Genomic DNA, 72,089 nt, shown 5'->3' on the forward strand with positions numbered 1-72,089 from the left:
AAGAACAAGCAGGAACTGAAGACAGTTGCAGTAGAGGCCTGGCAGAGCATCACCAGGGATGAAACCCAGCGTCTGGTGATGTCTATGTGTTCCAGACTTCAGGCTGTGATTGACTGCAAAGGATTTGCAACCAAGTATTAAGAAGGGAAAGTTTGATTTATGATTATTATTCTGTCCCATTACTTTTGGTCCCTTAACAAGTGGGAGGCACATATGCAAACTGCTGTAAGTCCTACACCGTTCACCTGAGTTGGATGTACATACCCTCAAATTAAAGCTGACAGTCTGCAGTTAACGCACATTGTGTTTGTTTCATTCCAACTCCATTGTGGTGGTGTATAGAGCCAAAGATGTTAGAATTGTGCCGATGTCCCAATATTTATGGACCTGACTGTATGTGGAATCACGACTGCAACCTGGAGTTCTTTTTCTCTATAAGTTCTTCTGTCTAGATAAACTATACTGAAGTTAGCCATGATCAGTAACATGAAAAATGCATGTTATAAGGAAACAGGAAAGAGGACAGGATTGCTGCTCATCCTTATTATACAAAATCCCCATGATTTCCATATTTCTCATCACCCTATGGTACTATGGATATATTATTATGGTTCATGTCATCAAAGATTTGTCAGAGGGCACAGTTTGGCTCATTGGCATTATTATATGTGGAAAGAGCCTCTAAATACATATGTGTTGCATAAAGTGAAGGGCCAAAGCAATGAGATCCAACCTCACTCCCAATCCTCCTTTCATCACATTGCTAGGATAGAACTCAGTTGTGTCTCAATTGATAATTATTCTAGTAGACATAAAAATAGGAGAAAGACCCAGACAGACAACTGATTAACTGATTTAAGCCATCCCCTTTTGACCAAGAATGCATCTGGGGAGGGAGGATGTCTACCTCATGTGGATTATGACCGTGATGATGAACCTATGGCACGCGTGCCAGAGGTGGCACGCAGTGCCCTCTCTGTGGGCACGTGAGCCGTCGACCCAGTTCAGCTCTGCCGTGCATGCGCATGCACCTCCCACCAGCCAGCTGATCTTCGGGTCTCTGCCGTGCATGCGCCGGGGAGCGGGGCGCATGCGTGGGTGCAGCCTGCGCATTGCATTTTGGGGATTTGGGCGCGCTTTGGGCACTTGGTCCGGAAAAGGTTAGCCACCACTGGACTATGACCTCATGCCTTTTCCTCAACCCCTAGGATTTACCATTACACCATCCATTGACTTCAGAGGGTGAAAGCCCAGGTCAGTTCTCTGCCAGGGGGATACATTCCTGCCATATTTCAACTAATTGAAATCAGGAGTTACCAGCCACCAAAGGCCATGGGAATGGGGCGGGAGGGGGAGCCTTGACTCCTAGAAGGAAAGTTGTGTCTAGGATTGCATACCATCTATTTGACAAGGAGTTTATATAAACTCTTTCAAATAGCTAACAATGGAGTCATCACACTTTCTCAAGGCCTAATGGGCAGCCAACCAGGAAGCACTACAGTTCCATACCCTGTTGTAAATAATGTTCAGTCCACTGTCATCAGCTTTGTTTTTTCAATTTGCCACACTGAGAAAGTACAGATGCCTTTCTGGCAATCTCTGTCTTCTCTTTATAGCATACTGCACAGTTTCAACAGGAAAGCAAGATCCTGTTCAAAAGCATGATGAAAATAGTCTTGAATTGCACTAATAAGAGGAGACCTGGACAAGGAATATTCCCTTACCAAGCGAATACGTAACACTTGTATCATACAATAGTAAGATGCAATTATTTCAACTAAAAGGGTTTTTTAAATATTTGACAATGTACTGTAGATGATATTTAACAAGGGTTATGTCTTAACTTCCCTATGCTCGAAAATATAATATTATGAAGGGGAAATAGACTCATAGGTTTGGGGCTGTTTTGCAGGTGAGCTGGATTGGTTCAATGTTAATAAAGTTGTTAATATAGCATTGGAAAGAGAAATAAGATTTTAAAATATGAATGTACTATAAAATTATAAAGCAAAATTTTGGAATCCATTAAGTAATAAATCTGTGTTGGGGCAACAGAGGACAGTGGGACAAACACTGCACAAGAGCATGGTTTTATAATCATAGTTTGTTGAATAAATCACAATTGAGAGAATTCACATGTCACACAGAAGCATCAGCCATGCAATAATACTGGCTGGATTTATACAACACACAAATCTTAAAGAAAGCAAACTACTCTATATCTTTGTACTCTATATTAATCAAACCACTTAGTAGCATGATATTAACAACTTTAAGAATGGTAGGTATCAACAGCCTACTGAATGACAAGTTGATATCGTATACCAATTCCAGATAAATATACCAGTTGTTATTTAAATACCTTCATGTGGGGTTCTTGGTGCTATTTGACCTTGGTTGTCTTTTTACAGATGTTCCATTGCCAAACTAGGTAACATCATTAGCATTGATGATGTTACCTAGTTTGGCAATGAAATATTTGCAAGAAAACAATCAAGCTCAGAGAGCATCAAGGACCCCACAATTCAATCCGGAGCTACAAATATTCTCTTCTATTGGTACCAAATAACTTCATCTATACAGTATATGCCTCTTGGAAATCAAGTAAATTTGCAATACAAACATCAGTTTGATGACATAATATCATTTAAGCAGAGAACAATATGAAAACAGATAAAACCCAGATTAATTAAAGAATAGCTTTTTCCTATTCTGACATAGGAGATTGCAGACCATTCCTGGTTAAGTTGCCTGAAGTTGCTTAATTCAAAAGTTTGCCCTTTCTTTCCAGGTACAACAGACTACAGGACCCAGTGGAAGCCTGCTATTTCAGAACTCCAAAGTTCTGGAGAAATGTGAACCTTCACTTTCTGCAACCAGGGCTGAGGAAGCCACCTTTTGATGAAAATTTGAAGATATGGCAGAAGGGTATTAATAATTTTGTCTGGGCAGGGAAGAGACCGAGAATAAAACAAAAAATAATGCAGGATATACGTGAAAGAGGAGGTCTCAAAATGCCCAACTTAAGACTATATTACGAGGCAGCTGCCCTATCAGCAATGAGTGATTGGATGAACTCAACAGAAGAAAGAATATTGAATATTGAGGGATATGATTTGGTTTACGGGTGGTATGCTTATTTACTATATGATAAGAAAGTGGATAAGACTTTTAAAAGTCACATATTAAGGAATGCTTTATTGCGTGTCTGGAAAAAGTATAAGTATAAACTAAATGAGAAGTTACCAATGTGGGCAATACCCAGACACGCGATAGAGAATGTAAGTGTAGAGCAAAAACAAGATGTGATTACATACAAAGAGCTTCTTAACAAGGAAAGAGGTATATTAAAACTAAAATCTGTGAATCAACTAAGAGAAGAAAGGATAATTCAAACATGGTTTCAATATGTATAGTTGCAAGCTAGATGGTGAGAAGATCAGAAAATTGGTATTTTGCAAAATGAGGAGAACTTGGTAAAACAGATTAGAGATCAAAGTCAAATGCATATAAAAAGGTTGTATAATGCATTGGTAGAAATAGATTCGGAAACGGAGTTAGTTAAGGACTGTATGACACAAAATATTGAAGAACCAATAATGATGGAAACGTGGGGAAAAATATGGGTTAGAAATGTGAAGTTTATGCAAGCCCAAAACTTAAGAGAGAATTTTTATAAAATGTTTTATAGATGGCATCTAGATCCTAAAAAGCTAGCCTGTATGTATCCAAGTGTGCAACCCAAGTGTTGGAGATGTGAATGTGATGATGCCACGTATTATCATATATGATGGTCATGTAAAAAAATTAAGCATTTTGGATAAAAATATGGTGGATTATTCAAAATATTCTCAAAAAGAAGATAAAATTTACTCCACAGTTCTTCTTGTTAGGTATAATTACAGATTGTACTGTTATAGAGACTAAGTTGATTTTAAATTTAATAACAGCAGCCAGACTTTTGGTGGCACAGTATTGGAAGAAGGAAGACTTGCCTACTATTGAAGAATGGACATTAAAAGTAGTGAATTTAGCAGAGATGGACAAAATTTCAGCGTATTTGAAGGACCATTCAAATGAAAGATATACATCGGAATGGAGAAGATGGATTGACTATATTCAAAACAAATATCGGACTAAAAAGCTTCAAATAGCTTATGAATGAAATCAACTTTTTCTTTTTGAATTATGTTTTGTTAGTTGAAAGGGGAGTTAAAGAGCAAGAGGGAATTAAGAGCCTACAGAAAGTTAGCATATTTTAGTTTATGTTTGTTAAATGTTACACCCTGTATTTGCTCTGGGAAGTCTGGGGTGGGGGAGGGGGGTTGGAGGGAGAGGGGGGATGGGGGATGGGTGGTGGGTGGAGGAGGGACGGGGGAAAAATTGTTGTAACATTTGATAAAACTTTTTAATTAAAAAAAATGCAATCTTCTCATCCATCTCAACCCTAAATCTCTGAAGATATAAAATTAGGAAAGTTAATAACATGTAATGGAAGAAGACCTACCAATCAGTGGAAAAAGTCACCACATGGAATGGTTTCTTCCCCTTCAGTAGAAGTTTTCAAATAGAGGCTGGATAGTCATCTATTGAAGATGGTGTAGTGAATCCTGCCACTGTGCCGGAAGTTGGATTTGATGATCTCTTCCAACTCTAAGATTCTATGACTGTAAAGATCTACTCCTGTATTAAAAGAACAGCTGAGAAAGGTAAAACCCAGAACACCAAAATGCAACTAGTGAAAATTAGTAGACTAAAAGTAGAGTGAGCCCATCTTCAGTTTAGTCCACATGAAGGTCAGCCTAATTTATGGAGTTATTATCAAGACTACTGGGAAAATCCCACAGAAATTGGAGGGACTGTTGCTGCTCTATTTCACTTTTTTTTTGGAGGGGGGGGTTTAAATAAGGAAACTTAAATGTGCACTAATGAAACTTTATTTCAATGTAATTGTATAATTATGATAGAGCATAGTTTTTCTCCATCTGTAGTGTTCTCTAACTTACTTTGTTCCGCATATTAACAACTGTGATTCGGGATGGTTTTCAGCAGGATCCTCTTTTAATTCTGAACAAAAAATGTTAAAACCATTTTTTGTGTCCCTTTTATTTAATATGTTTGTATTTTCTTTTATTTTGTTATCTCAAGATTGAATATTGTTCAGATGGTCTTCCATTTTGGCATTGGTCACAGCCCAGTAATCAAGTAAAGGAAGGTTTCAGAAAATTGACCAATCAAATAAAATTGTGTTTTAGATAATTAGATTCATATGTGTATGTTTAATTTCATTTTATAGAGGGGCCACTTAATATTGATTGATTGATTGATATCCCACCTTTATTATTTTTGCAAATAACTCAAGGCAGCTAGCATATCCAACACACCTTCCTCCTCTTCCTTTTCCCACAACAACAACCCTGTGAGGTGAATTGGGCTTAGAGTGAGTGACTAGTCCAAAGTCACCTAGCTGCCTTTCATGACTAAGGACTAGAACTCACAATTTCGTGCTTTCAAGTCTGGTGCTTTAACCACTAGACCAAACTGGGTCTCTCTGAGGGGTGGGTTCTATTTACCTTTACTACCGGTTCGCAACAGGATCGCTCACACGCGTGCCCTGCTTCTGCACATATGCAGAAGCTTCTGCACATGTGCAGATCACTGATGACAACATCCGGGGCAGTGGGCAGGGCCTCCCGCCAGTTTTAATACAGGTTCTTGTGAACCGGTCCGAACCAGGGGCAACCCACCACTGATCTCTCCTTTACAAAAAGAGAAGAGGGGGAATGGGGACAAGGTGCTTTCCCCCACTTTCTGTATGGAAGTAAGAGTTGAGGATGTCAGGAGAAATCAGAAGTAAATTCAATCAGAGAATGGATATTTAAAAATGAGTGTGATAAAACAAAAAGATAGGACAAGAAATAATGCGTCCTGTATGGATGTGCTTTGGAGAATGAATGAGGATTGAATTGCAGAACAAAAATATGAAGAGTGAATGAAACAAGAGGAAGAAGATAAATGGAGTTTATGAGATCTCCCCAAAAATAGAGGTCATGGCATGATAAAAACAACTAAGATGGTTCTTCATGGTAGAAAGCATATCATGGCTTAATCTGAAAGGGAAAACATGACGTACATGTATTATAATCTATATATATATATAAAAGCCAAATACCACTCTCTCATCAGGAAATATCCAGAACGGTAAAGCCTACAAACCAGAGATGGGATTCAAATCCCAGTGCTACCGGTTCGCTATCGGTAGCACGCAGGTGCACAGAAGCTTCTGTGCATGCGCAGAGCATTTTTGATGATGTCTGGGCAGGTGGGCAGAGCCTCCTGCCGCCGGTGCTACCGGTTTGCCCGAACGAGGGTGAACTGGTAGAAACCCACCCCTGCTACAAACTTGAAATTTGGCATGTATGTTCCTTGGCTTCTAGGTGCTTGCTAAGAAAGGATTTTTTGAAATGACCAGCAGATCATTATTATTTCATATACAGTTTTATATGTACATGCTCTGATGCTAAGGAGTTAGAAGTTCTACTCCCCCTCCCCACCTGAAGGGAACCCTGTTCCAACTGCCAGTCCCCTGTCCCAACGCTCTGATGCTAAGGAGCTAGACATTCTACTCCCCCTCCCCACCTGAAAAGAACTCTGTTCCAACTGCCAGTTGCCTTATATTAACATTCTCTAATGCTACGGGGTTACACATTCTACATTAAGTTTCAGGCTTTAAGTGTCAATTTATCATGCCCGATCACATAGTTTCGTAGCGAAGCATGGGCATCCAGCTAGTGCATGTATACATATAAAAAAAAATAGGCCTAATGTTCTAAAGAGGCAGATAGACCACTGAAGTACAACACTAACTTGATTTAATGCTGGAAATTGTCTCCTATTCTAGACAGTTCCATATGGAAATAAAGCAATGTAAACCTCAGCTTTGATTCTGATTAAAAACTCACCCACCAAATCCATAGTTTATAAGCAAAATTAGGAAGGGAGGAGGCAATAGATGGTCAAAGATGGATGGATTCTTTGAGGACTCTAGAAACTCTAGCAAACTGCCCTTCTGGCTGATTATTCTACTGCTTTTAGGCATGTTTAGTATCTGACAAAGAAACCAAAAAGTAAGTGAAATCCTAAATTAGTTTTTTAAATTACAATCTAACATTACATGGCAATTGAAGGGAGTATCTTAATTTAGTCTTTTAAAAAAAAAAAAAAGTAAAGGAAAATGGAGAATGTCTCCTGCCTGAACAGGGTAGAAGAACAGCTATCACCAATTCAAAACTTTCCAGATCTACCAGGACAAAATCTTTCTGAACAGCCTCTACACCAGCTGTGACTTTCTGCAAATTTAAAATAAATGAGTGTTTAGAGTGGAGAGGCAAAGAGGAATTCATTTCATCTTCAAATTTTGTGAGTAAAGGCATATAGAGCATTACAAATGAAAGGCTCTGTGCCTGTGTCAAATATCAATGCTTTCTGAATAGGAATACCAAAGGCTAGCTATTAAGGCGCTGGAGTTTAAGAAATCAATGCCTTTTAAAAGGAATTCATCACAAATTAAATGCTTTATAAAGTTTGCATGAAGTGAGGTAGGCTTACACTGCAATTTATTCCACCACATGAAAACAGTGTTCAGAGAACTCAGTTTTAGCTTCCTGAAAACATGACCGAATCTTGAAAACTTAGGTTTTATTCAATAGTTCTCCTCCTCCTCCTATTCTTCCTTCTCTGAAAAATACAGTTGCATTGCATGTGGCAATTGAGTTCTGCTTTGAAATGGTAGGTTACTTGCATTTTTCTAAAGCAAGTAAAAGGTAATAGACAACACATACTTTCAGGATAGAAAACTAAGAAAATTTGGAGAGAGAGGGTGGGGGAAGAGAGAAGATTATTTATTTATTCTGTTCAGGTCTTTGGATGGAAGTGGCTTTTCCCATTGCAACAACTTGCTCTTTTTAAGGGGCTACCACCCAAAACATGGAGGAGGAGGAGGAGGAGGAGGAGGAGGAGGAGGAGGAGGAGAGGAGGAGGAGGAGGAGGACGGGATGTCTGGGGCTGAATCTGAACCTTTTTACATGAGCTCTACCACAGACACACAATTTCCTTCATCATCCTTCATTTAGCCAGCTTGCTAAACAGGCACATTTTTCTCACATATCAAATGTTTGTAAGCATCGTACTTGTCACTCATGCCAGCCAGCTGACAAACAAGGAGAAAAATATTTGCAAAGCAATCTCTCTCCCTGGTTTTGGTATGGAGGTGGTAGGAGAACTCATAAAAGCTGAATCTGTTTGTCTGAATGGAAATTTACATAAATAGCTAGACCAGTCAAACATTAATAAAAAAAAATCCTGCCTGGAGCTAGATTAACCTAGAAATGCAATTAAAGGAAGGGAGATTAACACAACAGGGGGAAAAATGGGCCAACGGCTTAGGGCTGCTATTCATAACTCTTTTATTCTTCTTCATTTTCCTATAGAAACTGTTCTTTTGAGATGGGGAAAGGCTCAAAACAGGTCTTGCCTCTGTGAAATATCTCTGGGTTGAAGCAATCAAGACTTTTTCCATCCCTGAGATTTATTGGTAGCTTCTGTTGTATGGTATGTTTTCATTTGACAAGAAACAAAGCAGGCAGCCTAGGCTATAAACTAGAACAGTGCAATATTTTAATCAGTGTCCTGAAAACATCCATTCTCCATCTAACATATTTGAATCCACAGATCAGCCTTTCCCAACTTCTTGACACCAGATGTGTTGAGATCATAGTTTATCATTGGCCATGGTAGGTAGCCTTATGGTCTTTGGGAAAAATGCCCAATGTAAGCATGGGTAGAAATTCCTGTTAAATATTAGTGAGTGCTAATGTCTGGGCTTTCTAGAAGCAGAAAAGGAATCAGAACACTTGTTTCTTGCCCTCCCCTCCTCCCCCTCCTCCAATCCTTCTCTGTGTCATGCCCCATTGGTTATTCCATAGGTTAAAAGTAGATCAGTTAAATAGGATTAAAACTGCAATTTTATCGGAAAAGTCCTTCCTTCCTGGGAATACAGTTGCAGTGATTCATCTGAATTCAAGGCAGGTGTCAGGAAGTTGTGGCTGTCCAGAAGTCTAGACATCTCCTATTATTGGCCATATGGACAGGGTTCCTGAAAGTATTGTTCAGTAACTATCTGAACATCTCTGTGGACTACAGGTTGTCCTTGCTTAGCAATCATAATTGGAACTATTAAGCAAAGCAGTCACTAAGTGAAACCAGAACTGAGTTTAGATCTTACTTTAGCTTTCCTTTTCTTTACAGACCTGCAAAAATCATAAATGTGAGGAATGGTCACTAAATTACTTTTTTATCACTATCATAACTGTGAATGGTCACTGTAGAAGGCAGTTGCTGAATAAGGTCTACCTACCGGTATATACTATTTTCTCAGCTCTCCTTTTTTCATTTTGTAAATGTTTTTCAAATCCATAAGGGCAAGCTGTCCCAACATCCAATTAAAAAAGATTTTTGTTCCATCTGTTGATTTTATTTTGCTAAAAACTGTATAACCACAAGAGCCCTCCCTCCACCTTATTAACCACCATAAAATGGCTATCTATTCTTTTTTCTTTGAAATTTAGAATCTCATGATTTTAGAATTTTTAATCTTAAATTAATTTTAATATTTTAATGTTAACTTTATATGCTGTTATGTTGATTATACTGTACACTGCCCAGAGCCCCTCCTTCAGGCAAATGGGCATTCTAGAAACATGAAATATATATAAATACATCTTCACAATTCCATGCATTGGTTCCACCCCATATTTTCATCTCCTAAGTAGCAATCATGTTAAACTGTTGCCACCCAAACAAAAATATCTGAGTGCAAAGGTAAAAACTGGAATTTGCTTTAGAGAAGAATAAAACATAACAGTTTGCAAGGTTTTAAAGGGCTTTTTGAAATAAATAAGTACTAAGACAGGGATAGGTGACCTCAAAAGCAAAGTGACAATGAGTGCGTCCAGATCAGCTGCAAGTTAGGCAGAAATTCAACTAGTGAAGCATAGGCATTGCTAGTTACATGCAGTATTATTCTCAGACTAGTCCTGCAAGACTAAGGGTGTTAATATTATAGCAAGTTTAAAAACTGAAGAGTGTGAAGATGGCCATTTGCATATTAGTAAAACTTCCCACATTCTTGCCTCTCCATGCTTCCTGTTTCTCACACAGTTGTCAACGACTGAAAAGCCTTGGTCAAAAGAAAGGTAGCAGCTTTTGGGGGCTACATGTAATCCTGTGCTCAGTGGATTCCTGTAATGGTCTGCGATGGCTGCAAGGAACACTCACGGGATCATCCCACATGCCATATTTTTGTGTACAAGCCTGGAAACAACTTGGCGCTCTATAATTGTTTTGATTTCCAGCTCCAGCCAGTGTGTGCTATGACAACAGAGAGGGATGGGAACGGAAATCCAAAGCATCTAGTTTGCCCATCCTATTGCATAATAAAAACATGTCCAAGTAGGCATCTAACACAGTGAAAAAGATGGCTAATTGAGGCAGTTTCCTTATGAAAGAAATCTTGCTTCATTCATGGAATCAGATGTGAGATGATATCTGTTTTCCATTAGTAATCTTCCTGAATTTGGCACTGCTTCTGCTGTTTATTTTTTCTTACTGGAAAAAAAAATAATTAAGGAGGAAAAGTGCACAGGGCCTGCTTGTTTATAGAAATGAAGTGATCCATTTAGAAGCACCCTGAATTATTTGTTTAGGTGCTCTGATGCAGTGCAGCTCCTTCATATTTCAGCCACACCTACAAAGAAATGTTTACAAGGCAACCCTCATATATTTTATACACCGGATTCCTTAATAACCCAATGAGGTAGATCAGGCTACGAAATGACCAAAAGTCAATATTACTTAGATTAAACCTTGCATGTTTTGTTTTTCATGCAGCAGTTCAGCCCCAGGCTGGGTCGCTTTCTTGGACTAGAGATTTGCACTGTTGCCATTTGGAGGATAACAGCTGCAATGGATGTGGTGCAATACCCCCCACCCACCCACACACATACACACTGCCCTCCTTCTTTAGAGAAATTGAGCACCTTTGCTGAGAAAACAGAAACAGTAAAAGATTCTCACTTCCTCCCCTTCACCAGACTGGCTGGTTCCCACTGCAGGAAATCAGCAATTTTATTTAAGGCCATTGGGGGTGGGGGGCTTTGCAAGCTCACCAAGGGATCCTAGTCACAATTACTTGTTATCTGCTGCCATGAAGTCTCAGCCAATTAGCTGACAAGTGGGGAAAGTAAGCAAGGTCCTCCAGTGGGCATAAGCGTGCATAAGCACACCAGCCTGCCTACCATCCTCATGTCCCCATTTATTCATATTCATTTCCTGTGTTTTTGTCCATGTTTATATAAGTTCATGTGTTCATGCCCATGTTTATGTATGTTTTCTCATACATGTTTGACAAACTAAATAAAATAAAATAAATAAAAATAAGTGTCCGCAAATGGCATAACTAAGTGCTGTACCCCAACCTGTGAATTGTCCACCCCTATTCTATTCTTTTACCATATTGTATGTGTGCATGCCTTCAAGTCAGTGTTGATTCCTGGCAACTGCCTAGGCCAGTCTTTGCAGGTCTCTTGGCAAAATTTTGGAAGTGGCTTGCCCTTGCCTCCTTCCCAGGACTGAGAATGAGTGACTGGTCCAAGGCCACGCAGTTGGCTTTGTGCCTAAAGCAGAACTAAAACTTACATTCTCCTGGTTTCTAGCCTGATGCCTTAACCATTTCACCAAACTGGTTCTCTCATATCGCATTGATTTTTCTAATATTCAGTATGAGGCATACTGTACCTTCACAACCTCTGGCCCAGTCTTCAATGACTGTCTTCATTTTATTCTTACTGTTGCCTCCTTTTTTCAGTTAACTATGGATTTGTTAGGATATCCTCTTAACCTCCAGAAGGTGGTGCTAGTGCTGTTTGTACAAATGAATCTCGGGAATGCATTATGTACACGAAAAGGCAATTTATAGATTTGGTATATTTCAAGCTCTGTGCCTATTGAGGCAAGCTGAAAAGACATCATTTTAGACAATACAATATTAGCTATTAACAGTTTAGGTAATGACGACTTTTACAGAAATTCATATACAAAGATATTAATATGCTTCTATTGTAGTGATATAAATCCATACAAGGATTTGAAGCTTAAAATTCCAAGGAAGACTGTTTAGGATGCTTCTTTTACATTTGGAATATATTTTTGAGCACAAAACATAATACAAACGATAATTTAAGTAAGATGTACATATAGAAGTATAAATAAATGTATAGAAGCATGGTCTTTCTTTGCTTATAACAGGTCGCTGAGATTAATATGCTTTCTTTAGTATGTGTTTAGATCAGTGGTGGGTTTCAAAAAATTTTACTACCAGTTCTGTGGGTGTGGCTTGGCGGACATGGCATGGCTTGGTGGGCGTGGCAGGGGAAGGATACTGTAAAATCTCCATTCCCACCCCACTCCAGGGGAAGGTTACTGCAAAATCCCCATTTCTTCCCAATCAGCTGGGATTCCTGAGGCAGAGAATAGATGGGGTCGGCGCCAGTCAGAATTTTTACTACCAGTTCTCCGAACTACTCAGAATTTCCACTACCGGTTCTCCAAAACTGGTCAGAACCTCTGGTTTAGATCCCATAAACACTGAGCTCAACCTAGTATATATTCATATCCTGTTTATTTTCAACAGAATGGGTCTTAGATGTGTGCACTAAATTGCTTCTGGAGCACAAAGAATTAGTTTTTTTATTTCTAGGGCCAGGGTTGGACTGGGTTCACAAGCATGCAAACTATAAAGTAATTTGTTTGCCTTTGGGTAGTTTGGGTTGTAACTCATAATTTACTACTGTTCACTGCGCCATTTGTGGTTTATTAAATGAGCAGTGGTTTAGCATGAAGTGTGAACCAGACGTCTGCTTCTGAGTTAGCTTATGTTTACAGATTCTGAGCTTGAGAATGAGAACTTTCACACTTGCAGGGGAGGTAATAAAATTGTGAGACTGTAACTGCATAAAAATGTGTGGATTTGTGTGTGTGTGTGTGTGTGTCTTGTACACACATCCACACCACCTACTATATTAGCCATTCAATATCTACTGCAGTTCTGCTATATCAAGTATGGCATATCCATAAGAGGAAGGTGTATATTTCACATAAACCTTTCACAATTTCAAAACTAATAGCCACGGCTCTTGACGCCGCACAACTACCGCGCCTTTTCAGACGTGGAGGTGCCTTCCTTCGGCCACCCTGGCGCCTGGTCTAAGGTGGCAACTGTGTGGGTCCTTGTTTCACCGGCCTTGCTTGCTTGCTTGCCCCCCTTTTCACGTACTCTTGGTCTGCGACTCTCGACTTCGCCCTTCCCCCGCAGGAGAGGAAGATGTGGCGCTACGCCTCCGGTGGAGGAAAGGGCACCAAACGCTCGAACCCGGAAAGAGGTTTTCCGTCGAGAAACTTTCGGTTTGCCGGTAGACATCGGGAGGCCGCAGAGGAACCGCAGGGCCAAGGGCCGGAGGGGGCGGACATGGCGGTGAGTCTCGGAGCTGCAGGCACTTTACATCTCTGACCGGAGGGCGGCCGGACAGAGACACTCCGCTGTCTCCTGATCGCGCCCCAAAATTCAACAATCCCGCCTCAAAGTCCAGCTATCCCTCGATCGCGCCCCCCAAATCCGGCGGCCACCGCTCAACTCGACCCCGCAGGACGTCGAGAAGCTCTTCTCGGTTCCCACGCCCCTAACTTGATCTGCCCGACCGAGAAGCGACCTAGCCGGGTTTCCGATGAAACTGACTAACACCATCTTCCAGCTAGCCCTTTCACCCTATCCGGGGTTGGATTTCCATTAAGTATCTCAAGATGCTCCTACGCGGTTAAGTACTTTTCTTCACAGGAACCGGTGTAGAAATCACTCTCAGGGGAAAAAAAAGAGAAGAAATAGAATATACCATCCCTCACATAACATATCTGGAGGGGAAGGTCTGCACTGCTCCTGTTCATTCTTCCCTTTATCTGCAAAGCAGCTTTTTAAGGAATAGTGATGGTTGCATTTCATTCACAAACTGAACCAGCCTTCCCAATAACACTACTAGGCAGCCTAGTGGTTCACAATATCATCTGAAAGGCCTGGCAATCACAGTGCTACTTGGCTTTTGTTTTCGCCTCAAGACATACAGAATTCCCCTTTTGCTCCAAATTGCAAACTGCCCACCAAATCACAATGCAGAAAATAGCAAAATAGCCCAGGTAATTGCAACCGTTCTTCCTGTTGCCCCAGCAAGGTCTGAATCTAGAAGGGTTAGATCAGGCCTACATTAGTGCTCCTTTTTTTGGAAACCATGGAGATTCTAACATCACATTTTCCCTTTAGGGAAGGAGTGACTTCCAGTGGAAAAAGGAAACCACTCATGTCTGGCTATCCAGAGGTCCGGTGTTAGAGCTCGTTTTTCCAGTCCTCAGCTAGGATCCAGCCTCTCGAATCAGGTATGTGCAGCCTGAGCTGTTCAGAAATTGGAGGAAAATGCCAGGATTGCCAGCAGCAGCTGCCCTGGGGGGCAACATGAAGGAAGCAACTGTAAATAGGTAGCTGTCTCTGTCAGGCTGTTGAAAACTGCCCACAGGTAGGCTAATTCTCAGACTTCAGGAGGTCCACATTTGAATTTGCCTACAGGGAAAACATCTAAAAGGTCTCTACAGATCTATGGTGCAGAACTGAAAGAGCCGGATCTCTACAGGTTTGAGAGGCACGAGATCAAGGGTGGGGAAGGAAAGGACGTCATTTGGTCTGGATCTTAAGCTCAGAAGTGGCTCAAATTTATAAATTTGCATTTTGAAAAACAGCATTTAAGTAATGGTTATGATTTTTTGATTTCTTATTTTGTGTCAGTAGGTCATCATTTGTTGTTCTACCCATGGGCTGCAAAAGCTGGGCATTGCCAAGGTCTCATTTGACTTCTTACAAGGCCTGAAGTGGTTTGTAAATGTTCCTTGAATAGGCCAAAGATGCAAGGCATATTGATTGGGGACTAAGACCTTTTGAATTATTAGGCAAATATAAGAGAAGGCAGGCTTGGTCACTGGGATATTTTGTGTGGTTCCAAAAGTAGCTAGAAAATATCGGGGGGTTGGGGGGGGCGGGTGTGGCCTTAAGGATAAAAGGTTGCTAGAAAGTTGAAGGGAAATGAAGTTTGATTTTGTTATTGTTGTTTCTGTTTTCTAGTGCAATCTTTATCCAAATTAGAGAGGGGTGTTTGGTCGTCCCTCCACCGCCGTTCCTTTCAGAAGAACAGATCAGGATGGAAAATAGGGTGGGGAATAAAGGAATATATGAAGGCAGGAATAGAAGTATGGTTGGCACAGAAACTCAGGCTGAAAAGCCCTTTGAAGCTAAGAGTAAATAATGAGAAACTAATTGAGGAAGTATTACTTCCTCCTGAGTTCATATCAGTTGGGACAGAAAGGAGCTACCTAACAGATGGAAGAAAAATACGTCATTTCCAAGGCTATCATATTTACCTCTTTGAAAATTATTAAACAGAGGAGGGTTGGACTCTTAGGAATTCAAAATCTCCTTTAATTGAGTCTTAAACTCAAGTAAAACAAGAAGGATTAGTCCTGATTAGGACTTGGATGGGAATCGTCTAAGAAATACTAGGAGAGTGGACTAGATTGAGAAACTGAAAAACCTTCCCAGAGGAAGATATTAGCAAACCACATCAGCGCTGCTGCCAAGAAAACTGCATAGATCTATCTGAGAAATCCCCAGGAGCTAAACTCATTGTAAGGGAGACTCACCTTCCACTGTCCAGGGAGCACTATCAGGAGAAAAAGTGATGGCAGAAGTTTCCATTACCACAATATGGATGTCTCCAAGGTTGATTTCCATGGAGAGACATATTTGCACTGCTTGATGATCTTTGCAGATGTCCATCTGAATCCATCAGATAGCAAATTGTTTGGGTGATCAATTGAAGGAGCACCTAGAACAGCAGATGAAGGAGGAGCAGGAGAACCTACTAACTAGTTTCCTGCCTGTCTTTTCAGCCTCCTGGCTTCCTTCTTGTGAGCTAGGAAGAAAGGACTGATGGCTCCATGTTTTCAGAAGATAGTTGCTGTGAAATAGTCATCCTAACCAATGTTGTCCATGTGAGATTAGTTAGTTTAGTTCCTTGTATGTTTTAGGGAAGAAATTATTGCTCAGAGTTTTCAACACTTCCTGGGTGGAAAAAATGTTTTGCTTTATCAGGATTAGTAATCACTGAATAACAATAATCTGCAAACTGTTACGAGCAAAAAAAGAAAGATTCAACTACCTTCTCTTAATATGGAAGGTTATATATTGTGCATTACATTCAACCTATTTTATACTGATGTTTTTAAAATGGGTATTGTACATGTCTGTGCAGCCATCAAGATATGAAATTCCCAGAAAAAGGGATCCTTAACAGTAAAAATTTAAATAACAATACATATTTAAATAATTTTTATTTGTTTACGACACCAGAATCTGCTTCCTTGAAATATCTTTATTATTCTTGCTGACTGTAGACCCAGCATGGAATTTCCTTAACTAATAACTGTTTCCTTTGAAGGATTGGTGATATGGAACTATGGCTGCTGACAGAGAGATACTTCATGTGATTAAGGATTTAAAGAGTAAGTATATATGGCTGCTCTCTTCGCTGTAGGCATTACTAAAATGATGGGCATTATCTGGCTTCTGCTTGGACGTTGGGCATATTTCTCACATATCCCTTGGAATGGTATTCTTTTGTATTATATTATGTTTTATACCTTGTGTCTGAACAAAGCACAATTGATGGCTGGAGAATAGGCAGTTTCTGCTGATCTTCCCCCTTAGGAGAATCACTTAGAACCTAGCCAGAATTAGAAAGAGTGAGCAGACCCCAGTCACTGAATTAAAATTAAAACGGCTTTTCAGTTTTGCAAATATCTAGCTAGAAAGAACTAGCCAGAAAACCCAAGGTAAGTGCCTATCATGCCACAGGCTAGAAAAGAAACCACTCGGAATGGGATAATTAACTCAGTGGAATCATATGTGAGTTTAGCAGGAGCTTATACTGGCCTCAGTTATGCTTCTGTGGCAAACCTCATGAATCCTCACCACAACATGCCTTCCTGTAATTTGAAAGATGTCTGTAAGAATAAAAGGCAGATTATTCTAAGCCTTACTCACTGCATCTACAGTATCTAGCAGGGATGTCCATAAACTGAAGAAATTATTCTGATGCTTCCCTGATAACTCTAATACCGGACTTTACACATAGGAGGTTATAAGTGTTGACCATAATGCTATCTGTGTTGACATTGTTGTGACGATGAAACTGTCATATATAGGCCTTAAACAGATTGCCATCAGAGATGGGATCACTGGGTAAGATCCTAACCCAGACATGGATGGGTTCTTGATCAAGCAGGTTAACAGGGCTGGAGTAATAAAATTAAACTCAGAGTAGACTTGGCTTTGTTAGAAGTTCAGCGATAAAAAGTACAGACCCTCGCAGGCAACTTATCCTGTATGGAGGCAGTGATACACCTGAAAGTTGAGCTTTCTAACTAAAGGTATAAATAATAAAACAATAAGTAGGGCATCCCATCTGCTAACATATTTTACTCTGCGAGTCAACCTGCCTTTGATTGATTGATTGATTGATTGATTGATTGATTGCCTCTCTGCCCAGAACAGATCACACTTTTTAAAAATCTGTTCCTTTGCAAGAGGGGAGGTCATGCATAAATAACCTTGCTGAATGAGCTTTTTTATGCTCGTTCCATCATTTTCCTTTCTGTACATGAGAACTGTGTGCAGCCTTTAAAAAGTTTTCATGGGAGTCAGCCTCTTTTTTTTTTTTTTGCTAGACTATGAAATCCCTCTATGGGATCTTCCCAGATATATTTCCTCCTTATTCCTTGTTCTGATATTTTGGTTAGATTGTAATGGGTATGTTTGGCAAACTCTCTTCACCTGATTTTAACTTTAGGAGAAGAAATGCTACAGCAGGACTCAGATGTTTTATGAATTCGCTCTTTTCCCCCCACTAGGTACACTGGTTGATTTGAACCAAAACTACCGGGAGCGGGGTCTCCCAGTGACAGATGGTAGCCAGGAACTGCAACCCTTCTGTGCCCAACTGGAATTTCTACTGCAGGTATGAGACTCAATTGTCAATTCTAGGACTTTGCTTGACAATAGGACTCTTGGGCTCCTGGAGGTAATAGCAGGGGTTGCTCCAGTTTCAGCAACCCTCTGCTAGGACTTAGTTCAAATCTCTGGCAATGTGATCTGTTTCTCTTGAAGTGGGGAGAGAGAAGAAAGGGAGGAGAAGGAGGGTGTGTGTGTGTGAGAGAGAGAGAGAGCGCGAGTAAGGGAGAGAGAGGGAGAGAGAAACTAGGAGAGAGAGGGAGGGAGGGAGGGAACTGTCCTAGCTAATTTCTGCTCATTGCATGTGTTGGTAGTCACCATTACCAAAAATCCTCATAGATAACCCCAAAGAAATACTGTATAGCCCCCAATTAAAGACTGGTCTTCTACTCCTGGATTATAGAGTATATCACAAGAAATACAATTTAAATTGGTTCTAGCTACTAATATTGTAACATGATGCACTCCCAGCTTTTGAAACCATTCCTTACTCCTTAGGCAAAGTCTCACCTCTGTGCTGCCCCAACAGAATTTTACTTTTTGCTCTGTGATGAAGAGGAGTAGTACAGAGTTATTTTCCCCCAGCATTCCTATCTGAATCTCCAGTATGTTTATAGTATTCCCTAAAAACATGCTTATTTAGAAAATATATAACCACCTATTCTTCAGTTCTGTCACCATATAATCAGCTACTGAATCATTAATGAGAACATCAATGAAGAATATACAAATGTTAATATTATTTCACTTCCTCCATATTCTAGTATGATTTGAAAGAGAAGAAAAATCTCTTTGGACAGAAAAAAGATTATTGGGATTTTCTGAGCCGAAACTTCACCCGGCTAAACAGCAACCCACATGCAGGGGTTCAACATGTCACTTCTTTGGACAAAGTAAGATTAGCTTATATTTTATGTGAGTTTATTGTGGAATATGGGGCAGTGTAGACTGGTGAGAACAAATCAACTATGCTGCACTTCTCTTTGCCATGGGAAAAGATAGAGGAGGTATGGGGAATTCTCCACCTCTGGAATTTTCCAGATATTGATGAGTTACAATTTCTAATATCTTAAACTGCAAGGCTAATGATGAAGGATCATTCATGACTGCTAGCTGGGCTATTGTGAGTAGTAATTCAGCAACATCTGTCAGTCATCCACTGGTGGCTTAAACAACCCACCATTCAAGAAGCAAGACATTAAGATGATATTCACAAAGATGGCAGTAAATGCTGTTATGTTTCTATAGTTATACTTCAGCCTGGTACCTTCCAGATATGATATGTTACAAATCCAGCATGCTGGATGAGGTTTCTGGGAACTGTAGTCCAATTCATTTATCTAGAGGTTGTTAGGTTTGGAAAGATTGAGGTAATTATTTTTTTCATTTTTGGAAAATTTTTGAAGTGCATATAAGTGCATATCATAAGAAACACTAAACATCTTAAAAAAGGAAATGTAGTTACTATAGCAATCTGGTTAGTCAAAACTATTTGCCAAAAGTACATTCCAAGATTAGCTCTTCACATTTATCTCTTTCTACAGCTCTGGGTAGATTTAAAGATCTACCCAGATACACAGTGTTCTTTTTATTTTTAATGTCTGGGACCAAGATAATCTCATTGCAATTTCCTTAATTTGAACAAATTTGAACAAAGCTGCATTTCAGCCTTTCATGCCAAGAGCATTCTGTTACTGATCACATGTACATATAAATAACCAAATTGGTATGGCTTGTTCTAACCATAATTTCTTGAACAACCCCTTTCACTTGCTTTACAAATAATTCTGAGTCATAAACTGAAGTTTATAAAACTGAAACAATTGGGTTTGCACGCTGTGATAAACAAAACTGAATATGCTACATTATTTCTTAGGTCAGCGTACAGTTGTGAGATTTGTTGAATAGAATTATTGAATAATACTACATCCCTTGTTGGCAACCTGCATATGCCCAGGAGTTCATACTGTATTTCTTCCAAAAACATTATTTTCCAAGTGAAATAATGAGATGTTCTAGAATTGTGCTCTGCGTTTTAAATAGGCATTAGTCTTTGTGTTTGACAAAGGGATCCCAATAAGAAATGGAAATTATGTTCCTATGGAAATATCCATGACATATAGAAATATTCAAAGACCCATGTTATCTAGTATTTTTAAAGAAACTTTTTCACTTTAATTTCTACCTTTAAAGAAGAAAAATTTTGAAATTTTGTCATCTAACAATTATAATACACACAGATTGTGATTAGTGTGAGTTTGATTAATGTAATATTCTATTTAGTGCACAATGTAATTTGATACCAGGTCATGCTTAATGTGACCCAAAATGCAATTATTGCAAGGATTGCTCAGGCTCAATTAAGGCTAACTCCCATGTTGTTGCAGTTGGGATTTTAGACACTGTTAATCTTTGTGGGTGCAAAATGGAAAAAGGAATGATTTCACATCTGTCTTTCTTTTATTAACATCCTTTAAACTTAAGTCTATCGATAGAAGCAAACATTGTCACTGATATTCTGGTCCTTCTTTTAAAAATCTCCTATAATATTTCCAATGTTATAGTGTTCTGTATCATTTCGTAAAACCCAATTTTCATCAATACCAAAGGCAGTTTTCTTTCTGCCTTGCATCTTTAATCCCCTCTAGTGTCCAATTTAAATCATAAAGTCTCTAATTTCTGTTATGACTTACAGTAGACAACATAATTCTGGTTTCCCCCAAAAGTTGTTTATTTCATGTAGTCGGTTCCAACATTTTATAATAAAAGTTTAAATATTCCAAATTTCTCTAGTCCCTTAATTCATGTATAACATTTTTGGTTCCAAATCTTATTTAAATATTTTGCCATTTATTTCAAATTCTTTAAGTTCTTATACATATAGTTAGTTTGTCTTGTATACAGAAATGAAGATAGACTTACTGGCTGCCTTTTCAAATTTGTCATCCCAAAGATCTCTATAGCTTTAAGATAGTTAGATAAACAATTCCCCAAACAGGTAGAAGCAAGGTTAGTAAATTTAGTGTGCTTTAAAAGGCTTCGTCATGGTTGTGAGTTTGATAATTAAACCAGGGGTGAAATCCAGCAGGTTCTGACAGGTTCTGGAGAACTGGTAGCGGAAATTTTGAGTAGTTCGGAGAACCAGCAAATACCACCTCTGGCTGGCCCCAGAGTGAGGTGGGAATGGAGACTTTGCAATATCCTTCTCCTGGAGTGGGGTGGGAATGGAGATTTTGCAGTATCCTTCCCCTGCTACGCCCACCAAGCCACACCCACAGAACCGGTAGTAAAAAATTTGAATTTCACCATTGAATTAAATCCTTTATTTCCTGGCATTCAAACCAATGGCGGACCACTGTCCTGCCTAAGGAGCAGCCACCTGGAGCACATGTGGGTCCCATCTCTTTATCCTTGGTTTGAAAAAATGTTCATGGCTTATTTTTAGCAAGCTGGAACCAATTGCCATTTTTTCCACAGAAATATCACTTTGAATCGTGCACCCTCAAATAATGTGACCCCTTTGTGGGATTCATTATCAGTGCTAATCAAGACCTAGTTGTAATTGGAGTAACCTCTTATGGGCACTGAAGATTGGGTTGCAACTCTTTGAAGTGTTATTTTTTTTTTTTTTGATGAGAAACTTTTATTTGTTTATTTTAGTTTGTCAAACATGTATGAGATAGCCGGTCTAAGTATAAACATGGACATGAGCACATGAAATGAGTACAATTAAATGGGGGCAGTAGGACAGGGACGGTAGGCACGCTGGTACGCTTATGCACACCCCATTATAGACCTCTTAGGGATGGTGTGAGGTCCACGGTAGACAGTTTAAGTTTAAGGTTGAAGCTACAACTGTTGAAGTTGTGAGCATAGATTATTCCAGAAGTGCATATACAGGAGATACAGCTTTCCCTGACATACTTAGCATTGTTGGATTACATTGCTTTCTTTATACAAGTAGTTCTCACTTAACAATTGGAACCAGCACCTTCATCACTAAGAGATGCAGGCACTAAATCAAACATCATGTGAGCACAACTTGCAACTTCCTTCCCCTTTGAGTTTGTTTGTCAGAAGCCGGATAAATGGTAATCACATGATAGCAGGAACACTGTGATCATCATAAATTTGAGGACTGATCATAAATTTCAGTGTCATTTTAAGTTCCAAGAGTCACTAAAAAGGGCAGTCATTATCTAAGGATAACCTACATATGTGCTGTATGTATATATATCCGAATATGTGTGTGGGGAGGTGCATACATACATGTACCTACAAAAATACATACATGCCAATGGTGGGTTTCTACCGGTTTGCCCCAGATTGCGAACCACTAGTGGTGGCGGCGGGAGGCTCCGCCCACCTGCCCGGACATCATCATGGATGCTCTGCGCATGTGCAAAAGGTTCTGCACACGCGCAGAAGCGCCGCAAGCAAAGCAAGCACACAAACGCACTCACAATTCCGAACCGGTAGCAAAGGTAAATGGAACCCACTACTGATACACGCTATACTGTTTAGAACCTGTCAGTCATAGTTCTATATCAAGGTAGAGCAGTTCCCAAGGAAATTTGGTGATAGTTCATTCTTTATTCAGATTCTGGTGAAGAACATCAATATGGGTTGATTTGCACCAAGATTAGGACATTGGCAAAATGGATCGTTGCAGTGGAAGCAAGCGGGAAAGACAAATTACAGGGAACGTGGAAGAAGATGTAAACCAAGTTGGATAGCCTAGAAAGAGTGTATAAATAAATACATTTAGCAAATAGGGCAATTTAAGGAGTTCTTTACTACTTTGGTCTTTTGTTGGAACATACATTTGTTTCTTCAATAGCTGAAAACCGCTGTGGGGAAAGGCCGTGCTTTCATCCGCTACTGCCTGGTCCATCAACAGTTAGCTGAGACCTTGCAGCTCTGCTTCATGGAACCAGAAGTCACAAGGTAAGAATCTTCCCTTGCAATTATTCAGTACCGGTTTGGAAACAGCTTGATCAGGGGTGCTATTCAGCAGGTTCTGGAGAACCGGTAGCGGAAATTTTGAGTAGTTCAGAGAACCAGCAAATACCACCTCTGGCTGACCGGAGTGGGGTGGGAATGGAGATTTTGCAGTATCCTTCCCCTGGAGTGGGATGGGAATGGAGATTTTGCAGTATCCTTCCCCTGCCACGCCCACCAAGCCACGCCATGCCCACCAAGCCACGCCCACAGAACCAGTAGTAAAAAAAATTGATTTCCACCACTGAGCTTGATCTCTGTATTGTTGGAAAGTTAGGCTGATTTATTTCTGGTTCAGGTACAGAACAGGGAAAGCTACTGTGAAGTTCAGCTATCTGTGTGGTTCCACGTTGATGAGAGCTCTTCCGCCATCTGTTCTCCAGATTGCTGATTTTTTTAAGACCTGTAAGAAAATGCTAATGCAGTGATTTTTTATTTATTTATTTTTTGCTTTAATTTATATGCCCCCCTTCTCCGGAGACTCAGGACGGCTTACAATGCGTTAAGCAATAGCCTTCATACTTTTGTATATTTATATACAAAGTCATCTCATTGCCTCCACAATCTGGGTCCTCATTTCACCTACCTTTGAAAGGATGGAAGGCTGAGTCAACCTTGAGCCTGGTGAGATTTGAACTTGCAGTAATTGCAAGCAGCAGATGTTAATCTGTTAATAACAGTGCTTTAGTCCACTGTACTACAGGTTCTTTACAAGAAATGTCATAAATCCCCTTCTATCTATACAATTTAAAAAAATTAAAAGGTATAAAATTGACAAGATTTAATAAAGGCGCCTTATTTTGTTTTTGCCTCTCTTGCTTTCTTCCATTTGGTATGGAGTGCAGGTGATGAGATTTTTGTTGTTGCAGAGAGTGTGGTAGCTCAAGGCACTGATACTCACCCTTTCGTCTCAGCATTTCAAGTCAACTCAGATAGAGTTAGAGCCCAAATTGCTTCTGAAGTTTTGTGGGATGAAAAGCATGGCAGAGTGGAAATGCTCCTAGAGAATTCCCCAGCTATCTTCACAGGGTAAACTTTTTTAAAAACTAAGAGGTGAGATCAGAACAAAGAAACAGCTAGTGCCAAGATAACACTTACAATACTTTTGAATTAAATGAATTATACTTAAATGCTATTATTTAAATACAATCAAGAATGAATGAATTAATTAAATTTTTAGATAGGCTTTGAGAATCTCACTAAAGATTTCAGGGTTCTTTTTGCCCTGGGCCTCAATATAACCCTGACCCCAATTTAGAGGGGCAATCCTTGGTTGGCAGAGTTAAAGGGGTGGTAGATAAATGTTAACTGTATTAATTTCTCTTGCATTCTCAAGGTTCATGATGCATAGGTGGTCCCCCGCCTTCTAAGCCAGTTACATTTGTTTGGCTCTGGTGGGAATGGAATGGAGGTAACACGGGTAGCTGGGAGTTAGTATGCTCTGTTGTTTGTTCTTTGCAGTGAGTGGTACTATGCACGTAGCCCCTTCTTGGATGAAAAGCTACGGACAGACATTTTGAGCTCCCTCTATGAGTTGGATGGCATTGCCTTCCACCTGGCCCTCCGCAGAGAAGATTTGGATGCTGCATGGCCCATAGTCTCAGAGTGAGTAACAAGACACAAATCTTCCCAAATGTGAGGAACTTGAGATTCACATTTAGCATCTCACACTGATGTATGAATATGGCCCCTTTATGACCTGTGGACTTCAACTCCCAGAATTCCTGAGCCAGCTTGGCTGTCTTAGGAATTCTGGGAGTTGAAGTCCACAGGTTGTAAAAGGGCCACAGTTGCCCACCCCTGTACTATGGAACGTATATTCCTCCAACCTTCAAAATGCTGCCATAAGAAGCACAGCTGCATTGGAAATTATAATCAGGCTTTAGCTATTGTGTTATTTTTTTTACAAATACGCTTCTCTAGTATTACAACATTTATGTTCTTCTTTTCTTTCCTCCTTTCATCATCGTTCTCCACAACTTTACAAGACTAGTTGTTCTCCATATTCAGATTCATGTACTTTTTCTGCTAGTGAACCCTCAGACTCTGTGAAACTTGCACAAACTCTTATGTGCCCTTGTGAACTGTTTGTGGTCCCTTTATGCAATAGTCTATAATGCTCCTGTGTATGCGCCCTTTCTACTCTTCTCACAGATTTAAGCCACATCGTAATCTGTAATGCTCTCTTCGGGGTAATGGTGAAGAATCTGTGATTGCTAAATGCTAAGATTTACAGCAGCCATGATAGGGAATACCAGAAGTTGTAGTTTAGCCATTTCTGGAGGATCACAATTCAAACTGACTTCAGGTAGCTTATTTTGAGAAACCTCCTCCAGAAATGTTATGAAACAGAGCATGGAAATTAGATGCTGAAGTCAGCAGTTTCCTCCTTGATCTATTATTGTTATTTTTCCTAGAGTTTTGCCACAATTTTCCACCAGAGCTGTAAAGTACACCCAATCAGAGGATGGATTGTCTAAGGTATAGAGTTTATTTATTTAACCTTTCTTCTATCATGGGCTCCAAGTGTAACCAATGACCAAGTCTCACCTGTTTACCTTCAGTAATCAGCTGTATAATATGTGTCTTGAGGCTATACCAGTTTTGCCTCTGCTTCCTTTATACATGCAATTTTTTTCCTGCCAGAAAATACTAGCAATAGTTTGGATTCTTGGTTCATTCTAGTATTTTTGTCTATTAAAAGAAAGAAACGTAGAACTTTCCGCATAACTCCACAAAACTGATTATGGACTCAAGGACAAAAATTTATAAATTGCTTTGTAAGCCTTCTGGTTGAGATGCTACCTATTCATTTTCACAATAAATAGATAATATGCATGATGCATATCATATTCAAACTTAGAATTTCAGGGAAAAGCTTTCAAAAGTTGAAAGTAGATCACTTCTTCTATTACTAGAGCCATAGTAGCACAGTGGTTAGAGTGCAGTACTGCAGGCTACATCTGCTGACTGCTGGCTGCCAGCAGTTTGATTCTCACCGGCTCAAGGTTGACTCAGCCTTCCATCCTTCCGAGATCGGTAAAACAAGGACCAAGATTGTTGGGGGCAAAATGCTGCCTTCTTAGAGAGAAGGCTGTAAAGCTTAGAGAGGGCTGTAAAGCACTGTGAAGTGGTACATAAGTCTAAATGCTATTGCTATTTCCCATAAAAGATAAACTTACAGCCATTTTTCCCAATCTGGTGTCCTGCAGAAATGTTTGGAACAATTTCCACAATTCCAGACAATCCTTTTTCTTATGTGAATATAAAGGCAAACATTTAGAAAAAGTTACAAATTCAATTTTGTAATTAAGGGAAGAAGTAACGGGGATATAATGGCTTCTGTAATCAGTATCACTCCTATCCATCTTCTTTCCCATTCCATTTTTGCAACACCTGCTTTGCAGAATTCATCCCGAGAGAGGAAAATGTGTGTTCAAGCACAGTGAGAGAATAGGAGGTCCTCGACTTATGACCACAATGAGTCCAAAATTTAGATTGCTAAGTGAGACATTTGTTAAATGAGTTTTGCCCCATTTTACAACTTTTCTTGCCACAGTTGTTAAGTGAATCATGGCAGTTGTTGAGTTAGTAGCCCGGTTGTTAAGTGAATCTGACTTCCCCATTGACTTTGCTTGTCAGAAGTTGATCACATGACCCTGGGACACTGCAACTGTCATAAATATGAACCAGTTGTCAAGCAAATTTTGATCACATGACCATGGGGATGCTACAGTGGTTGTAAGTGTGACAAAACGGTCCTAAGTCATTTTTTGTCAGTGCCGTTGTAACTTTGAATGGTCACTAAATGAACTGTTGTAAGTCGAGGACTATCTGTACTTGCAAATTGCTGTGCAAATGCTATGCGGTTCCTTACAGCAATTCTGAACCGAGGAAGCAGAGAGACAGAACTTTATTTCTGCTCAGAAAGAGAGCCAAAGAAGTAAAATTCTCATGGAGTCTGATTAGACAGGTTTATTGCAAGTAAAAATGGGGATAGGTCAGGGGTGGGTTCTACTTACCTATACTACCGGTTCGCAGCGGGGCCACGCATGCGTGCTTGCTTCATGAGTACGCTCTTCTGCGCATGCACAGAAGCGTTTTGATGATGTCGGGGTCGGTGGGTGGGGCCTCCCACTGGTTTTACTACCAGTTCTACAGAACCGGGGGCAACCCATCACTGGGATAGTTTGCAAAATCTTGGCTGTGTGTACCTTGGCCCTCATTTATTAATATGTATGTTACCCATTGTATGTAAGAGTAACAATATATATATTACTCTTTCTTACTGGTCTTGGTTTAATGGGGAAGATGGTAATTGTTTACTGGGTATTATTTTTATTCATTTATTAAACATATTTATATGACCACCCAAATCGCAAATAGAGACTCCAGGCAGCTTACACTATAAAAATATGCCCATCTGTTCTTGATCTGCAATATTTTGGAAACATCCCGTTTTGTTCCCAGGCTGAAAGAATTCCATCACACGTTGTTTATGAATCTGCGCATTGTTTTGGCGACTGTAACTTGAAATCTTTGAGTATTTCTATCAGGGTAGTATCATCTTGTACCAAATGTTTATTCATTTACCATAGGCTGGAAACTCAAACCAAGAACAGGGGCTTCATCAAGGAAGCACCTTCATACACAAGAGCAGGCTCAGAACGATGGATGTTCCTGATTCAAGGGTAGATGATCAGTTGAGGCCTGGGCCAGAACAGCCATTGGAGAAATGGATTGGAGTCTGGCGAAGCAGAAAGAACAGTCTCTTGCAGATGGGTTCCCTTCTGAAACTGAATCCTTTTATGGAAAGGTATGTCCAGAGTCCACCTTCTGGCAAGGAGCAGAAGAAGGCTGATGGTGAATTGCAGGTCCATTTGGAAAAGGAGCAGCCAACAGGCAATGTGTCTTCTATCCAAGGATTATGTTATCCTCAACCCAAACACTGCCTCTGTAGGAAGGTAGATGGGATAACGGAAGGTGAGAGCTTGCAGAAACAAGAATGCTTGAGAACATTGATAGGGGAGATGACCGTTCTGCAGCAAAAGCTGGCCATGCAACAAGAGGAAAACGCATCTCTAAAGCAAACTTTTTCTAAAGAGAACCGCTCTCTAAAAGAAGAGCTGACGAAGTATGAAGAACAACAGAAAGAGAAAATGGGTGAGCAGGAAAAACAGCAGCAGGAACTGGCCAAGGTAGTAAAAACACTCAGAGAAGCTGAATGTAAGATTGCCAGTTTGACTGGGGAATGTCAAGAGGCCTGGGCCAAGAAGGACGGTGCTGAGAAAGCTCTCAAAGAGGCAGAACAGAGACTGAGTACTCAGGAGGCAGAGAGGAGAAAGCATCTGGCACATATGGAGGCCCAAGATTTGAGGCAACAGCAACTGATTTCTCAATGTCGGGGACTGCAGGAAAAATTAAAAGTATCTGAAAAGAGCCTGGACAGGTGGGAAGAACATGTGGTGGCCATGAAGAGCCAACATGGCCAACTGGAAACAGTCAAGGAGCTGTCAGAAGAGAAATGTTACAGGGCGATGGAAAAAGAAGACTATTCAACCATTCAAGAAATAGATCCGCTTAAGGAGAGACTAGAGAGGAGTTTGGCTGAAATAAAGAATTTAGAAAAAGAGAAGGAGACGCTTATGGAAACTTTTGTGTCTCAAGAACAAAGTCTGGTGCTTTCCAAGCTTGAAATGAAAGACCTTCAGAAAGAGCTGCTGGTATGTCAAGAGCAACTTGTCACCCTCCAAGTGTCTCTGGAGAAGCAGGAAAAGGCCCTGAGGGACCATGAGAAAGCAGCCCTGAGTTTGCAAAGAGAACTGAATGACCAATCTGCCTGCCTAAAGGAAAGCTTGGAGAAAAACACAACCCTGGAAACTCAGCTAGAGGAAATGGCCAGCAAAAAGTTCCAGCTGGAGGCAGAAACTCTTGAGGACCAGAGGAGATGGGAAAGAACTTTGCAGACGCTCACGGGCCAGCTAAATACTTTTGAGAAAGAAATAGTCAGGCTTCAAGAGGATAAGCAACAGCTCCAGGCCACTCTGCAACAAGCCCTTGGAGAAAGAGAAGTCTTGGTAAAACAGACAGAAAGTACTACCGCTAGTCTGAAAGGGCAGACTCAAGAGATGGCATGGCTTCGAAGCGAGCTGGAGACATTAAAGGCCACCAGCCAAACTCTGCAGAAAACCCAACAGGAGAAAAGTGAGAGCATTGCTTCCACATTAAGAGAGGAGTGCCAGAAGCTGAAAAATCAAGTAGAGCAGCTGCAGCTGGAGAAAATGCAAACCACCAATATAGCAAAACAGCTGAGTGAGGAACTGGAGCGATGCTGGAAGTGGCCCACGGAAGATGCTGTTCTGCAGATAGCATCAGTTTCTTCCACCACAATGACACACCGAGCATGTGAGAGCAAAAGCAAGGAAGCCAGGGCTCCTGTCAAGGAAAGAGGCATTGCCACAGAAGGAACAGCGAGATCAGCTTTGACAATGAAAGAGATTCAGGCTGAGGTGCTTCAGGATTTGGAAGGACCTGTAAAGACAGGTGACAGTGCCACACAGAGAATTGAAGTGCATGAGAAGGTACGTGCCTTTTAATTCTATGACAGCCAACAACAACCAACATAAGTTGGTATAGGATACCAACAACAACCCTGAGGATGGTTCCACATGTAATTGATATTTATCTTTTAAATTGGATAAGACCCATGGCAAGCCTTAGTTTTTACTAAAAAAAAACTATAAGGAACTGGCATGTCTTTACTAAAGGATTCCAAATATCATGCATTGTTAAGAATGCCAACTCTGTTAGATATCACTAGGAATACTTCTAGAAATGAAAATAGGGCTTCAGTGAGGGATACCATATGTTTATTTCTAGAAAATTAAAGGGGCTTTGCTGGTTTTCTGGAAAATTAGCTCCTTTTGGTATGCATAGAGGTCACAGACTTTACCAGAATGGAAAAGTTTTAGGAGAGTTTTGCTGTAAAGCTAATGTAAGATGAAGCTGACTTGGAGATGGGGGCAATAGCCATAGTTCTCTGCATTTTGGTGGAATGGAAGTCAGCATGTAGCAATTACATGATTGAAGAATTTGAGGGTACAAAATCAAGTCTTAATTGGCAATTAATAATTGGCAATTGGCAATTTTAATTCCCGGGAGATAGGTGTACTGTATATGCTCTCTGCCTGAGAGTCACTGATCTTCTGCTGTGCTTTCTTTTCATCCTTGATTTCCCAGAGTCTAGCTGGCCATTTGGATAAAATGACAGAAGATGTCCGGCAAGCAAAAAAAATGTTAATAGCCAAGGATAAAACAATAGGTCATCTCATGGAGCAGCTGAACCGGTGAGAGCCTGAACCCATTATATTTAAAGCTATATTTAGGCAACTGGCCATAGCTCAGGGACAGAGCACATGTCTTGCACTCAGAGCTCAAGGTTCAAAGTTCAAGGTTCAAACCATGGCATCTTCAAGGGATGCTTGAAGAAAACAACTTTGTCTAAAATATCAGAGATATATTACTAGTCCCCACAAACACTATCAAGGGACTGTAGATCAAAAGGTGTGACATGGCGTGGCACTCCCTTATATTCCTAATCATTTTGGAACATAAAGAGCAGGGAGCTTTCTCACCAATCGAGTATTCCTCATTTTCACCCCACTTATATTTTGCAAAAGAAATTTAAAATCTCTGCGTTGATGTTTTATAAAGCTTTCTCTAATAATGCATTTCATTTGCTTTAAATCAGTGTTTCTCAACCTTGGAAGCTTGAAGATGAGTGGATTTCAACTCCCAGAATCCCCCAGCCAGCCCTGCTGGCTGGGGAATTCTGAGAGTTGAAGTCCACCCATCTTCAAGCTACCAAGGTTGAGAAACACTGATTTAAATGGTAAGGACACCAAACACAAGTTCTGGTTTAGTGAACCTGAAGCTGTGAGGCACAATTTCATTGGACAGTGGGCTGCTACCAGTGAAAAGAAGGCCATCTGCAATGATCAATGACTAAATTAAATGATATGTCTTGGCATGTCTGTCTGTTGTTTGATTCTTGTAATGGAGTGGGATCACAGAGATCACAACAATAGGCAATCAGCAGCCTAAAACACTAGAATAGATTCTAAAAGGCTTAGACTGCTCTAGTAGCATTTCTTCTTGCTTCTAAACTAGAGCAGGGAACCTATGTGATCCATCAAATATTATTGAACTATAACCTCTGATAAGCTGGCCAGTATGTCTAATAATGAGAGATGCTGGGAACTGCCTCCTCTGCTAGATATCACTAGGATTACCTATGGAATGAAAACAGGGATCAGTGGGAGATGCCCTATGAAAGATGCATAGGTTTCCTTTCTCCACAGGAAAGAGATTCAAAGCACTTTTTTGGAAGGAACTGTGAAGCATTCCACAGCTCTGATATTCAGACCCTGAGTTACACAAGCCTTTCTTTTCCTGCTTAGCTCGCAGCAAGAAAAGGAACAGTTGCAACTTTTGCTGGAGAAAAACTGCCAGGAATTGAAGGAGAAGGAGAAATTGAAAGAGGAGCTGTCGGAACAGGGAATCCTCATCAGCAATATGAAAATCAAACTTTTGAAATTACTGCAGTGAGTAAAGGGAGCCCAACAGGAATCGATAATGGTTTGCTTCCATGTTGGTTTTAGCTTTGGAAATTCATTCTTGTGGGGTTGGGGGAAGCATACTACATAGGTTACAGGCCAAGAAAGCTCAAATTCTGTCCTCGGACACTTCTTCCAGTGTATCCAAGGTAATCAATGAAACTCTAAAAGTAGGCAGGTCCTCTTTTAGAATTGACTTCTCTCTCCTCTCTCTCCCCCCTCCCTCCCTCCCTCTCTCTCCTCAAAAGTGTTGCTGCATTAAGCCTCTTCCTATTGGCTAACTATTTCCTTTCTTTTTTCCTAGCCACACTTCCAAGCTAAGTTTCTTCAGCTCTTCTCCTTTCCTCCCCTGTGCATATGTTCTGCATGCATCTGTCCAAGTCTGTCTTGTATCCACCGTTCCATACAGGGATGGGTTCTAAATTTTTTTACTACCAGTTCTGTGGGCGTGGCTTATTTGGTGGGTGTGGCTTGATGGTCATGTGACAATTCTTTAGGATTTATTAGAGGTACTGGTCTACCAGGCTTTTAACTACTTGCAGAGCTGTACCAGTCTACTTATTTGTTTTGGGAGGCACCGGTCTACCCATTTGTTTTTGGAGGCACCGGTCTACCACCCCACTGCCTTTTAACACTGATCAGCTGTAGGGCGGTCCTTTGAAGCCCCGTGGCAAGAGTTTAAACAGTTTTTTTCCTTCTAGCCAATCAGCTGAGACTCAGGAGGCAGCAATAGATTGGGGGTAGGGCCAAATAAAAGGTAAAAATAACGTGGGGGGCGGGGGGCAGAACCGGTTCTGTGATGTCATATCACCGCTACTGGCTCGGCAGAACTGGGCGGAACCGGGAGGAACCCACCACTGGTTCCATAATTTTTCCATCTTTCCTCATTCGAAATTTTCATTTCTTGCCTTTTTAATTCTTTGGGATAGAATTCCTGTTTTCTAGAGGCCTCTAACTCTAATTTCCTTATTTTACTCTCCACTGCCCAACAAGCAGTATGTGATCCAAGTATCCTTTCATTTTCTGTTATATCTCTACAGCAGCGTTTCTCAACTTGGAAACTTTAAGACCTGTGGACTTCATCTCCCAGAATTCCATACCAAGTCAGATTGGCTAAGGAATTCTAGAAATTGAAGTCCACAGTTGCCAAGGTTGACAAACACTGCCCTATAGATCTTATAGCATGACTTGTTTCTCTTACAGACCTGTGCAACCAGATTCTTAGCACTCAATTTAACTTACTTCTTCAGCAGGCAAACTTCCTGCCATTTTGCAGCATATCTTAACTCCTTATTTCTCTACTGCGCTGTTACCAACAGTTGTAGATGTCTGACGAAGAGATATTTTAAGAAATATGTGTATATGGGCAAATCTGGTGAGTAATGCTAGGGAAAGCAATTCACTCGGATATTTTTATTGGATTTATCCTTCTTGTCTTCAGTGTTTTCATACTGCCTTATTTCCAAGTATGTCGTGAACCTTTATTTCTTTAGTGTCAAATTTAATTTTTTCCCATACATTCTCTATTGATGAACCCCTACACTATACCTTTACCCTAGAAATAGAGTTTTTAAAAAACCTGATGGAAACCAGTAAAAACAGCAAATGGAGCCCATTTAGATCTTGTGGCATGTTTTTCCATCATATGAGGATGGAAGGCCATTATCCACTACAGGGCAGATGGCCTACTTATTTGTCTCCGACAGGATATTTTCCACATTCAGGTAATGAGTGTAATTGTTTCCATTACAAATACCTGACATTGATTATAATTGATTATATGCCATTAGGTTAGCATTGACTTTTATAATCACACGGATAGATTTTTCTCCATGACAATCTGGCCCTAAACTGATTCTTCAAGCTTTCCAACGATGTATCCGTTGCCTCTGTAACTGAGTTCAGCCACCATGTAGTTGGCTGTCCTTTTTTTCTCTGTTCTTTCCCAGCACTATCACAGAGGTAGGCCTTCACAGTACATGGCATTGGTTTTACAAATAGCAATTCAGATCCCAATTAGATGATAATTAGCCAGCTCATCTTTGCTACTGCTGTGTTCTTGAAAATGAGAAAAATGATAGTCAATTATTAGGAATCTGAGCTAATTCAAAAAAAAGGGGGGGGACATGAGGGTAAAATTGGCACCCTCTAAACAGAATTCTTTTTAATCAGCTCTGGGGAATAGATTTACCTCATGGTGCCTTTCAGATTTTGGCTGGTTAAACTATTCATGTATCTCTGAACCAAGTTAGGAGGAGATGATAATGGGGGAAGATGATCAGTATCCACTTAAAAAGAGAAGGGACAGAGAGATGTTCTCCTTCAGTAAAGGCCATGAAAGTGTGACTCCCTGATACCACTGCAATGAAGCATTCATTTTGAATGACTGCAGACTATGTTCTCACTGTGACTGCTCTCCAGAAGGTAGCAGAGTCATTTGATCTTGTGGCTGCTGTTAATTACTTCCAAGCAGTTTTTATGGTAATTTTCTTTTTGGCCTGCTAAGAGAGATTGTATTGCCTTTCCTGTTAGTCTCTCTGAAATAGGAGGTCCATGAGAAAACTCCCTTGTGAAGCTGGGGATACAGCAATCAGTGCTCTCCTTGCACAGATACATTCATAGTCCAACCTGTGTTTTGACCTGTGAAGATCAAATTGATGTCATTTTGTACTGACAGAGGACAATATCCACTGACAGGTTTGCTGTATTGTATGAAGCCATTTTCAACCAGGTGTTCTGTAATAATGAATGACCAATTTTGCCAAACTAGTTCAGATTTCAAGGTCCCAGCTGGTGACATATTCATTGTCCCGGAGTTATCTTATGCAACTTGATATATTGTTGATGGAGAATTAACAATGGTAAAAGGGAGGGGAAAAAAAGAAATATCATTAGTTTGATTATTATGCAAGCTTCCTAGTTAGTCACTGGGGAAAGCATAAACCAAAAACTTAGCAGATACTGGATCAATGCATACAATTTGACTAGATCCTCACTTTTAATCTAAGAAAACTTTAAAGAGTTGGGTATGTTTAGTCTAAACTGGTTACGTGATGATAAATATTTAAAAAGCTATTAAATAGGTAATAGAGCAATTTTTTTCTGTTGCTCCAGAAGATAATAAGCAACCCAAAAATTACAGGTTATAAGCAAAAGATTTTGACTAAATGATAGAGGTTTTTCAACAATACAAACTGCTGAGCAATGAAGCATATTTACTTAGAAGATGGAAGATAACGGTTAAGGAAAAGCCCCCAAAAGTTTCTTATCTGTATGTCATATATAGAACAATTCCAAAAACCATGTTCATATTGCTTGAAAGTCCTCTTCCTCATCCCTTTGTCAAAAAAAAAAGTAGTTAAAATGTTAACAGACAACACATTTCAAAATGCCATCACTGAAAATTAAATATGCATTCCTTATTCTAGTGTTGAATGGTAGTTCTTTTAGTCAGCCCTCATATCCAAAAGATCTACAATTCATGACAGATTCCATCTATCAGGAAGAAGAACATAATCGTTTTAGCATGCAAGGCTTAATCCAAAATTGTATTAACAATCCTTTTGGAGTTGGCCCAAAATATGATCATAAATGGACAAGACCAAACCATTTGAACTGCACTTCCAACAGCAAGATTATTGTAGCTGGATCTTTGTTAAACATTTTCTGAGACATTCAAATACACACAAAGCAAACCTTTTGTTATAGCCAGTCATTTTAAGATTATAAAAAACAAATTTGCTGCTGTATAAAATTACCTTCCTTTGATTTACCATAACAGGATATTCAGGTTTCTTATGCCAGAGGTCATGTAAATCAATTTCATAAACTTCCTCTAAAAAGGAAGTTACGGTAAATTCCTCTAAAACCTCCAACCACTGAGGTTCTTCAAAAACAGCAATAGCATGGGAACTAAATGAGCCAAATACAAATGTCTTAGTGGAACAAACTGCCAATAAATATTTTGAAATAAATTAAGTATTTGCTATGTGTATTTTAGGGAGAAGGATGCTTTGTGGCAGAAGACGGAAGGTATCACGTTGCCAGTTGTGAACGCTGCTCCTCAGAACACAGGGTTGTGCTTTCAGTGCAAAAAAGAGTTCAAGCTTATGTCACGCCGATACCAGTGCAGGTGATGTATTTATTTACATCTATTTCTAATTTTGATTTCTAAAGACTGCCCAGTTCAGTTCTGATTACTGGTGTTGTTACCCAGATACAATACCTAGGTAAAGGTAAAGGTTCCCATCGCACATACGTGCTAGTCGTTCCCGACTCTAGGGGGCGGTGCTCATCTCCGTTTCAAAGCCGAAGAGCCAGCACTGTCCAAAGACATCTCTGTGGTCATGTGGCCAGCATGACTAAACGCCAAAGGCGCACGGGACGCTGTTACCTTCTCACCAAAGGTGGTCCCTATTTTTCTACTTGCATTTTTTATGTGCTTTCGAACTGCTAGGTTAGCAGAAGCTGGGACAGGTAACGGGAGCTCACCCTGTTACGCGGCACTAGGGATTCAAACTGCTGAACTGCAGACCTTTTGATCGACAAGTTTAGCATCTTAGCCACTGAGCCACCGCATCCCTTATACAATACCTACAAATGACTATAATGTGGGAACAAAGCATACCATGATCAAAACAGAGATTGAGCTGTAAGTGGGCACATCACAACCTGTCCCAGAGCTTAAGGAGAAAAAAACCACAGGTTTTCAGAGAAAGATTCCTTCTCCACTGGACTGACAGACCCAATGAATGTGACTTGGCTATTGCAGCTGGCCAGTGCTTGAAAAGTATATCCTAAAGTTGCCAGGCCTTAGTGCATCTTTTTTTCCCTTGGCAGGACTCGTTGGATGGGGGCTTGGGTTTTGTCCCATGGTTTTCTTGATTTTCAGATTTACACAGTACAGTTTACCTGGGGAAAGTATCTTTCCTCAGAATTACCAGTATATTTTTGGATTAATACTGCTCCTCTCCTGCTTCACTACTATTAGGTTTGCAATAAAACATTTCAAGGGCATCCATTTAGGGAAGGTCACTCATGAGTCACAGTACTTGGAGGTGGAGAAATGACAGACAAGGACAGTGCACTAGGGAGAGTGTTAATGCAACTATCCCTGGCGCTGTGTTCCTGATTCAGTTTAGGTAGTGAGGGAAAGAATATTGGTCTGAATTTACTTGGTAAAAGAGAAGGAAACTCTGCTACAGAGTCTCCCGCTCTGATTTACTTTGCTCAGCTACCACTTCCTTAGGTATCTATGGAGATTCTTAGTCATCCAGGTTATGGTTATCCCACCATCCAGTCAAAGCTGAAGAAGCTTCTTCGGCGAGAAGTGACACATCTTCAAAGAAAAACCAGAAAGTCCAGTTGCCTCTTGAAAAAAAAAAACACCTTTGGTACCTCACTAGGTACTTTCTACAGTTCAAGAGGTTGGCCATTCTTTTCCAGGAAACAGTAGAAAAAGGAAGTCTAAATTCTAGATATGATGTTGCCATTTTCAGAAGCAGAGAAAACAAGTGTGATGAGAAATATCTCATGAGATAAAAACAGAGAGTTAACCTTTAGACAGCTGGGCTTTATCATACCACAATATTATTTGCATACCACACCTTTTGCAAAGGCTCGCAGAAACTGGGGCTATGATGCCATCATGTTTGTTTATCATGGGCCCATAGATATTTCCATTTGTGATGTACTTTTACAATACACTTCATTGTTCCTTTGCCAGTTGTGCTAATCAGCCCAGGTCCATATGTGTTAATGGCTCTCTGATAGGCCCATGTTTGAATAGTTCAAATAAAAGATTTGCTCATTGTTTGGCTACTATGAAACTGTAAATTTTGTATCAAGGGTCACCAGGAAAGACATTAAAAAGGAAAGTGCTGATATTGTACAGCTTCAACACAAATCTCTGGTACATGTCCAGTTCTGTTCTGTGCACCTCCAAAGGGTACTGTATTGTCGCTTTGGAGAAGATGCAGCTAAGGGTCAACTAAAAAGAAGAGGTTAGAGTTACTCACCTGTGAAAGAAGGTTACATGATATAGAAATGTGAAATGACATCAGAGTAGACATTCTTCCCCTCACATAATACTAAGTCCTACAATTACTCAGTTAAGATGATTGACATAAGATTTAGGACATGGGAAAGGAACACTTTTTTCCACGTACCAGTTAAACTGAACTTTGCTATCAGTAGTTGTGGTGTTCATGGGTTAGAATAGTTTTAAAAGAGACAAACTACTAAGATAAGTTTCTCAATAGCTTCTGGTTATAATAACTCTACTTTATGCTTTGATTATTGGTGGCAGGATGTCAGTTATTGGGACACAAACTTGGTTTGTGGGCCTCAATTGGCATCTGGAATACTGGACTAAGCTTTGCAGGACTCTTCAATGTTTATATATTTGATATTTACAGAGGTTCATGCTTTTTGAGCTAAGCTAAGGCAATCAATTGTATTAGACTTTTCTTGGTTATGGCCTGCTTCCCAGGGAGATAGAATAGAATAGAATAACAGAGTTGAAATGTACCTTGGAGGTCTTCTAGTCCAACCCCCTGCTCAGGCAGGAAAATAACATTTCAGACAAATGTTGTCCAATCTCTTCTTAAAAACTTCCAGTATTGGAGAGTTGACAACTTCTGGAGGCAGGTTGTTCCAGTGGTTTATTGTTCTAACTCTCAGGAAATATCTCCTTACTGCTAGGTTGCTCCTCTCCTTGATTAGTTTCCATCCATTGCTTCTTGTCCTGCCCTCAGGTGCTTTGGAGAATAGCTTGACTCCCTCTTCTTTGGCAGATAATGACTGCCTTCGGCATTGGTATATAAACTTCACTGTGCGTAGTGTAAACCAAGAAACAAGATTAAACTGTGCTTCTCCTTGCTATTGTGTGAGTTAGCATAATTAGGCAGCATTACTGATGAAGCTGAATGTTCAGCCCTGATTGGATAATTCCCTTCAGATCAGACAGAGCTGGGCTGGGAATCAGGTCATTAAATTTGTCTTTCTCTTCCATTCCCACAGGTGGTGCCATAGCACTGTGTGTCATGCTTGTTCAGTGAGCGGTGGGCACAAGGAGCGCTACTGCATAGCTTGCTACCAGAAGAGAAATGATCAGAGCACATGAACCTTGCTCTCATCGAGTCATCCTATACTACCCAGCCTCATTGCAAGCTCAGTTACCTGTCTGCGGGCTGGCTCTGAGTGGATTTGAGATATTAGATCCAGAAGAATAAAAACAAAGGGGCTCTTGTGATGATAAAAGAGATCTGCCTATCTCTGTTCAGATTCAGACTGAGCCTGAACGAAAAACACTGAAGTGGTATGGAGCATCCCCTATTTTTTAAACAATGCAACACTATTAATTGTTTGCTTTAATTGGTGTTCTGATGAGATATGAAGCCAGCCAGCCTTCAGCCCTTGGAGTAATATATATTCCCCCAACCAGCCCACATAAGCAATAAAATATCAAACCATTTGGAAACCACAAGGCATTTGATCCGGACTAAGTAATGGAGAGAGATGTTGGCCAGTATGTACTTGTGATTCAGTCATTTGGAGAGATGCAATAGAGGCACGGAGGAGACTGAATTAATTTCTTCCGGTATAGAATCTCCATGTAGAAAGAAAAAAAGGGAATGTGGAAGGGAATGATCTCATGGTAAACACTCTATCCTCACTTCAAAACAGCAGTGCTAAGGTAAAAAGACAGAAGAGAGAATACTAGTGAATGTTTTGGCCACTGCAGAGTTTCTTCCAATCCCCACTTTTTGCTCTGCCCCATTCAGGGACCGCTCAGATGATGCTGACATATGCTTCCAACCTTCCCAAGTTGTCCTCTGTCATCTATTATTCCAGAACAAATCTGTTCAGGAGAAAACATTCAGGTTCTCAGATAGCCCATGAAAAGGTTTTGCTTCAGTCTCCAATACTTGGTGCTGATAAAATTAGTTGGGTGACAAATCCCATGGTCTTCATCAGCAAGGACCATGTTGGCCTAGTGTTTTGAGACGAATACCCAAGACATCAGCTTATGGGAACTTGATGTAAATTTAGCAGATATTTAAATTGTTAGTACAGAGTTAGAACACTTGCACAATTGGGAAAATGAACTAGGGGAATTGTGGCTAGGGAAGAGTCCCATTCTATGAATAATGATTGTGTTACCAATTGGTACACAATATGTTTATTCTGGTGGAGGGGAGATATTACCATTAGCTCTGGGAATCATAATTTGGCTGCATTCTTATACTCATCATACCGGAATACAGATTGAAAGAGTCTTGCTCAGGAGAAACCTGTATACAATTGTATCACTAATTATGTATTTGCTATGAAATTATGCTAATTATTTAAGAAATAAAATGTAATGAAAATCACTTGGCTGGTGTGTTGTAAATTCAGATAGCTGAATTTAAGTTGTTTCATAAGAGCCGTTTTAGAAATAGTGGAAAGGTTATTTCAACAGCACTGAAAAAGATTAAAGTTAATCCTGTTGCTCTACATATTCTTACGAGTTGGCCCATTATTCATGCATTGCTTTCTATTGGATAAATGTGACTTTGTAGACTATAGAGCGTTGTTTACCAGCCCATCACTTTTCTATGACAAGCAATACATCATTCTGGGAGTTCAGGCACAGTTGGCTAAATAATTTGGAAGTGAGAAGTAAGAAAGAGGGAGATGAAACATGATTTGCCTCTAGCTTCTGTTTTCTGGCCTGGGATTAATGACCTGGGAAATCAGACTGTTTTTTTTAAAAAAACAGATTTTCCCATGATAGCCTAATGAAGTTCAATAATCTAGAGCAGTGATGGCAAACCTTTTTGGCACCAAGTGCCCAAACTGTGCGCCAGAGCACCAGAAACCTGAAGACCAGCTGGCCGGTGCCCATGCATGTGCCAGCCACCTGGTGTTCAGGTTTCTGGCGCGTGCATGCATGCCAGCCAGCTGGTCTTCGCATGCGCTGGAGCTCCGGAAACCCGAAGACAAGCTGGCCAGCGCGCATATGTGCATCGGCCAGCTGATCTTCAGGTTTCCAGTGCTCCAGCATAGGCGGAGACCAGAAGAGTAGCTGGTGACAGTGCACGTGTGCAATAGGTTCACCATCACGGATCTAGAGCATGTCATTTTCATATAATTATAACTATGCAATAATAAAAAGGCACAATAAGCAACAACAAACCAAATTGCAATCAGCGCTCGCTCTCTCTCTTTCTCTGTCTCTCTCTCTCTTCAGCAAATTTTTATTTAGCAGTATTTATGGATACTATGCCAAAATTACACAGATTAATACTATACTTTGGAGTATAGTATTACAGTATAGTATTACTACTATACTGTAATATTATACTTCGGAGTAGACAAAGAGAAGCTTTATTTTCACCTATGAAAAGTATAATAAATGCATCTTAAAGCACTCCATAGATGAAACCTTCACACTGATTGTATTCTTTCATGATATGTCATTATTCATTTTTATATTGGGGAGGATATAAGGAAAAGAGAATTTTTTTGCATTTATGGTGGTCTGGTAATATAGTACAGAAATTTAACTAAATTATTAATTATTATCTGTTCCCAACAATGTGAAATCACAGCTGCCACTTCTTTACCATTGAGTTCTTCCCAAGAATCTAGGATGTCATACTGTATCGCCACAGTATATCCAAGCAGAGTGGCCTTTTGCAACTGACAGCTGGAAATTTTGTCAATGTGCAGATTTTCTGAGTACCGCCCATGTTATTTTGGTATGGAACCCAGTACTTTGATAACCACTGGGACCACCATTGCTGGTTTATGCTATAATCCCAAATTCTCCTGCTTGGGCAGAGAGTTGGACTGAAAGACCTGCAAGGCCTCTTCCAACTCTGTTATTCTGTAATTTGTATTCTATAATCTTTACATTTTGATTTTATTATTATGGTTTGTCTCATAGTCAGCCAGATGTTCAGACTGGATTTGGCATTTTTATCCACCAATCATTATTATTCAAATGCTGGAACTGGAACTTCTTAGCGTAGTGAATAGTGTAGAGAATAACTCTTTAAGAAGTAAATACTGTATAAATTCTTTTTATTAACAAGGACAAGAGAAATTATATAACCCAACTTTGGAAAAATATTAAAAGGGATCACATTAAGTCTTTGATTTTATAGAGTGTTGCCCTTGGCTTGTATGGAAAAAATAGCAAATGAGAATAAAAATTATTAGAGAAATATGATATATTTTATGCTGATTAGTATTTACCTGCTTACAGGGGCTTATACACTTGTGTCCTAGGAAAATTCTAATGGCTTACAGTAAGAAGATTAAAAACAATTTTTAAAAATGATGGCTAAATTACAATAATTCCCATGATGCTCAAGGAACATTCAAAGTATCATACAAAAATCACCCATAACAAGAGTAACTCACATTTCCAAGGCTCTGGAAAAGCCATGTTTCAGTGGCTTTCCTAAAAACCAACTTAGGTGGGATCTAATTTTAGATCATGCTGTTTACAAAAAAAAAAGTGGGAATATATTTTTCTTGAACACTCAGACACACATATCCATCTTCTAAATAATTACAGAATTACTATGAAAATCAAAAATAACAAAAATGGTACACTTTCCAAATTGTATATTGTCATATTTATCTGTCTATCTATACAGTGTGTGTGTGTATACACACATACACATATATACATATGTACATGGATTTGATTTACACACACACGTGTATGTGCGTCTCTCTCTCTCTCCCCCTCCCTCCCTTTCTCTCTCTCTCTCTGTCTGTGTATATGGTGTGTATATATAAAGAGAGGGAGAAGGACTTGAAAATTTCAAAAAAAAACCCACCATTCTGTTGTGAAAGGGCAAAGGAAACACAACAGAACAATGAAAGGAGGACTTGTTCCTGGGGTTGACAGCAGAGTTGTCTTTTGGCATCAAAAGTCAGGCTCCCCATTTATTTTTCATACCGTAATTCCCACCTGCCAGAAACGAAATGGTCATTAATGGCATTTTAAATAGCATTCTCTGTTTAGACAGCCATCTGAAAGGGTCAAGAACACAACCCCATTTCTCCTCGATATAAGTTCAATTGAAAAAGGTCTACTGGTTATAAGTGGATATGCTTGGTATATATGCGATGTGTTGTTTGGCAAATGTTAAACTATTTCAGATTTCTCGCCCCCCCCCCCTTTTTTTTTAGCCATGTGGTTAATTGCTTCCTGTTAAAACCAATAAGATATTTGCTAATCACTCTGCTAAACAAATAACTCCCTCAACACGGTCAATCTATTCACATCAGGCTGCATTACTATTGCTATTGGTCTTCTCATCATTCCTGTCGTCCATCTCCTCCCATTTGTGACTGCATGACTGTAACTTTGTTGCTTGTATCCTTGATATTGATATTGATATTGATATTGATTGTTTCCTAGTATGATTTGATTGCTTATTGTACTGTATGACTGTCACTGGGTGTTGTGCCTTGTGATTCTTGACGAGTGTATCCTGTCTTTTTATGTACACTGAGAGCATATGCACCAAAGACAAATACCTTGTGTGTCCAATCACACTTGGCCAATAAAGAATTCTATTCTATTCTATTCTATTCTATTCTATTCTATTCTATTCTATTCTATTCTATTCTATTCTATTCTATTCTATTCTTTTAAAGGGTATTTTTTTATGAAAAGAGGTTGAAAAGCCAAAACTTTCATTCTCTGTTTTAAAATGTTCCTTCCCCTCCTTCTAAAGAAGAAACTTTCACAAATCCCCTTCCAGAGCAGCTTGTGTTATTTTAAAAAGAAAGTAACAGTCCCTGTTTCTAGATTTAGATGTGAAAGGAAATATGTGAAGAGGGAGAAGGCAAGGAGCAAATCCCTTAGCTCTCCAAAGTACAGTTGCAGTTCTTGTAGTGTTCACGTGAGATCAAAATTCTTCAGGAAGCCTGATGGAACTTAGCATTGCCATGTGACAAATGAGAGAAAAGGGGAGCCCAAGATACTGGATCTCTTAGTAACAAAAGCAGTGCCTCCAGTTTGTTCGCTTTTTGTCACACCTTGCTGGAAAACCTGCCCTAAAACTGTGCCCCCTCTGCCCTCTTGATGGAATGTGACACGGTTCCCTGGTTTATTGTTTACTATTTCGAATATGATTTCGCACTGTACCCATAGCTGAAAGTTCTAGAAGAGAAACTTCAACCTTCTACCTGTCTGTGGAGATTCTCAGTCATCCAGATCATGGTTGTCCTAAAGGTGCAAATTTTTCAAAAGGCAACTGAATTTTGTTTTTCCTTGAAGACATTTCGCTTCTCATCCAAGAAACTTCTTCAGTTCTGATTGAATGGTGGAGGATGGGAAAGATTTACCATACCTTTCGGAGTATAAGACACTTTTTCCCCCCCTAAAAGAGGGTGGAAATGTTAGCTCATCTTATACACCAAATACAGCCATTTTTGGCCTCCCAAAACCCACCCTGCACATCCTGTTTCGCCAAAAACAGGCCAGTTTTCATAAAAATGGGATGCACAGAGGGTATGGGAGACCTGCAGAGTGCTCCTGTGGGCCGGGGAGGGCAAAAACCGGACGTGCGGAGGCCAATAACTTTTTTTTTTCTTTCTTTTCCTCTTCAAAATCTTGGTGTGTCTTATACTCCGGTGCATCTTATAGTCCGAAAAATATGGTATATTCCTTGCAGTCATCTGGTTGTTAGCACTCATTCTGAGAGTCATTGAGGGCACTTGAAAGTTTATCTCTGCCCTCAGGGGTCACCTGAATAGTGCAAATGGGTGTGGAACTTTCTGGGAACTGCTGAAAGGACCATATTGTAAACAGGACATAGGTGGTGCCTATCCCTCCCCCTCTGTTGAGACAGGGCTGTTCAATCTTAATGTAGATGGCATCTTTGACCCCTCTTTCAAATCAGCAGTCTTCTCTAGCAAGAATGTGGACTTTGAAAGAGGGGTCAAAGAGGCCGTTAAGTTTGAACAGCCCTCTCTCAACAAAGAGGGAGGACTACCACTCCACCTATCTCCTGTTTACAGCACAGGCGTTTCAGGAGTTCCACACTCATTTGCACTATTCAGGTAACCCCCTGAGGGAACAGATAAACCTCCAAGTGGCCTCAGTGACTCTCAGAATGAGCGCTAACAACCAAATGACTGCAAGGAATATAAATCCTTCCATCCTCCCCCATTCAGTTAGAACTGAAGAAGCTTCTTGGATGAGAAGCGAAATGTCTTCAAGGAAAAACAAAGTTGCTGGCAGTGTGAAAGCTTCTGGTGCTAATATGAAAAAGCACCTCTGGGATCAGCCTTTTTACCCTTTTAACAGTGGCTGGATGTGCAGAAATCATCAACTGAAGATTTCCATTGGTGAAGACTCAACTGCCAGAAGAATCGGGATGGGGAATCTAAGACTCTAGATCAGTGGGTCTCAGCCTTCCTAATGCTGCGACCCTTTAATACAGTTCCTCATGTTGTGGTGACCCCCAACCATAAAATTATTCCATTGACCATTGAAAATATGTGTTTTTGGATGGTCTTAGGTGACCCCTGTGAAAGGGTCGTTCGACCCCCAAAGGGGTCCCGACCCACAGGTTGAGAACCACTGCTCTAGATGTTATTAGAGTTTGATTCCTATTAAGTCCCAAGTTACCTGGCTAAGGATTAGGACTGATGGGGGTTAGAACCCATCAATACTGAAAAGCTTCTATATTCTCCCATTGAAAGTCATCAAAGGAACAAATAGAGCTGTATAAAGCAGGGTGGGAAGCAATCCTCAAACAGATTGTAATTGGTGCTCAACAGTCTCTGCAAGAGAGAAAATATGCATCCATTGCATCCTTTATCTAGCTTTTTCTTGTCTAACTGGGCAATTAAGCAACTGAGTGCAATAGCCTAAGTTCTTAGCCAACTGTTTGTTCCCTCTGCAGTTTTCTGGTGCCATTGCAGAAGCTTCTTAATCTCTTAAGTAAGAGGTTACCAGCAGCTACTGGAAGGGAAGGACAATGTCTGAACACAAGAAGGGTTACGTGGGTAAACATACCAAGGATGTCACTGAACAAATCTTAGTTGCTAAATTAGATAAATATGAGGCAACTGCATTTATGTGATACAAATGAATATGAATGTGTTAAAAAATCTTAAGAGAATGGGCACAGAATTAGGTTCTCTTTAGAAGGCACAGGGTGAAAATTGCATGCTTAGCAGGTAATATTTGGAGAGAGGACCTCTGCTCTGCTTGAGAAAAAGAGAAAACATTATTTCCGTCAAACTGTCTACCACCCATGTAGAAGTTGTTGTTTTTAGTTGTGAAGTCGTGTCCGACCCATCGCGACCCCATGGACAATGTTCCTCCAGACCTTCCTGTCCTCTACCATCCTCTGGAGTCCATTTAAGCTCACGCCTACTGCTTCAGTGACTCCATCCAGCCACCTCATTTTCTGTCGTCCCCTTCTTCTTTTGCCCTCAATCTTTCCCAGTATTAGGCTCTTCTCCAGTGAGTCCTTCCTTCTCATTAGGTAGCCAAAGTATTTGAGTTTCATCTTCAGGACCTGGCCTTCTAAAGAGCAGTCAGGGTTGATCTCCTCTAGGACTGACTGGTTTCATCGCCTTGCAGTCCAAGGGACTCTCAGGAGTCTTCTCCAGCACCATAGTTCAAAGGCCTCAATTCTTTGGCGCTCAACCTTTCTTATGGTCCAACTTTCACAGCCATACATTGCAACAGGGAAAACCATAGCCTTGACTATACGCACTTTTGTTGGCAGGGTGATGTCTCTGCTTTGTATGTAGATGACCAGTATATAATTCATCACTGGTAGTTCTTAGCTTTGTCTAACCCTAGCAGATAGGGAAGGTTGCACTCCAATCCATTGGGTGCCCATCAAGCAAGCAGAGAAGCAGGCAAGATGTATTGTCTTCTTAGAAGGAAATCCCCCTGAGACTGAGTTAGCACCGAGTGATTAGCTAAGCCAATAAATAGAAAATAATGAAGAGGGCAAAGGAACAAACACTGCCAAAGCAATGATCAGATAAGCAAGGCTTGAGTCTGAGCCAAGAAAATAATGAGAAAACATTTCAGACAAGCTGCTCTCTGATGTACACGAAGATAAAGTGAAGAGGGGGGAGCACATTCAGACTTGAAAGATTGCTAGATAGAGCAGATATTATATAGGTCAGGATTTTTTTTTTATTGTAAAGTTGTATTAACAGAATCTTGGCTTCCCTTCCTCTCCCTTTATCTTTGTGAGATCTAAGATTGTCTAAGGTTACTGTTTTGCCAACGTAATGGAATGTATGAATGACCTTGGGGAAAAAGAGGAGGAGATGCTGCCTAAGAAACCGTCAAATAACAGAGGCAGGTGCTTGCAATCATTTCATAGTTGGAGAAAAAAAACTTAGGAAAGACCCGCCCTAATCAATCATGCAACTGATCAAGTGGAAATGGGAAGTTTGTGACTTCAGACTTGCAAGACTCTGGTAATGTAACCTTCTGTAGAGATTCTCAGTCATCCAGGTCATGGTTGTCCCAAAGGTGCTTTTTCAGGAGGCAACTGGACTTTCTTGTTTTTTTCTTTTTAAGACGTTTCGCTTCTCATCCAAGAAGCTTCTTCAGCTCTGACAGGACAGTATAAATCCTTCTATTCTCCACTGTCCTATCAGAGCTGCAGCGGCAGTGCACGGTTCAGCGAACCGGTAGCAGTGGCAGCGCGAGGCTCCGCCCACCCACCCAACCAGGAAATAACCTGGTTTTGACCCTCTGCGCATAGCAGAAGGCTTTGCTCATGTGCAGAGGGTCCAAAATCGTATGTGACACGCGCGCTTCCGAACTGGTAGGGAAAGTAAGTAGATTTCACCCCTGGTTTTAATCATGTTTTCAACTGCTAATTTTTTATATACTGCTATTTTTTTGGTTTTTATTTTATACCACTCAGAGCATTTATGAGATGGGTGGCAATATAAATATGATAAATAGAAATGCAGCACTCCCCATGCTTCTTAAATCCTTCCCCCACCCCAAATATTTTTGGGTTATTGCTGGTAAAGGGATTGGAAAGAATTCCAGTTATACTCTGCATACTTTTTAAAGCATTATTTTTTTAAAAAAAGAAACTATCCCTACAACTGTGCCTTAAAGCAGGGGTCTCCAACCTTGGGAACTTGAAGACTTGTGGAGTCTTCAATTCTGGGAGTTGAAGTCCACAAGTCTTCCAAGTTCCCAAGGTTGGAGACTCCTGCCTTAAAGAGCAGTCAGGGGCACCACTACATTGCCTGGTTTGATAAAATCCTGTACAGTCAGAGGTGCATAGGAAACAACTTGAGATCACATTAGTCCACGGAGCCTGTCATCATTCTTAGTACTAAGTTCCATTTTCCAGGTTTTCAGATATTTCAGCTAGGTGTTTTCCAGTCCCAATGGATATATCAGAAAACAAACTGAGATCTCATTTGCGGAAATCAGGTGTTCTCCTCCTGTGCAATTGCATTTGCTCCATATTCTACAAAGTTTTGCCTACAGTATTCTGTGGTTTCAAATAGTATTTGTATGTATTATTAATCATTACTAAACTCCTTTCAAATTATGGCAAATTGCTTTTAATTCATTGTCCCCCACTTTTTAACACTGAGTATGTGCGCTGTAATTAAACAATCTTTCTCAAGAATCTAGGGAGGTGACATTCAGGCCACAAAGGCAATTATAGCACCTTCCCCTTGTGGTCCTGGGGACTCCAGCCGGGAAATCTGCTGGCTCTAATTCTACAGTGCCTATAGGTCTGTGATGGCGAACCTATGGCACACGTGCCACAGGTGGCACCCAGAGCCATATTGGTGGGCACATGAGCGTTGCCCTAGCTCAGCTCCGGCATGAATGCATGGGCCAGCCAGCTGATTTTTGGGCCTCCGGAGGGCCTCCAGGAGGGTGGGGAAGGTTGTTTTTGCCCTCCCCAGGCTCCAAGAAAGCCTCTGGAACCTGGGGAGGGTGGAAAACAGGCCTACCAGGCTCACCGTGCCATCGCGTGACAAAAGCATAAGGAGTGGGGTGGGGTGGCACATGCATGCGTGAGGGGGGCGCAGGGCGCATTGAATTATGGGTGTGGGCATGCACACGCGTGCCCCCCTGCACTCCCCCCACTTTTGGCACGCAATGGCCAAAAGGTTAGCCATCCCTGCTATAGGTAGTCACCAATTTGTAAATTTGGCTACACCTGCCATCACAATTGATAGGGAAACCTTGGGAAGGTTTCTTTTTTTTTTCTTTTGAAAATTATCCTGCTAATCACAGCACTTTACTCTTTCAAGATGCATGTTTCAATCTGTGCTGTAAAGGTGACATCAACAGTTTACAGTATATGAAGAGGATGTGAGGGTTTGTTTGCAAAAAAAGAAAACCCTGTTGGGTAACAATTGACTGGGTATCTTGTAAATGACTATGTCTGCAGTCTTATGAGCCCCAGACTTCAGTGCTTGTGGTGGTGGTGGTGAGTAGGGGGGGAAATTACAGTCCTTGATTGCAGCAAACTATTCTATCTGTTGTAAGAACTGGTTCTCAATCCAGTAAAGATTCAAGATACTATTACAAAAATAACCAACGGCAGTGATGTCTACAAGAGGGATCAAACCAGTCAATCTGATGAAAGAAGCATCCCATCATTGTTGTGCAAGCCAATATCTTTTGGATGTGTAACAGGACGTCATAATATGCACATTCAAAAGGAACTGAGCTTGAAGTGCAACGGAATGATTCTGCTTCCATCATTTGGTTAAAGCAGCCATAGTTGGAAGTGCCCTTGGCCAGCTGTAGACAAGCTTGTTACCACCACAGAAAGTCCCTTTCCCTCTTGTCCATATGACAATGTGAGAAAGAGATGTGTATTTACCCATGTAGTATGGTTCTAGTGTTTATTATTTATCCTTCTTATTATCTTTACTTCTCCCTCTTAATGGTATTATTATGGTGTTATGAATATCATTATTCTGCTGGTTTGCACATACACTGAGAACTTCTGCACCGGAGACACATACCTTGTGTGTCTAATCACACTGTGTCAAATAAAGTATTCAGTTCCATCCAAGTTGTGGCCTTATAGAACACCAGAGATACTGACTGGTTCTAAATTAGTTTAATTGCTTGGGCTTTAAACCCTTTTCAATGAATCTTGTTAAAGAGAATTCTGTGAAAATCATGCTTGGAAAAGAATCACTTCCAGTTCAGACAACTCATGTCTGGATTGAAAAGGTCTGTATGACCATTAGTTGGCAGTAAAGATGAACCTCTAAACCAGGGGTGAAATGCTCTCGGACCGGATCACCCGATCCAGTAGCGATGGAGGCAGATGGTAGCAAAAATCCCTGCCCCCCCTCCATGCCCAACTGAGCTGCACATTCATCAGAGCCTTTTTTTTTTTACTTTTAAAAGCATTTTTTTTACAACCTCTTCGCCAAAGAGGTTGTAGAAAAAATAGTTTTAAAAGTTAAAAAAAAAATGGCCATGCCCACCCAGTCACATTACCTCCCCCCCCCCACCAAGCCACGCCCACAGAACCGGTAGTAACAAATTTTAGATTTCACCACTGCTCTAAACTGCCAACTAATGGTCATCCAGACAAATTATTTCCTGCCATCTTGTGCATTTCATAGCCCAAATAAGAAACTCTAACCAAAATACCACGCAGAATTTAGACTGTGTAAAAACTGAGAAATTTCTCCCATCCTCCAAGAAGGGTATGCAGAAGTCATGTAAAACCCCAAATATGGGGACATGCTATAATATAACTCTTCTCCAAGAACTTAAGGGAATATGGAGTATATATATACCATTCTAACAGCAGGAGAAAAATCACATATCGGTCAAGATTTGGAAATAATCCTGTTCTATCCAAAGAAACCAAATGGAGATAAGGCTTAACTCACATATTAGGCCAAACAATATAATTTCTTTTATTTGCACTTAGCACATTTTTGTAAACCAGTCACTGTAATCTGCAATCCATGGTTCATAGCAAAGTATGTATCATATGTAAACACAGCCACTTGCAGTTAATTCGGTAAACCATGAGTTTTAAAATATGGTTTAGCGAGATCAAGTGAGAATTAAAAAGAAAAAAACTGTTGAAGCAGATAGATACCAGACATCTGGAATTGCTGGACTGATAAAACTGTTACTCAGAATCTTCATGTTCAAAAGATTATAGTGATAGAATTTGTAAAGTAAATGATTAAATATCTCTTAACTAATCATTTTTGCTGTATTATACATTACGGGGAATGTATGCTAAGAAAATGATTGTGCAATGTATGAAAGTTAAACTAGCGTTATGTCAGTTGATATTATTCTCTCATTCTGTAATCACTCTGCAACTAATTTTTACAGTTCTCTACAAATATTGTATTGTAATCTGTGTTTTGCCATGCAATATATATATATTTTACTAATTTATGATTAAGTTGATTACCTTGGCTGCAAAACTCCAGACAATTATTAGAGGACAGCAAAGAATATTGGTTTTTGATACTTCTTTTTTTTTCTTCTTCAAAGAGATGAAGTCAGATTAAACATCTCCCACAGGCTAAACAGCATTTTCATGTGGAATGGCTATTATTAACTCCATTCTCAATCCACCTGTGGAAATCTGGTAACATTTCAACCTGTGTGCTTGGCAGCACTGAAAAAGGACAAGATCCATCTCTTTGCCTAATCCTAAACCTATTCTAGATTAATTTGTGTGCCAGTGCTCAGTTCATTTTGCATTAAATATGTTATGTCCTTATAAGGACATCCGCCCTGATTGGCTGCCAGCCATCGGGCGGGAGATTTGAATCCCTGTCTAGGGGCGGTGCGTCTGCCGGGAGCGAATATAAGGAGAGCTCCGGCAGCGCGCCAGCAGTCTTCTTTTACTTGTTACATTGTAAATAAAGCTGTTACATGTATCGAGCTGGTCACGTCTTCATTTCCTGCGCCTGATCTAACACTGGCGACGAAGGACTAGAGAAGAGAACCTGAGAAAGACTCACGGCACGATCGCCACGAGCTGAAGTCACTACAACACAGCGACTTACAGAATGGCAACGCCGCAAGCCCCGATGACCGCGCTGAACCCATTCGACCCATCCCGAGAGAAATGGAGGTCGTACATGGTCCGATTCCGGCAGTTCCTGCGAGGTAATGGCTACCAGAACCTCGACGATGAGAGGAAGAGAGCCCTCTTCCTGGCTCACTGCAGATCGGACGTCCTGGAGATGGCGATCGACCTCGTGGCGCCCAGGGACATTGAGGAGATGTCCTGGAACGACCTGCAGGAAGTCCTACAAGAGCACTACGCACCCACAGGCACCCCAATTGCGAACAGATTCACCTTCCAACAAAGAAACCAGCGGGAAGGTGAATCCATCAAAGAATTCGTGGCAGCGCTCCGCCAAATTGCTGCCAACTGCGAATTCGATAACGTAGACAACGCTATCCGAGACCGCGTTGTGTTTGGGATGCGTGATGTGGGCCTGCAGAAAAAGTTCCTCAGCCGAAAGAGGATCCCGCTCAAAGACGTCCTCGACGAGGCAACAGCGGCTGAGACATCGGAGCAAGCAGCCGCCGCAATGATAAAGGCAAGAGGGATCCACAAGATCCACAAGTCGGGCCTGACCTCATCAGACGACTCATCCACACACTCTGAGTCTGATGAGGAAAGGACCGTCCACAAGCTCTCCTGCACCCCCAGGCGGGAAAACCCACAGCATGGCGACCGGGGAGAACGATGCGGCAGCTGCAAAGGCGACCACCCCAGGGCAACCTGCAGATGGAGGGACGCGACCTGCCGTCGATGCCTGAAGAGAGGGCACATCGCCGAGGCCTGCAGAGCCACAGACCCAGCCCCGGAACCAGCCAGACCACGATTCCGGGAAAATCGCAAAGACAACCAGAGGACATCCAAACGGTCCTCGAACCAGTCCCGGCGCGGAGAGGAGGAATACCCCCAAAGCAGAACAGTGCACCAGACCACCATCGCTCACACAAGCGACGAGGGAACCACCAAGTTCCACGTGACGCTGCTGGCAGAGGGGTCACCGTGCAAGATGGAGGTAGACTCCGGATCCGCCTATTCCATCATGGACTGGCAGCACCTACAGCAGCTGAAGCCATCCTATAAAAAGGCACAGCTGAAAACCCCAAAGTCGAGGCTTGTGGACTTCAACGGGAACCCCATTGGAATCCTGGGCAGAGCCACCATCCACGTGAAGTACAACGACTTCAACGGACAGCTGCCCATCACCATCGTGGAGCACAGCCGACCGAACCTGCTTGGTGTGGAGTGGTTTAAGCCGCTGGGGCTTTCCATCGAGGGCATCCACGAAATCCACAGGGACGAACTCGACACCATCATCGAAGAGTTCAAGGAAGTCTTCGATGGTAAGCTGGGGAAATTTGTGGGGAGGCCAATCTCCTTTAATCTGGATAAGGGAATCACCCCAATTAGGCTCAAGCCCCGCCGAGTTCCGTTTGCCCTGCGGCCTAAAGTAGACGAACAGCTGGATAAGCTGATCGCCCAGGGCGTCCTGGAACCGATCGATCATGCCTCATGGGAGACCCCCATTGTGACCCCACTGAAGCATGATGGATCTGTGCGCATCTGTGCCGACTACCGTTGTACCATCAACAAGGCGTTGGCACAGAGCGCATACCCAGTCCCAGTGGTGCAACATCTGCTGCATTCCCTGGGAACTGGCTCAATTTTTGTGAAACTGGACCTGGCCCAGGCTTACCAGCAACTGCCAGTGGATGAAAAAACGGCGGAGGCACAAACAATTGTCACGCACAGGGGGGCATTCAAATGCAACCACCTCCAATTTGGAGTCAGCGCTGCCCCCGGCATTTTCCAATCAATGATGGAACGCCTTCTCCAAGGCGTTCCAGGGGTGGTGCCATACTTCGATGATGTGCTCATCTCCGGTGGCTCAAGAGCTCAACTCCTTGAATGGCTCAGGCTTGTCCTGCAGCGGTTCAAGGCCAAGGGCTTGAGGGTCAGGCAGGACAAGTGCATCATAGGAGTACAGGAAGTCGAGTTCCTGGGCTACCTCATTAATAGCACTGGCATCCACCCCACCAAATCAAAAGTAGAAGCAATCCATGAAGCTCCAAGCCCAAAAAACAAAACGGAGCTCCAGGCTTTCCTTGGGTTGCTCAACTTCTACGCAATTTTTTTAAAACAGAAAGCCACAGTTGCTGAGCCACTTCACCGCCTGCTGGGGAAATCGGCTTCCTGGAGGTGGGGCCAGGAAGAGGAGGCAGCATTCCGGGCCATCAAAGGACTATTGACGTCCAAGAGCGTACTCATTCAATACAGCGAGACGCTCCCCATCCAGCTGACCTGTGACGCATCGCCATATGGAGTGGGGGCAGTCCTCAGCCACAAACTGCCCAACGGCACGGAAGCCCCGATCGCCTACTTCTCCAAGACGATGTCCGGCGCAGAACGAAACTACAGTCAGCTGGACAAAGAAGCCCTGGCCATCGTGGCTGGAGTGAAGCGCTTCCATGAATACTTATACGGAAGACGCTTCACAATAGTCACCGACCATAAGCCACTCCTGGGACTCCTCGCAGGCGACCAACCCACCCCGACCTTCATGTCTCCCCGGATGACGAGATGGGCCATCTTCCTAGCCGGCTACTCCTATAGGCTCGTGCACCAGCCAGGCACAGCCATAGGAAACGCCGACGCGCTCAGCAGATGCCCATCTAAGAACCCAGTCGAAGACCCAGCCCCCACGCTCCACCTGTTCCACATCGACGATGACGCCAGCTGCCCAGTCTCATCCGCAGATGTGGCCGTTCACACCCAGAAGGACCCCACACTCCGCCAAGTGAAGTCCTGGATCCTCAGGGGGTGGCCATCGGACAAGACGGAAGAAAAGTTCAGCCCGTTCGCCAGGAAACAGAAGGAGCTGTCCACCATAAAGGGCTGTCTTCTATGGGGAGACAGGGTGCTGATTCCAAGCACTCTGCAACGGCGAACGCTAGAGACATTGCACAAAGGGCACCCGGGCATCGTCCGCATGAAGGCCCTGGCACGGAGTTACGTCTGGTGGCCCTCCATGGACAAAGACATTGAGCAATGGGTCTCCAGATGTGACCCGTGCCAAGAAGTCCGCCCAGCACCGCCGCAATCCGAAGTCGCGAGGTGGGAGACCCCCAGCAACCCCTGGTCGAGGATCCACATAGACTTCGCGGGTCCAATGCAGGACCCAACAGAAGCTACGATTCGAGCCCTGCGCCGCCTTTTCGCCACACACGGGCTACCGGACGTGCTAGTCTCAGACAACGGCCCCCAGCTCACATCCGTGGCCATGGAGTCCTTCCTGGCAGGACTGGGCATCCGCCATGCCCTGTCCGCCCCGTACAGGCCGGCCGGAAACGGACAAGCGGAATGCATGGTCCGCCTCACCAAGGAAGCCCTCACCAAGATGGGCCCGGGGGACTGGCAAGACCGCATCGACAGCTTCCTCCTCACCCAGCACATCACGCCGCATGCCACCACCCACAAGAGCCCGGCCGAACTGCTGATGGGCAGAAGACTAAGGTCACCCCTGGATCGGCTGCACCCCCAATACAGCCCGGAAGTGACCGCAACAGCCAGCCGCCCGCTTCGCGCCTTCAGCACAGGAGATTTGATTTTCGCGCTGAATTTCAACGGCTCTCCTAAGTGGCTGAAGGGGAAGATTGCCAGCACAACCGGCCCCAAATCCTACACCATCGAGTTGGGAGATGGACAGGTCTGTAGACGTCACATCGACCAACTCCGGAAAAGGTGGGGGGGGCACAAGAAAACCGGCCTGACGAGGGAGGCCTACAACAACCCGACGAGGTAGGCCTCCAACACCCCGGCGAGGTAGGCCTACCCCACCCAGACAAGGTAGGCCAACGACACCCCGACGAGGTAGGCCTACAACACCCCGACGAGGTAGACCTACCACACCCCTGCGAGGTAGGCCTACCACACCCCGACGAGGTAGGCCTACCACACCCCGGCGAGGCAGAGCAACGCCATCCCGACGAGGTCGGCCCAGCACACTACCAGGTACTGTCACGTCGGCAGTTCAGCGAGGTAGACCGGGGCCAACCACACGGGGGATGGCAACACCAACCCAGCCAGGTGGGCACCCGGCTCTACAAGGCCAGGGACCACCAACCCAGGCCGCAAGTAGACCAGGACCTGCCCAAAGGAGGAGCGGCGCACCCCACCAGTGACGGCAGCCTACGCCAGCCCAGCCAAGGAGACTGCAGTTCCAGGCGAGTAGACCGGGACCTATCCAAGGCGGGCACCCCGAAACCCATGGGCAAGGGTGGCACACGGCTCCCCGGCGAGAGGGACCCCCGCCCATCTCAAGAGGCAGCCAGAAAACAACACCCCGACCCAGATGACCCCAGGCACCAACCGACGGTAGACCAGGGACTGGGGGGAAGGGAAAGCTGACAACAACCCGGCCAGGTAGACCTGCACCACCCCGGCAGGGGAGACCTCCGCCGCCCCGCAGAGGTAGTGCCGCAACAACAGCCCAGCCAGGTCGACCACCACCAACCAGACGGGGTAGACCAACGTCAGCCCGACCCAGCAGGCCAACACCACCCCTGCGAGGTCGGACAACGCAACACAAGCCAGCACCACCCGCAGCCGGCGGGCCGGTCCAGAGGGCACCGGACAGAACCACCACCCACCCGGCACCAGGCCGAACCGCAACCGAACCGCAGCGCCCGGGAGACCAGGGAGGAGCAAACGATGGACTTACCGAGACTCAGACGCTCTTCCCGGGTCGGAACCGAGCCACCGAGACGAGGCGAGAGATCCACAGGCCAGGAGGAAGACCATCAGAACCAGCCATCCAAGGTCTGCGGTCCGGCCGGAGGCGCTGGGGGTGACCCCGCTCACTCGACAGCCGAACCAAGCCCGGTTCCGGAGAGGGAGCCGGGAGACGACAGAGCCCCGTCCATCCAGGCCGGAGACGGAGAACAAGTGAGACTGCGCAGGTCAGCTAGGGTGCCGAGGCATCCTACGTACCTGCGTGATTACGTGACTTTTGTGGACGAGATTTGACGGTCCAGACTAAAGGGGGAGGAGTGTTATGTCCTTATAAGGACATCCGCCCTGATTGGCTGCCAGCCATCGGGCGGGAGATTTGAATCCCTGTCTAGGGGCGGTGCGTCTGCCGGGAGCGAATATAAGGAGAGCTCCGGCAGCGCGCCAGCAGTCTTCTTTTACTTGTTACATTGTAAATAAAGCTGTTACATGTATCGAGCTGGTCACGTCTTCATTTCCTGCGCCTGATCTAACAAAATATATTCTTGATATTGTATAATGTGAACAGAACAAGTTCAATACATTTTGCTGCCAAGCATACACATCAGTGATGGGTTTCAAAAATTTTTACTACCGGTTCTGTGGGCGTGGCGTGGGCGTGGCAGGGGAGGATACTGTAAAATCTCCATTCCCTCTCCAATCCAGGGGAAGGATACTGCAAAATCCCCATTTCCTCCCGATCAGCTGGGACTTGGGAGGCAGAGAATAGATGGGGGCGGGGCCAGTCAGAATTTTTACTACCGGTTCTCCGAACTACTCAAAATTTCTGCTACCGGTTCTCCAGAACTGATCAGAACCTGCTGAAACCCACCTCTGGTACACATACATACACTATGTTTGCCTGTTAGAATCAACACTTTTTAAAAAATCTTGCAACTGAGTTCAAATGACTATTCGAATCTTTTCTAACTGTCTCTTCATGGTACTTTCTAAAGCAGGTTCCTTCATTCAATTGCATCACACTTTGGGGCAAATTCAAATGGTATGTTTTATTCACTACTGAACAAGTCAGAATAATATGATCATAAATAATTATGAGTCCTAAATTATGGATTACAAATCACAATGATTATCTTCACAAATTGGGCTTTATGAATTTATGAAATGTGTGAACTCTGAATGTGAAGTTTTAGAGTTTTAATATTTTTGTTCACAAAGCCTATTTTACAAAAGGATGCATTGTATCTATACTTCCAAATCTTTCTTAAAATCCATTAGTCTGACATTTGGTGTTCTCTTGCCACTAGTATTATGAATTAAAATCTTGGATCCTCCACTTAAAGCACCTGGAAGAAAGTTTTGGGAAATTATTCATCACTATCATATTCCTTTAAAATCCTAAATGGGATAATTAATTAATTGATTTGGAAAGAGTCCTTCGGGAGTAGGGCGGTATAGAAATCTGATAAATGAATGAATGAATGAATGATAGGAACAAATTAAAACAGTTGTTATTTTGATGTAAATATATGAAACTGTAGCATACATTCTGAGTAGGATCACAGTTCATTTTTTTAGTAGGTTGTAGAGTAGATGCATATCTTGGCAACATTGTCCTATGTCACAAATTTTGAAATTAGTGTGGCAACATAACTGGTTTCAGAAGGCAGGCAATTAGGACACATATTTTTCAACAAAACATAACAACAAAGTCAGTAGCTGGGAAGGAGAAGAAAAGTATTTCCTGCTTATACTTCCTATAATTTCAGCTCCCAAATTCTGTTGACAAACTAAGGGGTAAAGTTGAAAGAAAGCAAATTTACCTCTTAGAACTGCTACATGCGTCATTCCTTTGAGAATAATTTAAGACAAGATCTCACAACCTTCCCTTCTCCTTTCTACCTCAATTAACCTTAAATTGTTGACCTGTACTAAAATTCAAGGTTCCAGTACAAATACAATTCTAAGTAATAAAATTTATTTATTTATTTATTTATTTATTTATTTATTTATTTTTATTTGTTCAACTTGTATGCCGCCTTTCTCCAAAGACTCAAGGCGGCTTACAATGCATAAATTTATACAGTATAATATAAATTAGTAGTCTAAATAGTCTAAATAGTTCAAAAAGTCTAAATAGTAGACTTTAGTTCAGCATTCAACACCATCATTCCAGACACTCTTCTAACTAAGCTAAACCAGCTAGCAGTACCTGAACACACTTGTAAGTGGATCATAAGCTTCCTAACAGACAAGAAGCTGCAGGTGAAGCTAAGCAGAATCGCATCAGATACCTGTACAATTAGCATAGCCCCCCTCCCCAAGGCTGTGTGTTCTCTCCACTTCTCTTCTCTCTATATACCACTGACTGCATCTCTAACGATCCATCTGTTAAACTACTGAAGTTTGCAGATGACACAACAGTGATCGGTCTCATTCGAGACAATGATGAATCCACATACAGATTGGAGGTTGAACAACTAGCCTCATGGTGCGACCAGAACAATCTGGAACCGAACACACTCAAAACCGTAAAAATTGTGGTAGACTTTAGGAAAAACCCTCCCATACCACCACCTCTTACAATACTAGACAACACAGTATCAACGGTAGAGACATTCAAATTTCTAGGTTCTACCATATCTCAAGACCTAAAATGGACATCTAATATCAAAAACGTCATCAAAAAAGCACAACAAGAAAGTTCTTTCTGCACCAACTCAGAAAGCTCCAACTGCCCAAGGAGCTGCTGATACAATTCTACAGAGGAATTATTGAGTCTGTCATCTGCACCTCTAAAACTGTCTGGTTTGGTTCTGCAACCCAACAAGACAGACACAGACTTCAGAGGATAATTAGAACTGCAGAAAAAACAATTACTATCAACCTGCCTTCCATTGAGCACCTGTATACTGCACGAGTCAAAAAGAGGGTTGTAAAAATATTTACAGACCCCTTGCATCCTGAACATAAACTATTTCAACTCCTACCCTCAAAATGACGCTATAGAGCACTGCACACCAGAACAACTAGACACAAGAGCAGTTTTTCCCGAACGCCAACACTCTGCTAAACAAATAATTCCCTCAACACTGTCAAACTATTTACTAAGTCTGCACTACTATTAATCTTGTCATCTTTCCTATCACCCATCTCCTCCCACTTATGACTGTATGACTGTAACCTTGTTGCTGGTATCCTTACAATTTATATTGACTGTCTCCTAATATGATTTGATTGCTTATTTGTTCCCTATGACTATCATTAAGTGTTGTACCTTATGATTCTTGACAAATGTATCTTTTCTTTTATGTACACTGAGAGCATATGCACCAAAGACAAATTCCTTGTGTGTCCAATCACACTTGGCCAATAAAGAATTCTATTCTATTCTAAATATTATATATTCATTGCATTTAGAGCCCACCTGCTCTCTGAAAATTCAAAGCAACTCTGTGGATTAACATAATTTTATCCTTGCAACCACAGTCCTATGAAATCAGTTGTACTTAGGGGGGGAAATGACTCAATCTGCTCTGGGCCTGAAGGGGGATGTGGGGTTTGGATGTGCAACCAAGTCCAATTGTAACAACTACACTACATAACACAAATATCACTATTAGGACTGGCCTTAGCATTAGGCAAAGTGAATCAATTGGTTAGTTGTAGAGCAGAAGTTCTTAAACACTTGCCATCACACCTCACTTTAGTCTAATCTTAATCTACATAGGTCTCGTAAAAATCCAAACACCAAAATGAACAATGAAAATAATGTAATGAAACTCTGAGAAAGGTGGATTTAGAGTAGTAATGTAACTAAAAGCTTCTTTAATCCCTCCTGGACTCTGTTTGCATTTCCACAAGGGAGATACACTTCACTGGTATAGAGAGTCAGGAAAATGCTTTCCCTTGTGGGAAAGAGGCAAGAATTGTTCTGTAAGCAAGGAGGGCTGAAACTTTCTTTAAGTCCTGGAAAGCAAGATGATAGTTGGAAGACTCAGGTAGGGTCCTCCTCATTCAGTGGGATGTAAGAAGGAGGGGAGGTAAAGCACAGTCAGGTTTGCAAGATTCTGTTACTATCACCTATCTCAAAAAAAAAAAAGATTATAGCTCTAATCTTCCTCTGAAGTTGATTTCCTTTTTTCAAAAACTAATTAAAGATTATAATTGAAGTAGTAAAAACTATCACAAACTAAAAAAGAGTAAAAACTGCATGTCAAGGTTCCAAGTAACACTGTTATGGCCCGCCAGCAGCCAGCAGAGCTGGTAGCAGATTCGGACAATAAGGAGGTTGGGAAGGAACGTAGGCCAGTCCTGGAGTTTGGGGAAGGCTCGGACGATGGCTCTGAGTCAGAGGCAGAGAGGAGGCCAAGGCCATCTGGTAGTTCTTTGCTGCCTCCAGAGTCTCTGGAATCTGACATCAGTGAGGCAGAAGAAGAGTGTGAGCCTGTTCCCAGTGTGCGCATGTGCAGAGCTGCCAGAAGAAAGGAACAATTAAGAAAACAGGGTCGACTTGGGAGTAAGGCTTGGAGATGGTTGGCCCCTCCCATAAGACATAAAAGAGAAGCGAACTGGGCATGAGCTTTTGCAGAAAGCAATTAGTTCATCTGGCCGATTCAAGATTTGAAACTTCTGTTTGTGACTCTGTGCCAAGTTTGGCCTTGCCCTGCATCTGGAAATTTGCTCTCTGGCAGCGTTCCACATGAGATAGGTGGATGTTAATAACCTACCTGTTAAGGATATTGTTGCGTTACCAACCAGCAGAGTAAGTGCACAGAGAAATGGTACTGAGAGCAATGAATACAATACATACAAACTGGTTAAACAAAGCTTTTACTTTGTAGTAAAAAACAATTGCATAGTCTTTTAATCAATCCAAGCCTTTAGCCATTCAAAGCAATCCGAAGTTACAGATATCTTCTTACCAGACAAACAGCAGTCGGTAATAAACAGCAATTCATGCTGGTAACAAATCACGATGTAGCATATCTATCCATGTCTTCACACACGACAGTAACAGTTCCAATCAACAGTTCTAGTCAAGCAGCAAGTCAAGCAATGATGAAAGCAGGTCCAATAATGACTATAGCTTGGCTCTCTCCTTATATACAGTTTACACTAGTAATTATCCACTTAAGATAAGTGAAGTCAGCAGTGCAATGACTCAACAGTACAATTATTAAGTACAATTATATTAAGTACAATTATAACAGTACAATTATTAATTACTGTTATTAAGCTGGTTATTAAGACTAGCTGCCTGCAATTACTGCAGGTTCGAATCTCGCCAAGGCTCAAGGTTGACTCAGCCTTCCATCCTTTCTAAGGTAGGTAAATTGAGGACCCAGTTGTGGGGGCAATAAGCTGACTTTGTATAAATATACAAAAGAATGAAGGTTATTGCTTAGCGCATTGTAAGCCGCCCTAAGTCTCCGGAGAAGGGCGGCATACAAATCAAATTTTAAAAAAAAATTAGGATAATTGCAGTCAGCAGTCAGTCAGCAGTCAGCAGTCATTACAATGACTCAGCAGTACAGTTACTCAGCATTACATCTTAGAGTTACAGAATACATTTAAAGTTATAGCACACATATATTGTCTGGACAACTTGTTAGGTTTACTCCATATCCTAACACTTCCTCTGAATGACTGTTTATCAAGCCTTGCGCACTGTAAATGAAGTAATTTACAGTTGTATAAATAAAAGAGGTTTTTCGGGACCAAGATTGTGCTTTATACTTTCTAAGGAAGTCTAGGTCAGAACAAACGCATCCATTAAAAGCAGAACTCCAAGGCAGGTAGATTCCTTGGAGAACATGTTTATTGGATATGTCATATTGGCACACCTAGTGAAAACCAACTCTAAAAGTTCCCGCTGTTTTCCCCCTAATTAAAAGAGCAAATATTTCCCTCCTCAGATGTTACTGGTCACATTGTCCAATGAAAGCAGCTGGGAAGCTGCTCGGTCACTCCTCTCCTCCTTCATCTGTCATCTGTTGGGATGACCTTGGTTCCCATAAGAAAGCTTTTTGTTTTGATTGGTCTATCTACTTCCCCCCTCCCTTCCCCCTTTTTAAGTTCATGGCAACTATGAATGAGGAAAAGATGGCTTCAGCCAGGTTTGCTTCAGAGTTGACAGTGCAAAGGAAAAGGGAAAATATAAAGGGGGGGAGAAAGAATACAGTGACTTCCAAACTTCATCTCAACAATTTTTCACCTCCTTTTAATTTACAACCAATGATCTCTTCATTCCATGTCCCATCTCTTATCTATCAATAAAGTAATAGAGCATTGTCATTTCAGTCCTCATGTCAGCAAAGGTTCATTAAGGATTTCCGGAAATAACAGCATATCTATTTTAGTCTAGATTAAATAAATCAATTTTATATTCCTTCCTTTCCTCTAACAATCTTAATCTTTAGATCGTTCAACTAATATTGATTTCATTTTTTTTATTCCTTCTCACAAAATTCACCCAAGCTTTAACAAACCTCATTTGTAAATCCAATGAAGAGCCTTGGTAGTACAGTGGTCTAAAGCACCCTGTTATTAAGACCAGCTGCCTGCAATTACTGCAGGTTCGAATCTCCCCAGGCTCAAGGTTGACTCAGCCGTCCATCCTTTCTAAGGTAGGTAAATTGAGGACCCAGTTGTGGGGGCAATAAGCTGACTTTGTATAAATATACAAAAAGGATGAAGGCTATTGCTTAGCACATTGTAAGCCGCCCTGAGTCTCTGGAGAAGGGCGGCATATAAATCAAATTAAATTGACGTCTGGCAGAGGTTGGGAGTAATGGGAGCAACATTGTGGCAATTATCCTTGGTATCTAAGAAGAATCAATCCACCCTACCCAATCCTTGTAAGAACCCTTGAAGCACTGGAAGACTGCTATGGTATAACAATCCCCTCAGCCTTTTCTTCTTTAGGCTATAGATGCCCTGTTCATTGTTCTTCACTGGATTTAATTTCCAAGCCTCTTACCATCTTTCTCACTCTTGAATGCGCTGTTTTCAATTCTTTTGTGTCCCCTTGCTCAGGTAGTCCTCAATTTATGGCTGTTCATTTAAAACTAGTCCAGAATTACAACAGCCATGGAATGAGTGCTTTGTGACCCGTAAAGCACTTCTTGCTATCGCAAAATGAGGCATCCCCACCCCTGCGGTCACATGATCTGGGTGCTTGGAAATCTGTTCCCACTTACAACTGCTCACCAAGTTACCTTGCAATCATGTGGTCGCCATTTGCAAACTTTTCTGCTGGCTTCCAGAAAGTCATTGTGGAAGCTGGCAAGGAAGGCTACAATTCTTTGCCAGCTTCCACAAAGGGAGCTCTTTGAGAGTGAAATAGCTGTTTGCTGAAAAAGAATCTCAACTGAGAAAGAATCTCAGCTCTGTGTGGAGCTATGATTCTCTCCCCCACCCCCGGAAGGTAGACTTTCAAGAACAAAAGGACTGCCTAAAGAGGTAAGGGGAACTCCTCCAGCAGAATGCAAAATGCAGAAATGACAGTCAAATCCCAAAGATCTGAGCTCTGTTTCTGCAGTCCTTCAGAGGAGTTCCCCTTCACACATGGAAGGGAGCTGAACTCAGCAAGCAGACCTTTTGCTTCATCCAAATAATGACCTGGAAGATCGCTTAATGTCTGCAACTGGAAATGCCTGGATTGCAGTTGTTGAGCAAAGCAGACACATGGGCATCAATGGGGGGTTTCAAATTTTTTTACTACCTGTTCTGTGGGTGTGGCTTGGTGGGCGTGTCATGGCTTGGTGGGCATGACTTGGTGGGTGTGGCAGGGGAAGGATACTGTAAAATCTCCATTCCCACCCCACTCCAGGGGAAGGTAACTGCAAAATCCCCATTTTGTCCTGCTCAGCTGGGACTTGGGAGGCAGAGAATAGATGGGGGTGGGGCCAGTCAGAATTTTTACTCCTGGTTCTCCAAACTACTCAAAATTTCCACTACCAGTTCTCCAGAACTGGTCAGAACCTGCTGAAACCCACCTCTGATGGACATCTTTCTTAACAATCACTTTGTGCAACTACCAAGATTCCAGACCCAATTGTAGTGATAAGCCAAAGACTATAGCACCTGTATTGTGGTGATCAGAACCAGACACAATATTGACTGTTATGGTCTGACCAGTGGAATAGAGTGGAATTATCAGTTACCATGATCTGAACACTGCACCTATGTTGATGTAGTTCAACATTGCACTACCTCTTTGGGCAACTGAAACATTCTGTTGGCTAACACTTAACCTGTTGTGAGCAAGACACCCAGATTTTTCTCACAAATATTGACTTTATTTATTCAAACATTTATATCAGCATTCCCCAACCTTTGTGGCCCAGTGGGTGGGACAGGGGAACCAGGCCATGCAAGTGGTAGGCCGGCTTGCACGCAAGCAGCTCGTGTTGCACAAGTTGAGCTGTGTGCACATGTGCATATATGCTGGCCCGCTGCTCATACAGGTCGAGCTGTGCATGTACTCTTGCACCCAAGTCTGCTACTCGCAGGGCCCGGTTCCGAATAGGCCATGGCCCAGCAATGACCCATGGTCCGGAGGTTGGGGACCCCTGATTTATATAGCCACTCATCTTTCAACCAACTCTGGGAGGCTCCAGAATGAAAAGTACTACTGTTGAGCCAGACATTGGCTTGTAGTTATGCGTCTGGGTTTTCCACCTAACCTGAAATATTTCATAACTGAACTGCATTTATTGGAAAAATGGGACGAGACAGAGGAGCAAAGCATAAAATTGTACAGTCTGTGCTACTGTGAAATGTGTCTGTTTTCTACATGCCAAGCACCAGGTTCTACCTAATTTTAAATGCTCTCAATAGAAAGTGTATACTATCTGAAGCTTTCCCTCTGGGGCATTCTTCCAAATGAGCAAGTTGTTATAACATATTTAGGATACATAGGATATCTCATATAAATGTAATATTCTTTTGATTCCATTCAACTGTGTGTGTTTCAGAAACAATTCACTGTGTGCTTTATACCCAGAAAATATAAGAGATATAAAATAGATAAGGAAAGAATCTTGATTAATGCAGCATGTTATCTGATAAGACATATTTTGCCTAGACAAGGTTAGCAAAAAAAAAAAAAAAAAATGGAAAATCAAAGTATACTTAATGTCTGCCAGTTTTTCAAATTTGAAATACCTACATACCAATGACACCTGAGAAGGAAAGGAGAGAAACTTTCTCCCTAACATCACCACCAACAAATATAGCTATTCAGTATAGAGAGCTCATGCTAGGACCACAACTATCCCTCATTACCCAATAGATATGTGGCTCAACAGGACTTTCATATTGATTAATTGGGAGACAGCAGTGCTGAATTAATGCTCCCCATCCCTCCATTGGACATATACCCTTTTCCCCCCTCCAGATTAGGATAGAAAGTCTTTGTATCATTTTAAAAAAACTGCATTGATCTAGTCATAAGTGCACAGGCAAAATTATTTTTATTCAGATGCACAAGCGTACCAAGTATACAATATAAAAAAGACAGAAAGAGAAAAAAAGGGGGGGGCGATCAAAAATTTTTGCTACTTCAACTTCTCTCTAATGTTTATGTTTAGTAAAGCTCAAGTGAAAATGTGGCTTCATCTACCTAAATGCCTGCTAGATTTTGATTTTGGACAGATGGGCTGTAGAAAAAAAACAGATTTTGTGTTCCATTTATAAAAACATTCCATAGATACAAACTGGCAGACTTAATTTGAAAAGGGGCAATAGCCTGATCTTAAGAGAATAATATTTTCAGATGTCCAGAATGTGATATATTTTATTTAGATTGTTTGGATGGCGGATAGCTTGACTATGACTCTGGCTTTCTTACTCTTTTTTTGAATGAAACAGATATTATATTAATATAAGAAAAGTGATAAAAATTATGGGAAGGAAGGAAATCAAGAGACCAGTCACACAACTTGGAGAAATGTCTTTTCAGAGAAATAAGCAGAGCTTTTAAAAATGACATTAATAGCATTCCCAGTGCAAAGCAAAGAGTGATCTCTACAGTTGTTGATGTATCCCCACAGAAGATGCCAGGTCACTCAGGCAGAGAATTTTTTCAGTCACCTTTTCTTCTGGCAGGCAAGTTTATTACAGGGTAGTTGAAGTGTTACCAGAGGAACTTGAATAGGTGGATCCCTTCCTATATCGAATCAGGATCTCTTTGCTGATCATACCTCGTGAGAACAAGATCTTGAGGAAGTTGTTCCGGAATTTCTGTCCTATAAAAGCGTATATGATGGGATTGATACAGCTGTGAGCAACTCCCAAAATCTCAGTACCTGACAAAGCATCATCAATTCTTTCTCGAACTGAGCAGGTGTCGTTAATGTAGCGAAGTCTCAACAAAGTATCGAAAAGCAGGGCGATGTTGTAGGGCAGCCAACAGATCACAAAGACCAGCACTACGGCCAAGATTACTTTCATTGCCTTCTTCTTTTGCTTGTTCTTCATCTGGTGGAGTCTGTGCACTGTTATTCCATAGCAAATGATCATGATAGTCAAGGGGAGGAGAAAACCAAACACCTGAGGTAAAATTCTCAATACTAGCCTCCATTCAGCTGTTTGATTCCCACCAATGTTCTCATAACAAACCCTGTTAGAGACATTTGAGAGTTTAAAAGCTTCCCGGAAGCGGATCACAGGAAGCGAGAAGAGGAAGGCAAAGAGCCAGATGCCGATGCAGACAAATTTGACCCAGTGCCTCTTCTGAGTAGCGGCCCGAGTAGCATAAACTATTGCCAAATAACGATCAAAACTGATAAAGGCCAATAGGAGGACACCACTGTAGAAGTTGACTTCCTTCAGGACTGAGGCGATTTTGCACATGAAAGTGCCAAAGATCCACTCATGAGCTCGATACACAGCCCAGATGGGCAAGGTGACTGCAAAGAGAAGGTCGGCAATAGCCAGGTTCAGGAGATAAACATCAGTAACAGAATGGGTTTCTTTGCTGTAGCTCACCACCAGAATCACCAAGGAGTTGCCCAGCAGGCTCAAAATGCAAACCAGCAAATAGATAACAGCTAGAATATATTTTATTGTATCTGTTGTTTGATGTTCTTTGCAAGGTTCTGTAAGTTTACCTAGGAAATCTAAAGTACCATTTTGGAAATCACTATAGTTATCTGGGCTTCCTGAAAACATCCAATCCTCCCAATTGGCTTCGTATCCTTCCATCTTGGATCTCTTGCTGTAGACCTGTGTCGAACATGAAGCAAAGACAGATCAATAACTTTTTCTAAGCAAAAGGCAACCTCCTGATCATAAAGTGATTCTTTAAGGCATCCAACAGAGATCAAAACTGTTCAAAAGAAAGTTAAGCTAATAGACTTTGAACATGGCACTAGGCGTACACAGTTCCATACAGTTGTTAAATTGCAGAATGCTCATCTCATGAATGCCACTGGGAAACTCTCTTCCTGCTAATGATGCTAAGCCTCTGTGGCACCTAGGCATCCAGCATAAATATGTGCAGGAGGAATGCACGTGTGTGAAGGATGACTTCTACATGGCCAAGACCCAGCTAAACACACAGATGACTATAGAAGGCTGAGCTGCTTTATAGCATCATAAACAGGAGAAGGAGAGAAACACTGCAGCTTTTCTAGATTCCTTCTGTCCTTGTATGAACAAAATAAAAGATCACTCTAAAATACTAAGGTAGATGCACTTCTGAACGGAGGTATGGAGAGGCTGACTAAAGAAGGAGACTGAGGCAGGAAAATATGTACAACCTATGCAGAAACTCAAACTTGCAAATATATATATATATAAAAAACCCTTTATTTCCCCCCACCCAACTCCAATTTTGGATACCCTGTGGCTGATTTCAAAATAAATCTGCTCAGCAGCTGAACAAAGAAAACAACATGAGCTCCCATAGATCTGTTTAGAGTGGTGCAAGGACCTCAACGGAAAATGGTCAGAATTATTGGAATCCACAAATAAATGCTTTTAACATCAAAGTAAAACTATTCTTCATTTCAATGTGACAGATATTAGGGATTTTTAATGACGTGTAAGTATTGAAACATACATACATGATCAGAGGCAGAAGGACTGTCAGTTTTGTTCTTGTTGGTTCTGACATATAAAGAATGTAACAATTACAAAGCATAGTTATTAGTTTGGGTGTGTCTTTTTTTCTCTCATTTCCTCTGTGTATGAAGTTTTCATTATATTCATTATATGCTTATGAATAAATTCATAGAGACTGCTTGGGGGCATGCAAAAGGTGCTGCATTGATCAGGGAAAGGACTTTATATTTTATATCTTATATTTACTGTATATATTGTATATTTTTATATTATGTGGTTTTATTTATATTTTTAATTTATGGCTAGTTTTTTCTTGTTGTATACCACCCAAAGACACATTTTTTGAGTTGGGCAGCATCATAGAACTCATAAATAAATAAATAATACATGAAAACAGCTACTGATTAACAACTCGTGATTGTATGCCACATCAATTTTTATTCTTAATTATGAAAACACAAATTTGGGATTTTTCTAACTTCACAGAAAGAAACAAAAGGAGAAATATACTTTAATACAATCCAGAAATCTCCTTTTTCTTATCTTTTTGTACTAAATGACTATCATTCTTTGAAACTGTATATTTTCTAATTTTAATTGATTTTTATTGGGCGGGGTTGTGTATAACAATTTTAATTCATTACTCATATTCTTGAAGACCTAGGCAGTGAAAGTGCTTGATTTATAATCTCTCTAAATCAGGGATGTCAAATTGATGGCCCAGGTGCATCACATGCAGGCCATGCCCACCCGAGCTCTGTGAAGGGAAAAAACATTGTGAAACGTCATATGATGGCAACGTGATATGGCGAGTTTCACACCTGGGCTCTAAATCATTCCTACAAAAAATGCAAATCAGAATTTACACCACTATTAAAGGTAGTTTGGGAATCTCTGTATAAGGAAATTACTTGGCAAATATTGAAGGCCACTTCAGAATATCTTCTGTATATAATTGCAAATGCTGTGTGTCACATAATGAAAAGTACTGAATACTCTGTACACCACTTTGATGACTTCCAGAACTATTGGATTATCCTTATTTTCCTTATGCTAAAAAGCAAAAGAAGACGAACCACAATCAGTGGTTCAGCTATCTTACTATGAGATCTGAAGAAAACCTACAGCTAAGAATAGCTACTTTGAGGTAAATTCTCTTTTAAAATGGATTGAGGTTATTTTGAAAACTTTATGTTCCATGGAGATGTTCCTATTGTTTTGCAAATTTAGTGTTCAATATTTCTTTTCTGCATTAATGAAATAATGGAAATACTAATAAAGGAGAATATTGGCAGTTCAGCATTGAAATGAAGAGTCCTTGGTGCTCTCTGATCTTGGTTGTTTTCTTGTGGATACATATTTCATTATCCAAACCAGGTAACTAACATCATTAGTAATGAAACATCTGCAGGAAAACAATGAAGTTCGGAGAGCACCAAGGACTCCTCATAATGGAAACATTCAAGCACTTATTCTGGATAGATCCTTATTTTTAACTTAAGATAGGGGATGATTCTGCAAAGGCACTCTTTGTGTACTTAAGGATGCTTGATTCCAGATATACAAGTGCCAACAATTAAAAGACATTGTGCAACTCTTTTCCTACTTAATAGACTAGAATGAGAACAAAGGTGACAAGGCATTTTCACCAAAGAAGTTTGTTCTGCAACTACCTTCATTAGGAAAAATTCATCATTGTCATTACATAGAACTGCAAAGTCTTTTCCTATTCTGTAAAGAAATTCTGATTCTGTTTAATTTAAGATGTGATTGTTTTGCATCCCATGGCTTTCCTTGTCTTCTTTGCATTAGCAGCATCCTTGATGCTTTATATTCTTGGGAAGGATTGGAGATAAGAGAAAGGGACCTACATTTTGCATAACCTTGGTATCTCTATGGCCCCCATCTCAACTCCTCAATGTTATATTATGAAGGGAGTTGCATTCATCCAGCAACAGGTATTATTCAGAATTCTCAGGCAGCCTTTCTTCCTCAACCTGGCATATTCCAGGTTGCAAAATGCATAATCAAGTGAAGGGCTCCCAACATGAAATATTTTAATTACATATTAACAGCAGATGTCTATGTCCACTAACCATCTTTTCATCAAAACGTCTCATCTTCTACGATAGCCTTTCCCAGCCTGATAACCTCCAGATGCATTGAACAAATGTTTTCCAGAATCCCATAAATATTTTGACTGCAGATGAAGAGAACTGTAGTCCAACTCACCTGGAGGGCACTAGATTGGGAAAAAGTATTCTAGGTTTGTAATAATTGCATTTTGAGGCATAAAGGGAGTACAACTTGAGTTTTAATAGCCTTAGCATCCAAAACTCTGTCCACAGAATTCATTTTACTAAATAATTCCTGTTCACCCTCCATTCCACTCTTAGGCTCTCCAACTTCCTGCTTATTCATTCCACTTTTATGTAAAATGAGTGAGAGCATGTTCTTTACTTACCTGCCTTCTCTGGAGAGTCCTTTTACCAATACACAAATTTGAGTCTGAAGGTTCAACCTTACCAGGAGGAACTGACCATTGTAAAACCTTTCTCCACAATAGCCAGAAAAGAACATCAGATCCTTCTAAGTACTTCCTCAGAGAACTTGTGAATAAAGCAACAGGAAATTGCTCACACAGTTTAGCAAGTGGACATCTCAACTGTTCTAGTGCCTGTAGAATTTGCAAGGTGGACTTTGAGATTTGCACCTCTCTGAATTTCCTCGGTAGCCATGCAAGCACCAGGTTGGGAAGACTGCTGCAGAGCCGGGGGAAAGAAAGAGAGAGAGAGAGAGAGAGAGAGAGAGAGAGAGAGAGAGAGAGAGAGAGAGAGAGAGGAGAGGAAGAACAAATGGAAGGCAGGAAAGCAGGAAGGCAGGAAAAGGGAAGGGAAGGGAAGGAAAAGGAAAAGGAAAAGGAAAAGGAAAGGAAAGGAAAGGGAAAGGAAAGGAAAGGAAAGGAAAGGAAAGGAAAGGAAAGGAAAGGAAAGGAAAGGAAAGGAAAGGAAAGGAAAGGAAAGGAAAGGAAAGGAAAGGAAAGGGAAAAAAAACTATTGGTATGAATGAAACATCAGGTATTATGCTGCAAAATGCGATGACCCATTTGCTCAAGGATTACAGAGTATAAACTATATGCTTTGTAACTTTCCTATGCTCTTATTCAAACTGGCATCTCTAAATCTCAATGCTTCATTGACATCTCTAGGTGGGAAGATGAGAAAAGGAGAGCTGAAATTTGGCAATAAACAGCAATATAAACTTGTAACTATGAAAGACAATCATACAAAGAAATAGAAGGGCTTTTAGATGAGCCTCTTATTTTGCAACTTTCCTGTTTTATTCATAGAGAAATTTACAATGCAATAATGCTGTTTTCCATTTGTAACCCCTCTTTGCTCTTATCAC

The 72,089-nt window shown here is 41.4% G+C and overlaps 2 protein-coding genes across 2 annotated transcripts; one reads left to right on the forward strand and one right to left on the reverse strand.

The window, feature by feature from the left end:
- Positions 1-13,508: 13,508 nt before the first annotated feature.
- Positions 13,509-40,208, forward strand: RUFY4 (RUN and FYVE domain containing 4). Its single transcript, XM_070957119.1, has 13 exons — positions 13,509-13,588; positions 14,426-14,538; positions 16,647-16,710; positions 18,118-18,224; positions 18,982-19,110; positions 23,058-23,164; positions 24,680-24,823; positions 25,636-25,699; positions 27,817-29,799; positions 30,458-30,564; positions 31,678-31,821; positions 35,834-35,965; positions 38,854-40,208. Exons 3-13 carry the CDS (start codon positions 16,665-16,667, stop codon positions 38,954-38,956), a joined length of 3,066 nt encoding a protein of 1,021 aa, XP_070813220.1. The 5' UTR covers positions 13,509-13,588; positions 14,426-14,538; positions 16,647-16,664; the 3' UTR covers positions 38,957-40,208.
- A 26,523-nt stretch (positions 40,209-66,731) lies between these two features.
- LOC139327320 (C-X-C chemokine receptor type 2-like) lies at positions 66,732-67,820 on the reverse strand. Its single transcript, XM_070957120.1, has one exon. The coding sequence runs from the start codon at positions 67,818-67,820 to the stop codon at positions 66,732-66,734; it is 1,089 nt and encodes a 362-aa protein (XP_070813221.1).
- Positions 67,821-72,089: the final 4,269 nt, after the last annotated feature.

Source organism: Pituophis catenifer, unplaced genomic scaffold, assembly GCF_029215685.1.
Source record: "Pituophis catenifer annectens isolate HBS135680 unplaced genomic scaffold, rPitCat1.0.hap2 SCAF_1, whole genome shotgun sequence".
NCBI classification, from domain to species: domain Eukaryota; kingdom Metazoa; phylum Chordata; class Lepidosauria; order Squamata; family Colubridae; genus Pituophis; species Pituophis catenifer.

What these genes read in the sequence shown, in the direction of transcription:
- LOC139327320 (XM_070957120.1), bottom strand. Translation starts at nt 67,820, where the DNA reads ATGGAAGGATACGAAGCCAATTGGGAGGATTGGATGTTTTCAGGAAGC.
- RUFY4 (XM_070957119.1), top strand. Translation starts at nt 16,665, where the DNA reads ATGGCTGCTGACAGAGAGATACTTCATGTGATTAAGGATTTAAAGA. An exon ending in ATGTCACTTCTTTGGACAAA is followed by an intron (nt 19,111 to 23,057) that starts GTAAGATTAGCT and finishes TTTCTTCAATAG; the next exon opens with CTGAAAACCGCTGTGGGGAA. An exon ending in ATGGAACCAGAAGTCACAAG is followed by an intron (nt 23,165 to 24,679) that starts GTAAGAATCTTC and finishes TGTTCTTTGCAG; the next exon opens with TGAGTGGTACTATGCACGTA.